Here is a 66,724-nt window from a genome sequence, read left to right as displayed (position 1 = left end):
GTGTGTGTGTGTGTGTGTGTGTGTGTGTGTGTGTGTGTGGAAAAACTGTGGAAAAATTATTATGTCTTTATAAAATAAATCTGTTTTGTATAATGTATTCAGTAAATTAAATGGAAAGACATAATATTAATATTATTAAAAAAAATTTACATGTCGGTCAAATGGCCTGTTGGGAGTTATTCTCTATATCAGTAGTGCTGTTTCTGATCTCCCAAAAATGTCTTGATTGGAGTTTTCTTCCAGGAACGTACATGTCACAATGTCTCTTATTTAAATAATTAATGCATATGCAAAAAGGCCTGATTGAGTTGCATTAGTGGTTAGTAGTGTGTTGTTGCCATGTACAAGACACATTGTCGTTCTTTCTTCCTACATGAAACATTAGAGCAGAAAGCACTGGATGTTTCTGAAAAGTTTATATATAAAAAAGGACTATAATTCATAATTCATTTCTTACCCTTGTCCTTAAAATGAACTTACAATAAATATTTAGTTAACCTAATATTGTATTTCTAGACAGTCTCATCTTACCCCAATTTCCTGTATTTGAATTTATTTTACATTTACATAAGTCCACAGATCAAACAAACACATCCTGTATGATCCTTGTGACTTATACAAAATATATAGCAATATACAAAAAGCTCTTTCTGGACCTTCACAAAATCTTCCTTTGAGATTCTGAAGGCAACGATCTGAAAACCAAGGTGAGATTTTGACAATGAGTCCTACTCAATAACCTTTCTACTTAAAAGTATCATTGTCTTTAAAATACATTGAGAATCCACAGTGTTCAGTATATAAACTTTTAATTTTAAATGCTTATTAATTTTCAGGTTCATCGTGGCATTTATTGGTAAACTCCCTCGTTAATTCATTTTAAAAGATTTTCTGCCAAACCTTTGATGTTTTGTGGCTTTAAGAATAGCAGGAAATGTATGATATTCAACTAATTAATATTTATTATAATATTTATTATGTTTATTTACTTGATAGTTAATTTAGTTGAAAAATGCCCCTATGGATGGAAACATTTTGGAGCCCGATGCTACAAGTTCTTCCCTCATTCAGTTAACTGGATCACAGCAGAGGTAAAGTGTTAGTTACAACAAGATGATTTTTTTTTTCAAAGTAAAACTTCCTTTTTTGCAAATAAATTTGACAGAAAATTAATACTGAGCAAATAATCAATCAGACCCGACTATGTTTGAAACTGCAGTCACTAGTCAGGTGGCTATTTGACCACTGGATTTACAGAAATCATTTCAGGTTTAAGAAGTGTTTCAACATTGCATCAACTACTGATGAACACATTAATGTTTATTAGAATTATCACTCAGTGGGTTGTTTAACCATGTATTAATTTGTCTTTGGAAGGCTTTTGTCTGTTAAACACATTAAAATGCACAAATTCACTTTATTTCTTATTTACATGTAATGCAGGGATTCACAAACTAGTCACTGTGCATTCGCGAAAATGCAAACGGTAATGAAAGATTTACAATTGCGTTTGGGTTATGTCACAATTTATGCATCCACATGTGGAAAACGCAATTCAAAATACAATTTGCAATTCCTTTCGAAAATTGTCCGGAATATCCTTCCATATTCCACACTTCAGCTTTTGAAGTTTTCAATCAAATAGCCTAGACTAGAGCATATTTTCCATTATGTATTTTGTTGAAAATATACTCAAACCATCCTAAAGCCTTAGATTGAATCTTCACAAAATGCTGGCAAAAACCTTTAGATCGAGGCCAGAGGCCGTTGGATGCCGGAGCATTTTGCAAATATTTAATAATTATTTAAATAATTAACATTTCTTTAAATGTTGACTTCAACAAATAATATTATCTCCATTATCATTGACTGTCATGGATCGCTGCTAGCATAAATAAAGTTTTGTTGGTCTTGCTGGTTTTTCTGTGAACATCTTTTCTCAGATCTGTTTCCTTGTTGTACAAACAGACCACACCACACAGCAGAGCTTTTTCAAGTGTGAGTTAAGTCACAATTTGTTTTGCTCTTACTGTCTTGCCGATGTCATTTCCATCCTCCTCTACCACCTTAAATAACAGTTTGTTTTTGTTGTTATTGTTTTTTTAATTCCAATATTAGTTACCTGTGAACCTTAATGTAAAGTGGACCTAAATAGTTTTATCTAATTTAAGTTTTGTAAAAATCATTAAATTAATAACCGAAAGCATGGTTACTTAACATGATCATATTAATAAGCAATCAATAATTATTTTTGATATCATGACGATCCAAATGTGTTTTACTGCCGGTTTAAAAAACCCAGTCTCACACCCCACACCCACTCTGATCTGCACTTCAAACATACCCCTACCCCTCCTGCAACCCCCCTCCCTCCCTCCCTCTCCCACCATTCAACAGTGCGCTTAAGGTCTGTGTAGAGGATGTGAAGCAGGTCTTCAGAAAACAGAAGAAAGCTTCAGGCCCAGATGGTGTTTCACCTGACTGTTTAAAAGACTGTGCTGACCAACTGGCCCCCATCTTCACACAGATCTTCAACAGATCACTGGAGTAGTGTGAACTACTCTGCTGCTTCAAACGCTCCACTATCATTCCAGTCCCCAAAAAAACCCCGAAATCACTGGCCTTAACAAATACAGACCTGTCGCTCTCATGTCTGTGGTCATGAAGTCGTTTGAGAGACTGGTCTTGGCCTATCTGAAAGACATCACTGGATCCTCTTTAGTTTGCGTACAGAGCAAACAGGTTTGTGGAGGATGCAGTCAACATGACTGCATTATATTCTGCAACATCTCAATAGACCTGGGACTTATTACCCATAATGCACTTCGATTCTCATGAGTGTAATGTCACCTGACAAAAGGCTTTTTTTTCCTCGCCTTTATCTTCTCACAGTTTGGGGACTAACATTTAACTTAATATATTTCAAACACATATTTCAAATATTATTTTCCAATATTTAATTAGGCTAATATTGTCTTTTTAGACAGGCTCGTCTTACCCCATTCTCCCATATTTGATTTTCATTTTATGTGTACTCAAGTCCACAGATCAAACAACGACATCCTGTGTCATCCTTGTGACTTATACACACTTGACATCAAGTAAAGTATAAAAGCAGAGCCCTTTCTGGAACTTCACAAAATCATCCTCTGAGATTCTGAAGGCAACAATCTGAAAACCAAGGTGAGTTTTTGGCTTACAGACCTACTGAAAAACTTTTCTTCTTAAAGTATTTTTGTCTTTAAAATACATTGAGAATCCAAAGTATGCAGTATTTGAATGCAGATATTTAACTTTAAATGCTTATTAATTTTCAGGTTCATCATGACGATGCTGAGAAATCTTCTGCTTCTTTTTATTGTGTTCTCCATGGGGAATGCAGAAGGTAAACAAGACATTTATTTGTACAAACCCTTGTTAATCCATTTTAAAAGCTTGTTCTGTCAAACCTTTGATGTTTTGTATCCTTTTGGAGAGGAATAGCAGGAAACGTATGATATTCCACTGACTGATATTTGCATAACATACAATTGATATACAGTTGATGTAGTTGAAAAATGCCCCTATGGATGGACAAATTTTGGAGTCAGATGCTACAAGTTCTTCTCTCAGTCGGTTAACTGGATCACAGCAGAGGTAAAGTGTTAGTTACAACAAGATGATTTTTATTATTTTTAAAGTAAAAATTCCTTTTCTGCAAATAAATTTGACAGAAAATGAATACTGAGTATATAATCAATCAGACCCGACTATGTTTGAAAATGACAAAAAATGTTGTTTAAAAAGTCATTTATGCTTTATGCTAAAAAAAATTAGATTGTGTATTGACAATAAGAAAAATCTGTCTCTTTAGAGAAACTGCCAAGGTTTTGATGCAAATCTTGCATCTGTGCATAATAAAATTGAACAAGATTTACTCCTGAGTCTGTTGCCTTCTTCTTCCACACGTTGTTGGATTGGTGCTCATGATGGTGAACAAGTAAGTGAAGCTGTGTGGCCTAAAGTTTGTTTGTCTAGACTGAAATCTCTAAAGTTTGTAATGAAGATGGTTTGACTTTTTCAGAGCCAATCTAAATTTACTTTTTTATGGAATCTGAGTACAGTAGTGCACTCTTATAATAACTGACTTTGCTCTTTAGGAAGGACAGTGGGTGTGGAGTGATGGAACTCCGTATGACTTTACCTACTGGGGCTCTGGAGAACCTAACAATCTGGGTACTGAGAACTGCGGGGAGCTCAACTGGAGCTGTAAGAATGCAGTCTTTTGTTTTGTTTTGAACTATATTTTCATGTCATACAATAACACAATGGCTTATTTGCAAAAATGCCTTAAGTTGAACATACTGTTTTATTTTATTTCTACCACACTATAATGATCAGAATAACTTATTTCATTTCCTATTTCCACCCTACAGCTAACCGTTGGAATGATGCAACCTGTTCAACTTCACTGGGCTATATATGTGCTAAAGACCTGTGAGATCTACAGTCATCCTGCTCCACAGTTACTTTTATTTGTACTACATTTACATGTTCTGATCTTATATTTTATTTTATCTGTTATTCTCTTCAAATTGGTCTTCAAATCAATAAATAAGCATTGAAAAAATCTTGTGCGTTGTGGAGCAAAATCATGTACAACATTGTGTAGCAAGATTTAAGAATATGGTTATTAGAATGCATTATAGGTTTCAAGAGGGTGTCTCTTATGCAGTAAGAGTGAAAAATTGAAGGGGGTCTGAATACTTTCCGTACCCACTGTATATATATTTCCATGTTTTCATAATAAAACAAATAAAATAAGTTCTTCTTTGATGGACCATATTTGCAAGTAATATATATTGCAATTTTTTTAAATACACCCCTACATGTCATTATCTTGTAAGAGCTTATTAACATTGACAATAAATTGAATTAAACAATTAAACAATTTGACATTACACATTGAATACTGAATTAAACAAGTGACGGCCGAAGGGCGGTGATTAAGGGACGGGGTGATTATAAAAATTAGGGGGGAGGCAGCCGACTCGTCACAACACTGACAGATTTTGATTGCTGATAATCAGCCTTTATCCACAATGGTAATATAAACTTTGTTTGTACAGAAGCAATTTAAATACTTTTATATTGACTTAAACAGTTTGATTAAGAGAGTAAATATTTTCACAATGTATTCTAAATTGACACACCTGTCAACCCAACCTTCTTTAGTGTCAATCGAACTAAAAAAAGATCTGTTTATTTTAATAATTGATCAAATAATACTTGAACCAAATTTTTAAACAGACACTGTTCACTGGATTTTCTATAAAGTTCATTGATCATTGCTAAATTCAGAATCAGATTTTAGATCAGAATATATTTTGCAGCGGATTTGACTAATCAAATCTGTCAAATGTCCTGTCAAATCGTATAAATCTGAAAGCCCATAAGGCCTTACATCATTAAATATGACCACACTTACTAACCAGTTGTAAAGTTTTATTATTGTAAATGAGTGATTATGGTAGAAAATGTGTAGTAGGGTAATATACATTCCAGTGACAAAATTACAAGACAGTAATTACAAGTATTTCATGTGAATCCCTTTAACAATTTCCAGTTTAGAGGTGATTAAAATAAATGAAAACGTAAAAGACATAGAATTGTTCTTTTAGCAGATTTGTTTGAGGTTCACAGTATATCTAAACATCGTTGTCGTTGTTGTCGTCATCATCATCATCAACCAAACACTGTTCGCCTGACAGTCCGCCATAATTTTCCATTAAATCACATTATATTTGCCTCAAATTATTGTTAATGTACATAATGACTTCATCCTAGCCTGGAAGATTGTGCATTGTGCATTTTATCAACCAAACGTTTGTATTTCTGTGGCTCTAATAAAGTCTGTGCTTCATATAGAATGCTGTACTGTATCATTATAGGCTAGAAGATTGTGTATCACTGCATTTTATGAAAATTCTAATCTAACAGCTTGCTAGAATTGTCTTCACCCTTCATCTTGCTTATGGGGTAAATTAATTTAAAGGACCCCGGTTGCCCTTCCATTTGGCTGTCCTTTAAATGAATCCACCCCATCAGCAAACTATCACGAGACTAGAAGTCCCCCTTACTATACATGCTTCTTTTTGGTTTTCATTCTACATTTTAAAAACATTGTTTGATTTCTACCATTTTTATATGTTTGAAAGAAAAAGGGGCAATATGTTTCAAGAATAACCAGCCTTTCTTTGTGATTAATAAATTGTTATTTGTAGTTTGCCTCTCTTTTGTGTGGTATTTAAATTGTGAATAAGGTATTTTTACATGTATTTTTTTATTGTGTGTGCATCATCATTAACACAAATGATCTGTGTTTGTAAAATATAAGCTCATTAATCCTCCCTAACATATTTATAAACCTTACTCTTGACCATGTTTTTGTTTAAGCAAAAAGAGAAAATAAACCTTCCTTTTTTTCTACTGCTCTAGTGAAGTTTTCTGCAAAGGATAATATATGATTTCGTTTGTATTTAATCATAATGAACAATGATATTTTTTATTATTCCTACATTTTCCGGCTATGTTACAGTATTTATTTTCCCATTGTCAGTTCTGTCTTATGTTATCATACAAACCCATCCCAATTATTTTGTCAGGAATTATCAACAATCCAAGCCATAACCCATTACAAGCCACAAATCAGTTTGCTTTGCTTATCAGTGTTACATTTATAAAGGAGAAATATTGCAGATTTACTCCAAAGTAAATGACCTGCAATAGTTCAAATACAATAGAAAAAATATACAAATAAAATAAACAATTTAGGCTATAATAGCCTATACAGAAATTAAGTAAAGTAATCAAATATAAAAATAAAACACTGCATAGATTTCACCATATAACTTAAATATAATTTGATTCATAACAAAGTTATGAAAGATATTGAGTGAAGAGCAGTGAATAATTCTCTCATTTTCTTTTGTTGTTTGATTAACATTAATGACACAGACAGCAGCAGGTTTATAATATGCTGTCATAGAATGTCCAGATCTAATATACTGATTAGCATTCGATTACTTATCCAACATTTTCCAATGTTCACTAAAGACATAGCTAACTGACTGTGTTTAAGTGAAAACTCACCAAGATGGACATTTTGGCATATTTTTGGGCATTATTATTCTTATGCTATATACTATGTAGATACAAAAAGACATATTTTGCAATTCTAATGCAATTCATAGATAAAATAACAAAAGTTTTATTAAAATACACCCTATATGTCATTATCATAGCTTATTGAGAATGCAGTATAATAAAATATACTTTGAGTGTTGATTCATTTGTAATTAATTACTGATCATCAGCCTTTATTCACAATGGTAATAATCTTCACACAATAAATGTCAGGGATTCATCACAGTCACTTCAGTCACCATCCAGGATAATTACCCGATCACAGTCACCTGAGTTCTGATCACCCGCACCTGCTGTCACCAATCAAGCCACACTACAAATACACACACAGCACAGTCACTCACTGTCCGGTCTACCGTTCACTCCTACGAACTGCTCTGGACTCTCTACAAAAAAAAAAAAAAGAATAAACTTGAGAATTAATTAGTGTTTGGTATTTCAATTTTGCTTTAATGACAACAGTGCTCAAGCTGACATTATTCTACTTTCTTCTTCTTTTGTTGTAATTTCAAAATTTTACGACAGTTAATTTGTATGTTGAAATAATGATAATAATAACTTTAATGTGAATTTTTGCATGCATAATATTACGCCATGCTGTGTTGTTGTTACAGTGAACATGCTCTTAGTTGCATTTAACCCTGTAAAGCCTGACATATTAAATAAAAGACCAAAAAAAAATAAAAAATCATTAAAAAAATGGAAGAGTTTATTAAATGTTTAGGAGAAAAAAAAAAAAGGCTCATATAGTATGATATTGTCAGGGATTCATCAGTCACTTCAGTCACCATCCAGGATAATTACCCGATCACAGTCACCTGAGTTCTGATCACCTGCACCTTCTGTCACCAATCAAGCCACACTACAAATATACACACACAGCACAGTCACTCACTGTCCGGTCTACACACCTATTCCAGTCATCCCCTTACCCAGTCAATAAACCATCCTTATTTGCACTTACCTGTTGTGTCTGGCCTTGCTTTGTGACAATAAACACTGTTTACATAGAAGCAATTTAATTTAAAGAAATGTATTTTGACTTAAAACGTTTGATAAAGAGAGTCAATGTTTTCACAGTGCATTCCAAATTAAGTTATCAACACACCTCTCAACAGCTCCTTAAGTATAAATTAAACTACATAAAGAGGATCGGATGAGGATTGGAGGGCACTGAAGCCAGTGAACATCAGAAAAGCAGCTGGCCCTGATGGTATTTCTGGCCACTTTCTGAGATCCTGCGCTGAGCAGCTTGCAGGTTTTTTATCATACATTTTTAATCCTCATGTTGTGTTCCGGTCATTTTGACACACAGAGGGTATTCTTTTCACCGAAAATGCTTGTTATCGCACTGGACTAAAACATTGATTTTGCATACATTAGGTAGTCACAGCTTTATTGATGTATGTGTGTATATTGTAGGGTATCAGACCGAATCAGACGTATTGTATATGTTATTATCATATATAGGTTTAGTTTTTTTAACAACCCGTTCTCTTTTAAGTAGCACAGATTTTGTATTTCTTTTTGGAACTGATTAATCATGGGCTTCACTGATCTGAGATTATGCACCTCAGTTTTTGAATGAACATTGCCAAAATTATTCAAGAATAATGGCCAAAAAGAAATACAAAACCTGTGCTAATTGAAAGAAAGCAAGTTAACAAAAAGATTTAATCCAAAATTTGGTGATAATATAGCATAATGAGAGATTTACAAGCAATTTTTAAAAGACTGGTTGTTTTTTCCTGTGGTTACCAAATTAGGAAAGGGATTCTCATCACAGCACAAGGGTTAAAAATGTCACTGGTTATGAAGGTCTACTCATCAAAAACAGGACTTCCTCACAGGCAGACCCCATGCAGGTAGTGAGAGTATAGTTCACCTCCACCTCCAGCCTCACAGGGTTGTGTCCTGAGTCCCCTGATCTATACTCTCTCTACACATACAGTACGACTGCATGTCCTCTCACAGCTCCACTTCTATTGGCAAATTTGCTGATTACATGGTGGTTCTGGGCCTCATCTCCAACAACAGGAAACCAAGGAGCTGACTGTAGACTTTAGGAAGAGACAGCAGCAGATCTACTCCCCACAGCCTTATCAATCATGGCCTCCTAATAATCCCCATCCACTGAATTGACTCTTATCACTCTCTCTCCTCTCCATCTATAGCTAATGTATGGTGAGTGTACTGGCACCATTGTACTGTGACTGCTGTTGCATCATCCAAATGGATGCTGCACACTAGTGGTGGGTGAGAAGAGTCCCCTGATATGAATGTAAAGCGCTTTGGGTGTACAGTAGTATATAATAAAGAGCTATATACATTCCTCATTCATTCAATCATTCATTCATTCACTCATGATCGGCAGGACCCCCATGGAGAGGGTGAGCAGCTTTAAATACCTTGGAGTAAACATCTCTGAAAGTCTGACCTGGACTGTACACGCACAAGCTCAGGTGAATAAAGCCATACAATGGCTGTACCATCTGCAACTGCTGAGGAAATTCAGGATCTCACCAGCAATCCTGAAAAGTTTCTTTACAGGGGCCATAGAAAGCATACTTACTCAGCGTATCTCAGTGTGGCATGGGAACTGCTCTATCCAGGACTGCAAAGCCCTGCAGAGAGTGGTGTGCTTAGCTGAGCACATCTCAAGGACTGCTCTCCCCTCTCTGCATGACATCTACCTCAGATGATGCAGAGCTGCTAAAATCATCAAGGATTCTAACCACCCAGGTCACTGTCTGTTCTGCCGATGTGTGTCAAATCGTATAGATATGAAAGCCCATGAGGCCTTACATGGTTAAATAGGAACACACTTTCCTAACCAGTTGTAAAGTTTTATTGTCTTGTGTGATTGATTACAGTAGAAACTGTACAGGAGAGTAATATATAATGCCGTGACAAAATTACACCACAGTGTTTCATTTGAATCCCTTAATCAATTTCCAGTTTAGAGGTGATTAAAATAAATGATTTTCACCTATATAAATAAGAGACATTTTGACGTGTATAATTTCAATTTAACATTAAGAACACTGCAGTTTATCCACTGATGTACAAAATGTACAAAACAATTTTGCTGTAAAAGACAAGTTCTTTCAGCAGATTTGTTTGAAGTTCACAGTATATGAATCATTCATCATTGTCGTTATCGTCATCATCATCATCATCATCATCACCATGGTGGTCTTCGTCGTCGTCTTCATCATCGTCATCATCATCGTCGTCATCGTCATCGTCATCGTCATCGTCATCATCCTCTGTATTCACTGTTCCAGAGAGCACATCTTCTATCCAGTTTTCCAGCTCTTCGGGTGACGGCAACTCATCATCATCAGATATCTCCAACCAGACACTGTCCGCCTGTCATAGAGGACATGACAGTGGGACAGATCCAAGCATGAGAAAGACGGCTTTCATAATGAATTCAGCAGATTGGGTTAAAAATTTAAGTAATGCACTTACATCTGTAACATTAACTACACCAATCTGTGGTCTGAAGAGGTCAACCTTGAAAGTCTTCTCCCAGTAAGGAATGAGCTAAGAAAGTAAACGTGAATATTAAGAGTGGTTCAAAAGAAATAAAAAAAATAAAAATTCAATTTTTGTCATCCATTTCACATTACAGCATTACTGACTCAATATATTGTCATGCATCTATCCAGACTTATTTTAGTCACCAGTGGGAAGTTGTCTGGGTCGATCCACACAATACTCAAGTCTGGATTGTGTGTGTTGTCTCTGGCCACCTCCTTCAAAATCTCCAAGAATTCAAAACCATCTGAAAACCATATTTAAGGTCAAGTCCTTTTGATGATGCTCACACTAAATGAATATAATTTGGCTTTATAAGGAATGAAGAGGTGCCCTGAAATTGTACATACCAGGGTCCTCCTCTTCTGCAAAGGCTACAATGTGAATTCCATTCAAATCATCCTCCTGCAAAAGACAACATCAGTGTGTCAGTGCTTTATTATATCCACAGGTATTCCTCTGCTCCGCAACGGGACTTTATTTTGCGATAAAGCTGACTTTCACTGCTACTTATTACATGAGCAGACTGATATATAGCGCATTGCCATGGACGGTATTAGGAAGTATCTGACCACTAGATAATGCGATTGACCATTCAGAAGAAAGTTTTCCAGAAAGTTGTGCAATAAATTATTATAGTCTTATAAAATATAACAATCATACAATTCCATAATATTTTTATTTACAAAAATATTGCTCACCCAGGTCTCAAACATGTCCTCTGCCCTGAGCTTTCTTAGAGTTGGTCTGTGGAGGTCAACACATATCATCAGTATGAATATGAGATCAGTATCAAATATATGTCTATACATCCTTCAGAATATCATTAGATTGGCTTTTGCTGATTACCGTCTGTGTTCAGATATGAAGGCCACCAGCTCTTCCTCTGAGTGTGGTTTGTCTGGAATGGTGACTGGTTCCTCCATGAAGGGCTCATAGAAGTCCACCTCATTCATCTTCAGAGTCAGCTCTTTTGCAACCTGAAATGCAGCAATTAAAACAACATGTCTACCATCTGTAGTTTTCAGAGAATTCTCCAGTCCCCAAAAGATAATAATGGCACAATCATAGCCTAAAGATCTTATAATATCTTAAAGATATTCAAAAAATGCCATACTCACAGCTTTCTCAAAGGTGGCAAAAAATTTGATAAAAGGCTGAAACTGTTCAGCTGCCTCCTGGAATGCAAGATAATCTGAGGAAACGAGAGAAAATTAAAACAAACAAGCATTTGTTTGTTTCTTTGAAGTGAAGTGACGTGACATGTGGCCAAGTATGGTTACCCATACTAGGAATTAGTGCTCTGCATTTAACCCATCCTAAGTGCACACACACAGCAGTGAACACACACACCGTGAACACACACCCGGAGCAGTGGGCAGCCATTTATGCTGCGGCACCCGGGGAGCAGTTGGGGGTTCGGTGCCTTGCTCAAGGGCACCTCGGTCGTGGTATTGAAGGTGGAAGAGAGCGCTGTACATTCACTCCCCCCACCTACAATTCCTGCCGGACCGGAGACTCGAACTCGCAACCTTTGGGTTACGAGTCCGACTCTAACCATTAGGCCATGACTTCCCCACGACTTTGTTTACTAAAAGGCAACTGCATCAAAAACTGTAAATTCCCTTTCGATCGTAACTGGAACCTTTATTTTTGTAGCCTATACTAGAGTGGTGACTTGAAATAAATGACCTCTAAATGTCAACTATAGCTTCAAAGAGTAGTAGCCTACAATGCTCAAGGGAGCTCATAAGGTTTCATTGTGCATTTAAAAAGCATAACTGGAATGTACAGACATTTAAAAATTAATGTGTTAACATTTATTGCATGGTATTAATTTATTGCATACTATGTAGGTATGTGTTTGGAAAGTGCAGAGATCAGATAACTGCAGCTGAAGGATATAATAGTCCCTCATAGCCTGCGCACACATACTTACGTTCAGAGTCACGACTTTTGAAGAAACCAATGAGTTTGATGTCTTCTTCCATACGGTCAAAAGCTCGCAACTCCTGAGCATTGTCAATTATCTCAACCGGATCTTCCATCAGCTAAAGTATGAGGGAGAGAGGGCGGCAGAAATTTGAAATGACATATAAAAGAACTACAACAATTAGATGTCTAGATTGATGATAAATACAGATTCTTTACATCCAGAAGGAATTCCACAAGAGTGTCGGCAGCGAGCAGGCCATCAAATTCAATCACACGGTCCTCCTTAAAGACATAGATGCTGCCTTCCTCATGCAAACCTTCCAATGAAACATATGGACATTCATCATTGTAGTAAAAAGTGCACTGTACAAGCATATAGCCTACTGTGCAGTGTATTGGCATCCATTCGTGCAAATCTCCCAAAAGTCATTGATGTTGTTCTAAAATTTGTTTTACTGGGATATTTACTGAGGATTTTAGGAGATGTTTTAAGGGCATGCTTATCCTGGACTAAGATGCAATGAAGATAGATGGCTGAAAAGTGTTTAAAATGTTTGACATCTTATCTTAATACTTCATGGGGCCTGTAAATTCCATAAATACATTTATAACAATATAATTGGTAAACATTTATAGCCAAAATAATTGTTAAACATTTATTTAATTAGGTAATTCAGTTTGAACTAACATTTTCTGTATTTTTACTGTTAATTTTGTACATTAACATTTCAATGATGACATTCTCATTCATATATCACACCCAAAGTTTTAGCCTCACCTAGTTTCTTGGCAACCTTAGCATCTTTTTGGGAGTCAACGATTCCAAAGCCAATATCCTTTTCCTCTAATACTTGAGCAGCTAACTGTGGAAAAATAAATCATGATTAGCACTGTAACAGCATTTTATGTATTGATTTGTTTGTTTCTTTGTGTGTGTGTGTTTTATTTAGTATTAGCTGAAGCTCCAAGAAAAATGTCAAATAAAATACAATAAAATAAACTAAATTAAAGTCTAATAAAATATATATAAACTATGTATATACATGCATTTATGCATGTTTCAGTGAATATTAGAAGTGCATGGAGTACCGCTGAGTCACACTGGCAACATTGTCTAGATAGTGAACCTGTGAGCCATGAATTTAGACTTAAGGAGGGCACACTTGTGTAATCATTTTTGAAGTGTTCTTGTTCCATAAATACCCTCAGTGTTCTACTTTCATCATGATGCGAGTAGTTTAAATGACTGAATTTTAAAAGCCAATACTCTACTGCCCACATTCAGAAGGCCTTTAGAAGCTATCAGGTGTCCTGAACATGAAGTGCCTGATTGACATGGTGACTGATGATGTACACTTTTTTAATCCAGATAATTACAGAAGTGAAAAAGGGATATTAAGATAGACATGTCAGTGAGCTGCAGCCTGTGGGCCTCTAAGCTGCTATTACATAGGACATACAAAAAATGTATTTGAACCTATATTCTGTTACATTTATATTTATTATTACATTTCATACCTGCAACCCATTTACTCCAAAATTTCATACTGAATACTGAATCTTTTAATTATTTAAAAACACAGTACAGTAATCATGTTTACTGCACAATCCCGTTCAAAAGCTTTGCTCCAAATAACACTCTCTGAGATCCTTTCAGTCTTATATCTTACACTCTACATTCATTCTTGTCTTGTCCTCTCTTACCTCCAGCACTAATTCAGTCATTTGTAACTGCTTCTGCAGCTCTTTTTCAGTAGGCGGAGGAGCGTGGTAGAACAGGCACAGCATGTCGTATTTCTTCAGGGCTTTGCGGTAGTTCTTCTCATTTATGTCCAGGACACGATCTTTGCCATCATAACGTGGGAATTCGAGGCCTTTCTCACTACCAGCCAGGGTAGAGAGGCCCAGAGAGGCAAGCAGCAGGATCCAGGTGATCTGCATGGTCTATACTAGTAACTTAAGACCTTTCCAAAAAGAAATGGTGGCTCTTCATGCAGCTCCACTAGGTTTAAGAGAGCTCTGGTATAGTAGTGTGAGAAATAGGAATATAAGTCAAGAGTTGATAACAGAAATAATGACAGTGGAAACCGTCCAGGCCTTCTTCCACCGCTCTTTCCGAGGGTTTGCGTACCCTTCTTCTGAAAATTCAGCTTTCTTCAGGCAAACCCTTGACTCTCTGACTTCTCTCCTGACAAAGAGTGGCCGGTGGATTGTGCTGGTAATAGGATGGGAGAGAGCAGGCAGGATACCTTACATAGCAGTGTTCCTCTAACCCTTTTTTAGGAGCCCAGTTGTTTCAGAGCTAAAAATACCCCAGTTGGACAGCAAAGGGACAAGAGCACTATGGAAGAGTGATTAGACCTCAGCTAATGACATTCGATGCTGAGAAGGGAAAAGAGTGATATGAAGACTTCACTGCAACATAAGACAGGCGTAAAAAAGAGAAATGCACTCTTTCCTGTATGTTCATGTGTGCAAGATGGAAAACAGCTAACTGTTAATGACAAAGTCATTGTGCAAATTAGTGTACTGTACTGTAACCAGACACATGTGTGTGTGTGTGAGATGTTTTGGTTTTTTTTGGTCGGGAATGTCTCTCCAAGCAAGTTAAGCTGACAATGTACATGCGCTGTTGTGTTTGGTGATTGGTGTTTTGGGCTCTGGAAATTTGGACAAAAAGTGGCCAAAAGTCTTAACTGGAATCCCAAATGGAGGCAGGAACCCTGAAACATTATTACCATACAGGACATGTGGCTGTTTGTCAAACACACTATAAAATTAGTGTAGAAACATTACACTAATGTAATGTAACTACATTTCTCAAATAATTAGAAAGAAATACTGAATTAAATGTACATTTTTGAAGTAGAAATACTGAAATAGCATTTTCTTGTAAAACATATTCCAGTAATATTTGTTTTATTAACAACAACAAAAAAAATTATAGTGTACAATCAGTTATAAGAACTGTAAGAGGTCTAGTTGAAGTCATACCGTTTTTTCACGCTACTCTGAAAACTGACAACTGACAAAGAGCAACATTAAACTTGCATTATACTGTGTGTGTGTGTGTGTGTGTGTGTGCGTGCGTGCGTGCGTGCGTGTGTGTGTGTGTTTAATTCTTTTAATTTTATTTTTTAATTGTATTTTGGATTTTTATATAAATAAATAAATTAATAATTTTATATAAATTAATCAATTAAATAAATAAATAAATAATGAATTCATTAATAATGAATAATCAATCAAATTATGCCCACAGGCTTCTATAAATATTCTTTTGTCTCCAGTCCTCACACTTATTACGTTTAAATCACACATTATAACTGAACCTTTGAAGTCTGTTTGACTTTAAATAGAGTTTGTTGTCACAGAAATGAGACCAGCAATGCTCATGCCCAAATTAGGATCAGCTGTCTCAAGGATTCCTGTCTAATGCTCTGTTTTCTTGGACATCACTGTGCTTAGTATTGACAACAACATAACAAGCATCACAGTTAGCAGATGACATTGCAAATGTTTTTCTCACTAGGCCGTTGGTTTAGGTTCTTAAGGGTTTTAGTCGTGGCATTTGTGACCGACTTGTACAGGTGGAGGCTTAGATTTAGCCAATCAGTCATCACAATGGAAAACAAAGAAAACTGGAGAGAGAACTTGGTTGTTCCTTGTTCTCTGTCTCAATTGAAGTTGCTAAATGAAAACTTGTACAGGTGGAGGCTTAGATTTAGCCAATCAGTCATCACAATGGAAAACAAAGAAAACACTGGAGAGAGAACTTGGTTGTTCCTTGTTCTCTGTCTCAATTTAAGTTGCTAAATGAAACCACTAGATGGCATGCGTGCTCTATGTCAAACTCATTTACAGTAACTCATATCCTAGCTTTATTGAGTTCAGTTCCATTTTGATATGATTTGGGGTTAAAAGAAAGGACGTTCCTTTTATGTGTTTAAAAGTGCATGAAATATGAATGAAAACCACACCCCAGAATTTCCATATTGTTTATGTTTACTACAATCATGGATACTTATTTTCAGTTACGCATGTATTGTTCCTTTCACTTTATCACACAAGATTTGAAGTCTGCATATAGTGGTGTAGAAAACAATAAAGCCATTCAGAAATTGCAGTGCAACCCAATTCTCCACGGTTTCTGCATTTCACAAAGCATTGTAAACATTTAGCTGAACGTCCTAAATGAAACAGCTTTGGACACATTCTAAATACACCCTGAGTGTTTTCTGCATTGGTCTGTACTTTTAGCACTGACATTTAAAGCAATTTAGCATACCTCACAAACACAGAGGATTATTGTTTGATTCAAGTACTGCTTTGGAATGCTGTGTATTTTTTCTTAAAGTGTCCATATTACTGGCAACACTGAACTTACAACCTCTCAATTTCTCTTTACGTAATGTCATCATTTCTTCTTTTCCTTCAAATGTTGAATGACAAATGAATATGTACTCATAAAAGTACTAGCTAAATTGATTAATTGATGAGTTTGGACAGACAGGTAATCTCTTTGGATACAAAATAAAGCCTGTATCAGATACACACTATATTTTCTCTCTTTTCAGCACAGAAAAGGAATGATTTTATTCCTTTAAGACATACTCAAGGAAAAAAAGTGAAAACGTATGAGAAATAGAGTAAGAGAGAGAGAGAGGTGATGGAAATATTTGACTTTCCACTGGAACATGAAATGTTTTTTAAAAAATGCAGAAGAATACAAGCAAGCATGTGAGATGTGCTATACACTGCATCAGTGCATCACATTTCTTCTCTTTTCTCTCATTTAAAACAGCCACATTTTCAAGAGATTGTTTATTTGGTTTACACACAAAGGATTAAGTGAACCTGTGTAGAAAATGCATGCAAATAAAATGACGATGCATTATCATAAGAACACTTATGATGTTAGAAAGCACTGCTACTGATTAGAAAAGGAAGTTTTAATATGTAACACAACGAAGTGACCTGAGGGGTGTGGGGTAAAAAATAACAGTTACTGGAGCAGAAAAACAGCATCATGAGCTGGAGGAGGGCTTGTGTCAGAGGTCTTCAATATACTGTCCTGCAGAGTTCAGCTCCAACCACAATCAATCACACTTGAACCGGCTAATTAAGGTCTTCAGGGTTATTTGAAAATAACTGACAGGTGTGTTGAATGTTGGAACTGAAGCCTGCAGAAAGGTAGGCATATGTGTTACCTTCCTGCTTGTAAGACATATTTTTTGGATATCCATCTTTCTTTGGTTATATATTTATTTTGAGGTGGGGGGCGATCACATGTAAGCATGAGTACACCAGTATACCTCCATCCATCAGATTCATCCACCCAGTAAAACAAGGCCAAAGTACAACTCACATAGTTAGCAAAACAATGCTTCTCTGCAAGTAATTTGCAGTTTTATGATATAGGGCCAAAAGTTACGTTGTGTTACTTTAAAAAATCTCAGTATATTGTAACAGAAAAGCTGCATTGAGATACATTAGTTCTGAGATACATTACTTCATTACTATTCCTTAAAGTTAGAGGTTGTTAGAAATTACAGTTCATTTTTAAGCCATGTCATTTGCATGTATGTTTGCCTGAGAACCTGATTTAATGATACACTGATATTAATGGAGCTGCTTGTGTTAACTCGGGTATTCTACGGTGGCCACCATAGTATTCTCCTCAGAATGTCAAATATATTAAAAATAAAAGTTCCAATTAGAGCCATATTGCTTTATACATTCTGGTACTGTACTATTCTGAACCATAAATCTTATGCAGTAAAATGATCGCTTCTAATACTGTCATTTGTACTTGACCATAATTTATTTATAAACTATATTTTTTATATTTAGATTCTGGTTAGATGCTAATACTTTTATTGTTGTACCAAGGTATACTATACTATATTTTATTTTGTATTTCTCAGAAAATTCTGAGGTTACTGAGAAATGAAAAAGTACAAAGACAGCATGGTACTTTTCCATTAAGTCTGTCCCTTCTAGCATCATAATGCCTCAGCCTCACCCAGTTTCTGTCGTTAGACCTGTGACAACCTTCCCATACCTTCTGGTATTACCATTGTACCATTTTTTACTTTTTTATTTCTGAAAATAACAGATTGGCTATGCGTAAAAACAGGCCAAAGCTCATGGGGGGAGGAAAAAACAAACAAACAAGAAAAAAAAGCAAACAAAAAAATTGCAATGAAAGATTTTTATTTTTTATTGCAAGGCAGTGCTGAACTCTTCTTTATATTTACTTGTTTTAGAAGTATCTTTAATTACAGTACATAATGTTTCACTAAAGATAACCGGTGTAGAAGGTGCATGCAGCTGCATTATACACGGGAGGACACAGACCTTAAAAAAGACAGCTAATGATTAGAATCAAAAAGGCAATTTAATATGTAACACAATAAATTTACCTGAGGGGTGTGGAGTAATGTAACATTCCAAAGTACTGGAGCAGAAAAACAGCAGCATGAGATGGAGAACTAATATTAATGACTGGTCATGGGCTGAACATCAGTTAAACAGGAAGCAAGAGCAGATGTAAGATGATCCATCTTTACTACTGTCGATTCAAATAGTAATTTCAGTAGCGTTCAGTAGTTAAATGTGTTCAGCGCGTTGTGCAAAACCGGTTTGGTCCTCTGATCACGGAGCATCAGTGTGGCTCCTCTGAGGTCTGTCACCACAGGCCTGAACTCACTCCTAAAGCCTCTTGATTAATCCAGCATCCATAAATATTTCCCTTTTCCATTCAGATGCCTTTTTGTGGAATGATTTCATTAGTTGAGGAATCTCCTGCACAGTGGAACCGTTTAACTGGCCATCTATATTGAATTCTGGGAATGTGTGGCATCCGTGTTTGTGTTCGTGTTATGGTGGAGAACAGTATGATTCATCATATGAGATACTGAACAATGCTGTTTTCCATGTGTCTCTGCCCTGGTGTGTGATTGCTTGTGACAGGTTTACATTACTGCATTACCTAAGGCTTGACAGGGATGTTATCTTTGAGGGATTGTTCACATTATATGATTCAGTTAACTACCTTAGTTGTAATATAAACACAAGCATGATGAATATCTTTCAATATTGAGGTTAATTATCATTTTTATACATAGCAGGGCAAACGACAAAAACAAAACAATTTCTTCAAGACATTTAACAAACATCCAAGCAGTACTGAATGTCCCATATCTGGAAAACAGTACATTTACAACAGTTAAAAGAGTTACAAAAAGAAAGAAAAAAAGATTTTCATAATATGACAGTATTTACACGATAGTTGATATACTGTATATACACAACAATAAATACACTGTAAAAAAAAAAAAAAGAAATCCATAAAAATCCCTGCTTTAATATGAAGGAATTTTCCATATTGATTTTTCCCTTTTTTTCTTCATTACATTGTGTTTGGGGGTTTTCAGTTTATTTTATTTTAATTTTTTTTTAGTGTGTGTATTATGTAATTTTGTCAAAGATAATATTACATTTAATTATTAGAAGTAACTTTATTATTATTATCATTATTCGTATTATTATTATTGACTAAGGTTCCAAATATTATAAAAGGTATATATATTATATAAAAGAAATTATATCCATGAGTTTTCAAATAAATTAAATAGGAATTGTGGATGATACAAGAATGACATGCTTGAAAATGTTCTCACTAACAAAAACGACATGCTATTAAGTAAAAGTAATTTCATAATCAAATGTTTGAGTTATCATTTGCATTTTATGGTGAATCATACTTCAGTGTCTTGGTTGTTAGATTTTTTATTTGCAAATAAAGACAATACCACAATAATATAATGTTGCCCAGACCCATTTGCCCAAACTGTAGTATCAGTTTTGATTTATGATGTAAATTTCCTCATAATAAACTAGAAAAAAAAACAGCTTGTTTCATCCAAATGTCAATAGCTTTTATTTAGATACATTTTGATTTTTAAAAGACCATAGTCTAAAGGTAGTTTGTTATTTCCCATAAATAAAACCATAAATAAAAGTCCAGGTAAAGCAATATTTAATATGTGTGCTGAGTTTGTCACACCACAGAAAAATGCGTTATTGACCCCCTAGCCAAATTTAAAAAAAATAAAATATAGTATCAAAGTCTTGAAAAAATAAGCAGTATTCTGTTCTCAAACAATAGGGGCGTGTCCGCTGTAAGCGCTGAAACTACGCCCACTCGCGGGAAACCTGCCGTCTCTCTCAGCTGTCAAATACCGCTACAACCTGAATGGATGCTTCCTCCAGTGGTGCCGTAACGGGGGGAAGGTTAGGACGATTCCAAGGGCCCGATGAGGGAGAGGGGGCACGGAACGGGATTTGTACGTGATGGAATGCGATCGCGGAGGAGGCCCAGGTCAATATGCTGTTCAGGGGGCCCAGAAACCCTAGCGGCGCCCCTGGCTCCCTCTAGCAGCTTCATTTAAATAAGGAGACCGAGCTGCTTTGTAAATTATTGCAACCAGGTAATATGCATTTACGTGATGAAGGCATAGCTAGTTAGCAACCTGTAGGTCTCGTGTTTTTGTAGGAGCACTCTGAGTGCCTGAAGCTGAAAAAAAATCAACTCTGAGCAAAAAAGCCGCAACGGCATTCGCGTTTTTTTCCATTGTCCAATCAAATGAATGGAGAGGCAGGCCTTCTGTTGTGGTGACCGAAGTTTACAGTTGCAGGGAATGTCCGGAGACTGCAATGATGGAGAAACTTGTGGTGGCTGTCACGGGTTACCCGGAGCTTTATTGTTAGTTTCTGCTAACATGACAGTTTCCTACAACATGAAAAAAAAAACGCAGTGCTCTTTTCTAAATTAAAAAAAGTCTACCAAAAAAAGGCTGTGCTGTGCGCCTCTCATTTTCAAACCTGAAAGCTTTGAAAGGATTAAGGGGAAGGGCCATGATTAGTAGCTCCAGTGCATCACCTAGCCATGATTTCAGGCCCGCCCAAAAAATTCATGAACACAAAAATGGTGAAAAACTATTTAACGTTCTAACTCCACAATTCAGTATGACATCATTCACAGTCTTTGTAACGCGTTTTCAGCAATATATTTCTAACACTTGTGTGTTTAGAAACAATTTGCTAAATTGCCTTTACATAGACTTTAAAATATGCTTTCTGAATTACAGTTACTAACAATCACCCTTGCTTGCACCTTATTTGCATGCAAAGTGCATTCTCTTATTTAAATTGGTCATTAACTGGAGTGACCTATTCTGCTATGAGTGCAATTCACACAGCTATCACCTTTAGTTGTAAAAATGAAGTGGTCAGTCCAAATGTGCATGTGTAATACATGCTGAAATAGATTTGTTGTTTTTCACTGTTGCTCTCCTGCTGCAACAATGAACAAAGAGCAGCCCACGGTATTGTTTTGCCAGTACTTTTCCACTGTCTGTAGTAGCAGCACCAGCCTCAGGAGGAAATACAGAGGTAGAAAAAGAGGTCATAGTAACATTAACCAAACAGTGGCGCAAATAAAAGAGTTTAAGTTTTCATATAGAATAGCTCTATATCTGATAAGATGCTGTTAGGCTGAGTGGTACGGAAGAGGTAAAATATCGCCTGTTGAATGGATGCAATCAAACTGCCCAGTACTACTCATTAGACATCAGTTTCAAGTCCAACAGTCCTGTCATAATACTTTGGGTTTTTTTTTTTTTTTTGCTCATGGACAAGTAGTAAGTTCAAACCAGATATGGATAGAGAATTTGTCCTTATTAGCGCTAGACTCAGGTTAGACAAGGCTATCCCTTCAATTCGACCAGTATTGTTGAATCTCCCATGCAGGTGAAACGCCAAGCCACAGGATCTACTGCATCGGCTCAGTTTGAAGAGCTCGCTACATTTAGATTGTGATTTTCATGTATTTTGAACGTTGTCAAAACAGATTCTTGGAACATTGTTCCAGTTTTTTATATTTCTTAGAAACATCAAATAGAGTACTGACACACCCTAATAACCTGCAGGGCTTTGCCAAACAAAGCTGCGAGATGGAGGTTAGCTCAAAACATTTATTCACCTACGCATTTTCATCCTCGAGAAAGTTTTCCACTCAGTCACCTCCATTCCTAACATGCATTTGAATGCAAAATAAATGGAAGCTGTCAGTGGAAAACTACTGTGCACAGATACAAACTGTCATGCTGTGGGGGAAAGAGAGAGCACTGCAAAACACTTTTTCCTTTACAGTTCACTTCAAAGCAATGCATAATCTGAAATCTTTATTTTATATTCTTTCAAAGACAAATTTATATTTTACGTAGACCACTAGTGTCTATATAGTTCTGCTAATATAACCTACTGAGTGATTTTACAGCTAACGTGTGTATATTATTCAAATGGTTGATACTCTGTCTATGTGTATATATAGGAGTAATTGTCTTTATACTGTAGATAGATTATCATGCAGAATAATCATTTAGCGGGAAATCAACAGGACTAAATAATAGGGCTGGGTATCGATTCAGATGTTCCAATTCGATTCGATTTGAATCGACCACATTTTAAAAAACGATATATCGAAAAATCGATTTTTTTTTGCCCAGCCCTACTAAATAACTTCATGCAGTATTTAGATGGCGTGCTATTGTAATGTCATATTACAAGACAGGATCATCATTTCTACAAGACATTACAGAGCCACGAATGACTGATAAACAAGACTATAAAACTCTCATTTTGAAATGCAGTGGTGTTTGCGTCAATTGTTTGGAAGAGGACAAAGGAATTAAATAATTAAAAGCTCAACAACATACAAGTAAATGACACAATATATAAGATTTAATGTCAAATAACCAAGCTCATACAGTTTGTTCTTCTCAAATTAATGTCTTTTTATTCATCCGCAACTTTTGATAATAAAAGTAGCAAATGTACAATGTACAAATCATTTGCGTATTTCTGATAAGATCAAAGATTTAAAGCAATAAACTCCATATGCATCTTTTTAGCTCATGGAACTCATCACAATGAATCGATAAAGCCCGATTTCTACAACACAAGGAATCATAATAAATGTACACACGCTAAATCACACAACAGAAATATCTGGAAGCTATACACTATTCAAAGACAAATGATACAAACAAAACGAGCTACTGAAAACAAATAAAACCAAATAAACACAAAACCCTTTTGTTGTTATGAAAGGCCGTGTTTAAAAAAGTACCTCAGAGAGTGATGTTAAATGAAATAATGTAACGGTCAATTAAAATTCGCATTATCAAACACAAACAAACAACATACTGTATAAGTGCCTTCGATAAAAAAAATCATTTCACTATTAAATGCATGGATAAATATTTAAAAACTTTGGGTGTTGGTTTGAAAATCTGTGGTGTATCCAAAACCAACAATCACTTCCACACCCTTAAGCAAGTAGTGTGGCACTGCCAGAAAAAAAGGACATATATTATGCACAAGTGTTCAGTGTGTGCTAAAAGATGTTCTGTTGGAGCATAAGGTCTACCACAAACAACACATGAAAACTGAACATTTATTTTATAATTTCAAGGAGATCATGTCAGGTTTGGATTATGAGAACAATTAATCTGAATTAATTAGGCTTCAGATAATCACAACAGTTCCTAAGCTTTGTAAATTTACCCTTAAGTTATTTCATTCCAGTTTAAGCAGTGATATGACTGTGATTTTTTACTCTGAGATTGAGAATGAAGCTACAAGTAAAAATAAGATGAGCTGATAGCTGCAAAGAAATAGGAATCACTTCAGTAACATTCACAAGAACCAGTCAAAAACCAAACCATTAATTTGGGGAAAATAAATATAAATGAACAAATCTCTATTGAACATTTTCTTTTTATTAATGTACCTTTTTTACAAAAAGATTATTTGTACACAAATGGATTTAAATACACAGAGTGATTTACATAGATTTCATTTACAATGTAAAACAATAGCCCTCCAATGACTTTATCCCGATCTAATTTTATTTGGAATGATAAAAAAAAAAATGTTGCACCTCTCCATATAACTCTTTTGACATAACTTCTGAATTCAAATTTCATTACAATTAAGGGCTTTTCAAGGTTTTAATACAACATTGTGAACTTGTACTTAATAAAGAAGTTACATCTGTCTAGAAAATCCCTCACGCACATCTCATATTCAGTAAGGCCATCCAGCAGTTCCCCTTTGTCTGAACAAATAGTGCATTCAACAGCAGATCAACAACAGGCAATGCCTGTTACTGCAGCCACAATCAAATTCTTCTTCTTCTAGAAGAACAAGATACTATTTTACACAGCAATCAAAATTGGACATCCCAGTCTTAATGACCCGTTTTGGGATATCATAATATCAGTTATGATATCAGTTATTAACACATTAATGATTGTGTTCTCTAGCTAGCAAGTCTTTCCTGTGGCGGTTCTGATGGTCATTTAGTAACATCCACATAACCAGTCTGTGTTTTATAGTTGCGTTGTTTTGTAGTGGAAGTCTTTTCACATTAACTGTTAAATTCCCAAAATGAAGACAAAGCAGTGTCTTTACAGCTTATGCTCTACACAAAAGGCATTTTGGTGTTTTGTTTTTGTCCAATTAAAGCAGCTATAAATACAAAGAAATTAAAGCAAATTGCATACAGAGTTACAGTTACAATTTACATGAATGGACCTAAACACTTGTATTTGGGAATGTACATCAAGGTACCAGGTTTAATCAGACGGCACAACACCTTAGTGATATGGTTTTTTTTTTTTGCAAAAGTTTTTATTTTAAATAAAGACTTTGACATCATGATAAATTTCTCACCTTTTCTAACTTAAAATGTATAATTTTCACAATTTCCATTTAACATTAAAACTTTGGAAACAATATTCCAGTTACACAGTTGACACATTTACAAGTGAGGTCAAGTTTTAGAAATTTGGTATTCCTAAGAGTGTGCTTACAATTACAAATGCATATACAAAAGACAAATTCCTTACACATTTAAGTACTAGTATATAAGTGGTCTGTTGAGAAAAAAAAATTACTTGAGGCAAAAAACTGACCTCCTTCCGGTTTGGAGGAGTGTACACATTAAGGCAAAATTCACCAAGGAAAAAAAATAGTATATTCTCATTAGCTTAGCTCAACCAACTATAAAAAAGCTACCGTTTCAACAACACATTTGATCATCAACATACCACAAAGAAGAGTTGAACATTTTCAAGGAGGTGTGACAGAGCCAAGGCAAAGAACAAATAACTTCTATCAGTATGATTCAAAATGCTTAGAGTCCCTAAAGGGAAGTTATAAAAAGAAAGATAAACCACACTGTAAATATTACAGACCCTAAATGGCTTGTATTAACAAATAATTCATATAAATATGCTGTCTTTCACACAGGCCTTACGGTACTGCAAGATCAGCATATTACAAGGAGAAGTACACAAACATGAAAACACCCAGTGAACAGACGAATACCAGGCCTACGTTAAGTAAGATCTTGATCTTAGGAGGTTCATAAAGCATTTCAAGTACAGCTCCTTCATCTACTTCAATGACTTTGGGTTCGATAACAGACGTTTTCTCTTTGTGACAACAAATCCAGTCAGACACTTGAAGGCAGCTCTCTTCATCACACTTGCCTTGATTCTTCTGTTTTACAAGATCTGCATGACCATTGGCATACAGCTCCATCGGCGTGGATGCCTCTGTGCTGGGGGTCATGGGATCTTGGTCACAAGAGGAGGGCATAAGGAGTTTCATGTCAGCCCCATCAAGACATCTCTCCTTCTGGATGTCTTCAGGAACATCTTTCTTGAGAACACCGTTGCCACTGCCATTAGTGAGTTTGTACATCTCCTCTCGTTCTGTCACAGGAAGGCGCTTAAGTTCTTTCAAGCCCCAGATTGTGGTACGCTTGATCTTCTCCTCTTCTAGGGGTGATGTGCACAGACTGACACACACAGCCACCAGCCCAGAGATCCAAAACAGCCCGGCGGCAATGTACATGTAGTGGACATGTGTGATGAAAGCCGGGCGTTCATCCTGCTGGTCACATTTTGGCTCACGATATATAAACCCAAGGAAGAGGCGGGCGGTGCCTAGTACGAACCCAGTCATGCTGCCCCAAAATGCGCCGGTCTCATTGCAACGTTTCCAGAAGACTCCAAGCAGAAAGAGGGCAGCAATGGGAGGCGTGAGGTATCCTGCCATTTCCTGAATGTACAAGTACATCTGGCCACCTTGCATCTCAATAATGGCAGGCACCCAAGCGATGCTGATAGTCACCATGAATATCACAAACAACCTGCCGACGACCACCAGCTCACAGGAGGAGGCACATACACGCAGCATTTTATAAATGTCTAATGTGAAGATGGTGCTAGCGCTGTTAAAAATCGAATCCAGGTCACTCATGAGGGCAGCGATCATCACAGCCATCATCAACCCTCTGAGACCCACCGGCATCACGTTCATGACCAGCCGAGGGTAGGCGATGTTGGAACAGCCAGCCTGACTGCCACACACAGTCATGCAGTGCTCTGGTCCGATGCATGCCAGCTCATCGGGGAACAATATTCGGGAGATCATTCCTGGAATAACGATGATGAACATAGGAAGGACCTTAAGCATTCCCGCCATAAGTGTGGAGCCTTTAGCATGGGCGATATTCTTGGCAGCTAACACTCTCTGGACAATGACCTGGTCAGCACACCAGTACCAAATGGATGAGGGTGTTTGACCCAAAAGGAAGCCTGGCCAAGGGATGTCCTCATCAAGCGGCCCTCGTAGGAGCTTGAGGGAATCTGGCTTGGGATGAATTCGGCAGGAGTTTGTGTACTGAAAGCTGAAGTTGCTGTTAGCCAGGATGGCTGTGACGTTGGGGATCGCCTCCATGTATTTTTCCCGCACCCCTTCCAAACCGCCTACCTTGACCAGGCTGATGATGGTAAGGGTTAACGCACCGCCAATCATGAGCACGGCCTGCAGAGTGTCTGTGTAGATCACAGCTGCCAGTCCACCGGTTACTGTCAGCAAGGCGGTCATGGAGATAAGCAAGATGATCGACAGGTAGAGATTCCAGCCAAGAGACTCCTGGATGAAAAGAGCTCCTGCGTACAAGTCCACTGAGAGTTTAGTAAAAATGTACAGTAGAAGTGAGAGGGCTGCGAAGTAAACCTTTAGCCGCTTGCCTCCATAGCGCTTGGAGAGGTACTCTGGCATGGTGTAAACTCCAGAGTAGATGTAGACTGGGACGAACACCCAACCGAGCAGCTGCAGAAGCAGGAGGGCATTGAACTCCCAGGCACCCACTGCAAAACCACTGGCTGCACCAGAACCAGCAAGTCCAATGAAATGCTCGCTGCCGATGTTGCTGACAAACAGTGAGGCACCGATCACCACCCAATTCATATTCCGACCTGCCAGGAAGTAGCCACTGACAGTGCTACGATTGGCCTTCCACATGGAGAGGAGACCAATGGCAAGCACAAGGACAAAATAAAGTGCAACAACTGCAATATCCACTGCCTCCATCGCTGGTCCCGTTTTTAACATGTTTAAGCTACTATCACAGTTCAAAATGCAATTGTCTGAAATAATTTTGGCTTATTTGGGCAAAGATGCAAGCAAAATAAAAACCTCTTATTCCTTTGGTTTGCTGTCTTTCTAGAAGGAAACTGAAGCATCCGCCATCTTTCAGATGAATTTCTATTTGGTCTGTGTTTGGTTTTGATTTGATTGGTTATCCAACGGTGCTCTCATGAAGCACAAGAGTTATTTTGGGGAGGATGTCTCTGGCTTCTGGTCTAGAAATGGTAAGAGTTTACATTCCTGCAAGACAGCAAACACAAAGAAAGAGAGAGAGACAGGGCATGCATTAGATCAAGTGTGGATCAAAAGACTTTTCCCCGTCCCATTCATTATTACTAGCCACTGACTATAATCACCACAAAACAGGAAAATAGCATTTTGATAAAGATTTCATTTATATCATTGCTACGGTTGTTATTCTGTTGAGGAATATACAAAGATTTACAAAGGCAGAAAACAGAAATGATGCACAATATTTATGCTGGTACCAAATTAGTAATTGGATGATTTTAAACATTTTACTGATTTATTGGTATTCGACAAGATTGGTTATTTAATTGTGCATTCACATTTCCCTTATTTTACATTTCGCTTAACTTTCCCTCACTTAATATTTTAAAACACTAATAAAACTGTTAAATACAACCTTCAGCGAATCTCAAAATTATTATAATTAATCATTATAATGTCATGCTTGCTAAATTCATATAGAATTTTAATATCAGTGGCAGTGCATCCTTAATTAATTAATTAATTAATTTAATTAATAACAGAAATATAAACACTGTTTAATTCACTGTTTGTCCATTCATTCAAATATATGATAACAAAATGATAATAACAACAAATATTTATCATAATAATCAATTTCTCCTTTCAATCTTTATTAAAACAATTGTTTATCCCACATTTGTTAAACCTCACTTTCAACATGTGTAAGAATTTAGCTACATTTTTTTGACTGGATGTGTATTTATTTATTTTGTACATAAACTTATTACATAATGTGTTATTACACGTGTTATTATACATGTGTTATACATTATATGCATGTGTTATTACATCTTGGTCTCCAATAATCACTGCCTGGCTGTTTTGTGTGCATAACCTACGCAACACATACGCATATGTGCCGCATCACTTTCCAATCCATGGCTCTGCCATTTGAAACTATACCAGCTCGGACTTCAGGCACTAATTCCTTGTGAATCATAGGGCAGATTATTACATAACACTACACTGGTTGGTTCTGACAGCTAACTTAACATCCTATGATATCTAACAGCAAGCTAAAGGTCAGACTGCAACAGCCCTGCCAACTATCCAATCAGTTTAGTCATATTACTGCTGAGGTTTAAAATGGAAATGAGAAACAAAGATTTAAAAGTAATCAATGGTAAAACACACGACCAGATGCTTATGCCCATAAACAAAACAAAAAAATCCTCAAGAAATGTAAATAAGCAGTGACTGCTGCCACCTATTGGTATTACTGTGAAATTGCTCCTGTAACACACTTAATATGCATATCACATATGTATCTGATGCATGATGTCAGAAAAATGCCAACTCAGTTCCTCTTACATTATAGCCCAACATGGGGAGCCAAGTGCCCAACCCTTACCAAACAAAATCCCTTATCACCAATCTAGGTTAAATTCACATGATGGAAAAAAGTCCACCATTCCTCCTTACATTCCTTTTCATAGCCCAAGCTTTTTATAAAACAGGTAAGTTATGCTCTATCTGTACTTCATGAGGTTTTCACTTGTACAGTTTTCTCAGATATGTGCATATTCTTTGAGACATAGAATTACTGTATATACACATTAAGAGATAATGATTACAACCCACCATGGCCTTCTCTGTGTATCAAAGCACTACCATGATACCAATTGTATGACAGGGCTTGTGCTGATGTTATCAGGTTGCATTTGCTCATCAGCATTGATATAAACTTAGCATAACTGACAACACATCACAAATGACAAAACACAAAGTCAGCTAGATCTTAAAGGGACAGCTAACCAAATTCATTTACTGACCCTTATCCTTCCAAACCTCATATGACCTTTTTTAAGTGGAACACGAAAAGATTTGTTAGGTAGAATGCAAGTCTTGGTAATCATTAAGTTTGATGTATAGAAAACGATGCAATTGAAAGTGAATGGTGACCTTGACTGTCACAAATATTCTGCCTAACAAATCCAAGAAAGAGTCAAAAAGGGTGAGTGAATGATGACATCATTTTCATTTTTGAATGCACCATCAGATCCCTAACAACCAGCCAGACCGTGATAATCTCCTTATGGATCCTCTGGTTGGCCAAGGGGGGGAAAGGAAAGAGACTTGGGGTGGGCAAGATGGAAAATTTCCATTTGCAGCACCTCACTTCAACCTCAAACGTGCTCTAGTAACAAGTGGCAACGACTTTCAACATATAAACAAACATACATGACAGTAAATATTGAAGAGAACTAGTTCTTCAAGGATGGATGACAAAATCGACCCTATTAAAAACAATGCCCTATTACGCTGCGTATTGACACTCATATCGTGTTGGGAATTGTGTCGATTCTTTCGGCGTGGAATTTTACAGAGTGACAGGCTACAACACCAACCCACTGCGAAATTTCTAGAAGCAGCGCTCGCCGGACAGAACGACGCTTTATGCCATAATATTTTTGTAGCGACCAAGAAAATCTGTACGACTTTAACAGTCTCCATCATCATTCATTTTCAAAGATGTTAAATAATAAAGGTGAATGATGCCACGCCTCCTTGCTCCATTTTAAATGAACTATACCCATTTAATTCAAGACGTATTGATTATTTATAGCCTATTGCACTACTGAATGACGAAATTCTTCAAATGCGGCGCATTTGTACGCCGCAACAAACACAGTCTGTTTACAATTCCAAGTTTGCAAAGATCATTGGTTTAATTACATTCAAAATTGCTGTTTGATTAATACAATGGTTACACTTGAGATACAACTTACCATTTTCATGATATACCGTTAGTGTTGAAATCAAGAACTGATCAGCGCGTGTTTATAGATGATCGAACGGCTCCAAGTGAAGTGATCATCTACATCAGTTTCTGACTGAGGATGCAGGATATGTTAGTTGTCAGAAGAGGTCTTTTAAAAGTTCAGAAATTGAAGATTTAATTCCTTCGGAATTAATGGTTCCCCACACGCGCCTTTTATAAACGTCCATCCACTCTTATCTTCCGCTGTAAACGCCCTGGTATATTTGGTGTGTAAACGTGTCATAGCCATTTGAGGGTAATTTGCATAGTAAGCCACGCCCGTCACATCTCACAACAGAGTCTGTTCTAAACGAGCCTTTGTTTCATGATTTATTACTTCTTGTAGTCCCTTACTTAATAATGGAAACTACTAGAAATCGCCCTCTTTAGCCACGATCAAAACTTCAAGACTCATGGAGACACAGTCTGTGGAAAGGCTAATTCTAAGCCTCTTAGATTTTGCAGTCAAAAGAACAAATCTGGAAATGCACCATAAGGTTCCTTGTTATAATGCTCATTAAGAATGTTCTTTACTAAGTTCGTTTACTTTAGTTTTAGTGTATGCATGCTATCATTCCATCCAACATAGCAATAGATTTTACAGCCTTTCTGTCATCACGAATTAGTAAAGTAAATAAATAGAATTCTAGTCAATTAACAGATCCCACAGGTGCAACCGAAGTATCCAGCTTCACATTAAAGCTGAAGTAAAACATAAAAATAAACACAATTACTCATTGCTTATGTTATATCTTTATCAATAGTCTGTATCTGGGTGAAAGGATCAAGATCATTTTTTGACATGATGTCATATGACCTTCTTGCTCATGGGCTGAGCTGCATCTGTCTTCACACACAATGAACAGATGAAAAAGTGCAGTGCAATTAAATTGCAATCATGTAAGATAAAGGTGTTATTCCAAATCAGCCGAGGTGAGGTAATGCCAATATGAATGAATTTTTTTTTTATTTATTTTTTTTTTTTAGACAAAGACATTCTGCCTGCAGTCAGCAATGACCTTTGTCGCTTTACAATAATAAACACAAGATTGGAAGTTAAGAACTGTGATCTTTAAGTATGCGTCCAAGCCTCTGTAATACCAGTATATCAGGTTCGGTAAAAATAAATTGATTTGATTTTGGACTGACCACCAGATTTAAGATGAATGCTACATAAGAATTTAACTCAAGACGCTTCACACACGTTGATTCAGACGAGACAACAATATATAATCTTTCCGAGTAATTTTCCACTGATATGACTAACCACATTTCCCACAATGCATGAGCGGAGCTCTTGCGTATTTCTTCCGAGAGTTTCGCGCATGCGCACTGCGCAGTGCTTTGACCTACACAGTCGCAGGAGAAAATGGCAGCGTTTGGAGTGGGGCTGCAGGTATGACATTCTGATGAACCTTGGTGTTTGTATGAAAAACCACGAGATGTTTGACTTGGTGTAGTTAAATCTATGTAATCTTTTAAAACTGAAATTATTTGACCTTTGGAACCAACATGATTTGTCTGATAACTGAACGAGGCCTTGACACTCAGTGTCTTATCTGCGACATGAAACGCTACAGTCATCCAAACCGTGTGCTCTTGTGAGAGATTAACAATCCACTATATAGTTAATATGTTCGCTAGCATCTCTCATTTTGAGTTGCATTAGCTACATTTATTTATTTGCTTGTATTGCAAAGGACCTGATGAATCTGTGCTCCAAATATGCTCATTATTTGCTTAAACACTGAAAATGAGATTGGACATACGTTTTAAAACCTATAAGAAGTGAGAACGCTATAGAAGTGATATGATGCAGTTTTGAAACGCAATAAGTGACACTGCTGAAATCAAAAGCTTAGAATTTATATTTATAACCAGGTCGTGTCTGTCATGTTTGATAAATCTTAATGCATGTTATTTTCTTCATCTCTGTGCAGGTGCGTCAGTTTAGCACCTCTGTGATCCGACCAGCAGCAAAACTTGTCAAGGTAAAAAAAAAGTAATTCATTTTAAGTAACATTATATACCAGGGAAAAAGTTACTATGACATATTCTGAAAACATTTTACTCTGTATAAGTGTAATTCTGCAGTACTGACATTTATAGTAACTATATAGTATTTTGTGAAATGCACAGAGATTTCTTTGTGTAATAGTATTTAATTTATTTCGGTGTTGATTCAACTGCACGTTTTAATTCTGATGCATTTGCTGTATAAACTGTGACATGATGCCAAAGTAGTTATAAGCTTTCAGATGTCTTTGATTTTTTTTTAATGTATTTATTTAATCACTCTGTAATAGTGTAAGCGTTTTTTGCACACCAGGCTGCATTCTTACCATAGTATGTTTCTTCAGCCCCCTATCCAGGTCTATGGGGTGGAGGGACGTTATGCTACTGCCCTGTTCTCTGCTGCCAGCAAGCAGAAGAGCCTTGATAAGGTTGAACAGGAGCTTGGACATGTATTTGTGAGTTTCACTTTGGATTTCCCTCTCTTTGTTTGTGCTTGTTTTACACGATGCTTCAATAGTTCTGGCTTATCTTTCATTTTCCCACTTCCTAGAGCCTGATTAAGGATCCTAAGCTGTCAAGTATCGTGATGAACCCCCATGTGAAACGCAGCGTCAAACAGAAGACTTTCATTGATGCTTTGACCAAGGCAAAACTCTCCCCCATCACCATCAACCTCATCAGTGAGTTTTCTGACCAGCCATTATTCTCTCTGTATCACAGGTTGATTCAGTGAGAACTAGGCATGTGCCGATTACCGGTTTCAAGGTATACCGCGATTTGAAAATGTCATGGTTTCAAAACCGCTAATATTTTCCGTTATACCGTTCCTGCGGTATGCGCTGTTTTTCATGTCTCCTCAAAGACTGAAAGTGTAGGAATCCCTCAGGTTGAGTGCAGTGTAGAGAGTAACACAACCCTCCTCCTCCTGTTGGTGCGAGCGAGCTGTCAGTCACGTGTGTGTAGGACGGCCGAACTTAAGTAGCTTCCCCTGGAACTTACGCAATCGGCAACCGGCTGTTTTTTGTCTTATTGCAACTCGTCTCTGTTCTGGACTTGCACTAACTGCGTTGCAATGCAATCATTTTCCAAAATGTCATGTATGTGAAAATATGAATCTGCGTCTCATTCAGAGCTTCTGCTGTTTGCTTCGTTCAGGCATGTAGTATAATTTCACAAAGCTAGTCAGAACAGAACATTCTGTTTTTGCTTCAAATTGGGTTATTATTAAATCAAATTATGTATGTGAAATTCTATAACTAAATGATATGAAATGATATAAATTATATGTATATGAATTATATAACTAAAATTAAATAACTGTAATTACAGATTTAGGTTAAATAAAGATGTCAGTCTTTATTTTTCTTCTTTTTAGCAAACAAATCAAAGAAAAAAGAAACAAATCATACTGTTCCTAATATTCTGTATGTTCCTCAAAAACAAAATATATTGTGTTCAGCGGAAATTTTTTATTTTTTTTTAACCAGTCACTTAAAAAATAACACATTTTAAAGCTGTAACGACAATACCGTGAAACCGTGATATTTTTGCTTAAGGTTATCATCCCATCAAAATCTCATACCGGCCCATGCCTAGTGAGAACTATGATGTGATTAAATAAATGTGCAAGTAGAGTTTGCACATGTTAAGTGAAAAGTCTGTAGAAGCGTGACCTATATAAAAAATGAATATCGAAATTGATAATAGTTGCACTTAGAAAATTCAGAGCATTTTATGGGTTTGAAAGTGTATTGTATATGAATATTTAATTATTTTTGTTTACAGATGTCCTAGCAGAAAATGGCCGCTTGACCTTGACCCCTGATGTCATCACAGCCTTTGGCAAAATGATGAGTGCCCACAGAGGAGAGGTCACATGCTCAGTCACCACCGCACAGGTAAGCAGTGTATACATGTATGTTTGTACACATATTTTTTTTGTTTGTTTTGTTTTAAAAGATTTCTGATCTGCATGAAAAGTTTCGAATGGGTTTTTTCATTGAAGTTTTGAATTAAACCTTGTGAACAGCCTCTGGATGAAGCTAATCTTGCAGAGCTGAAGATGGCACTGAATGGTTTCCTGGCAAAGGGAGAGACCATCAAGCTTGAGACCAAGGTAGGAGAGCTTGTTGGGCTTCATTTTAGTGATTATTTTAAAATAAACTTATAGGGCTAAAATGTGCATGACAATCACATTCGATTAATCGTGCAGCCCTAGTACTTAGGCGAGCCTAATGTTTTGATTTTATTTTTCACTAAGGTTTAAAAAGACTGTAATCTTCACTTCCTTGCTTCATTTCTAATGTATCATAACAGAGAAAGAGTGCTAAAATGTTCATATTGAGTTAGAATTAGGTGAAACCTTTTGAAAATGACCTTGTCTATTTAATGTCTTTTGTCATTTGCTCGTATCCGTTTTGTCGTCTGCTCATCCTTGTGAAATTGACCACACAAAATAAATGATTGTTTTTATCAAAGTTGTTTGTTATATTTATTGCAATGTAATACAGATGTTTAATGTGTTTCTCTTCCTCCTCCCCACAGTCTGATTCCTCTATCCTTGGGGGCATGATCGTGAGCATTGGTGATAAGTATGTGGACATGTCTACCAAGACAAAGGTCCAGAAGCTCACAAAGCTAATCAGGGAGACCTAAGTCCTGTGGACTGACCAGACCTAATCAAATCAAGATTCAGTGGGTGAAGAAAGAACGACATTTCTCTGCTGTTGTGTAGTTCTATGAGCTTGTCCAGTTGTGTTCAAAATAAATATTATGTAACCGTTAAACTTTGTTTATTATTTTTAGATTCTTTTTATTAAATGACATGATTCTATCTATCTATCTATATCTATCTATCTATCTATCTATCTATCTATCTATGATATAATATATATACACGCTCACACACACACAGAGCCTATAGAAAATCAGCATACCCCTTTGAAAGAGTTACATTGCCGTTGCGTTGTTGTTTTAGCGGCTGCCCATCTTCAGCTGTCTAACAGAGGGGTGCTGGTTTTCCTCAAGAATTTGTACAAATATTGTACAAATTCATATTATGGTAAAAAAAAACAGTAAAGTAAAGAGAAAAGACAGTCCATCATTACTTTGAGAAATTAAGGTCTTTGAATGTATCTCCAAGTGCAGTCGCCAAACCATCAAATGAAATTGGCTCTCATAAGGACCATCCCAGAAAAGGAAGACCAAGAGCTACCTCTGCTGCAGAGGATATGTTTATTAGAATTACCAGCCTCAGAAACTGCCTATTGACAGCATCCCAGATTACAGCCCACATGAATGCTTCTTGGAGTTCAAGTCATATTTCAACATTCACAGTTCAGAGTAGACAGAGTCAGGCCTTCATGGTAGAATTGCAGCAAAGAAACCATTACTTTGGAAAAACAAGCAGTAGGGACTTGTTTGGTCCAGGAAACACAAGGAAGGTACATTAGATCAAATTCCGATAAATTGGCAGCTTTTCCCATTCTGACACCGAACTGTCCTTTGGTCTGATGAGTGCAAATTTGAGATTTTTGGTTCTAACTGCTGTGTCTTTGTTAGACGTAGAGAGGGTGAACGGCCAGTTTCTGAATATGTGGTTCCCACTCTGAAGCATGGAATAGGAGGTGTGATGGTGCGTTGCTGATGACAGTCAAATTTGAGTCAAAACTGAGGGCACACTTAACCAACATGGCTACCACAGCGTTTTGAAGCGACATGCCATCCCATCTGGTTTGTACTTAGTGGGGCCATCATTTGTTTTCCAACAGGACAATGACCCCAAACACACCTCTAGGTTATGTAAGAGCTATTTGTCCAAGAAGGAGAGTGACGGAGAGCTTAATCAGATGGCCTGGCCTCCACAATCATACAATCTAAATCCAATTGAGATGTTTTGGGATGAGTTGGACCAGAGTGTGAAGGAAAAGCAGCCAACAAGTACTCAACCCTTCTTGGAACTCCTTCAAGTTTGTTGGAAAACCATTCCAGGTGACTGCCTAATGAGGCTGACTGAGAGAATGCCAAGAGTGTGCAAAGCTGTCATCAAAGAAAAAGGTGGCTACTGTGAAGAATCGAAAATATAAAACATATTCTGGGTTATTTAACACGTTTTTGTTGACTACATAATTACACATTTGTTCTGTCATAATTTCAAAGACTTCAGTATTAATATACGATGTTGAAGATAAAAATAAAGAAAAACTTGATTAAGGTGTGTTCAAACCAGGAGTGCCCAAACTCGGTCCTGGAGGGCCGGTGTCCTGCAGAGTTTAGCTCCAACTTGCCTCAACACACCTGCCTAAGTTCTAGTATGCCTAGTGAGAGCTTGATTAGCTGGTTCAGGTGTGTTTAATTGGGGTTGGAGCTAAACCCTTTTGGACACCGGCCCTCCAGGACCGAGTTTGGACACCCCTGGTCCAAACTTTTTACTGTACTCTCTCTTGAAATTTTTAATCTTTTAAACCTTACTACCTTTGCAACTGAGTTAGACCTTAATGCCAACACACCAAATGTGTGGAAGTTAATGCAAATTTATGCCCTAATTTACGTGGGGAAATGATGAGGGTAAAAACACTAAAGATTTTTTATTTTTTTTTTGCATTGGCAACACTACATTAAATACTATATTTATATTGGCTCATTTTTTTGTTTTGTAAATTTAATTCCACATGTTGGTCTCTATAAATGATTTATCGATTTTAAAATTATCCACTGACTTCAATTTAGCAGTTGTAGTTGGTCATTTCTCTGGGTTTTCAAATATTTCTTTCTTTCATTAATATTTTATTTAATTTAGTGAAGTTTTTTTAAATGGATCTTTATCTGATGCCTTGGATCATACATTTTCACTTTGAATAGGGTTGCTTTCATTGTCATTTTCTCATGGTCAATATTTTGAGTTCATCATAAACACGAGAGGGCGCCAGATGAGCTTTGTATTTCTGTCCTGTCAACAGTGCTTAATATTTCTTTAATATCTAACCAGTTTCAACCCCAGAATAAGAGTGTAGACCATTGTGTTATCTTCAAATACTTTAGAACTCAAACAGCACGCAGGATAAAAAAAAGCTGCTTTGCATAACCACATAGAAATAATTAAAGGGCAACCTATTGAGCTATTGGCCTACCATTCAGTATCTGGATTGCCATTTTTCAATAGCATAAGTGTTTTGTTACTGAGAGCTTCATTTATAACTTAATTACGCCATTTAATTATACCAGTGTTTACTATGAATCTGCAGCAAACAGTGAAAATATTTTATGGTTTCTGCAGGTTCTCACTGGGTCAACTTGTGTTATACGCATTAATGCTCTTTCACATATAGCCTACTATACGATTTAATGTTATAAAGAAGTCTTTTATGCTCACTAAAGTGGCATTTATTTGATTAAAATTACAGTACAGCAGTAATATAGTGAAATATTATTACATTTTATATAACTGCTTTCTAACTGAATATATTGTAAAATGTCGTTTTTATTCCTGTGATGGCAAAGCTGAATTTTCAGCAGACATGACTCCAGTCTTCAGTGTCACGTGATCCTTCCGAAATTATTCTAATATGCTGATATGGAGCTCAAGAAACATTTCTTAACATCAATTTTGAAAACGGCCTTGCAGCATAATAGTTTTTGAAAGCCATGATACATTTTTCAGGATTCTTTTGATGAATATAAAGTTCAAAACAACAGCATTTATTTGAAATAGAAATCTTTTGTAATGTTATTTCTTTACTCTCACTTTTGGTAAATTTAAAGCATCATTGCTAAATAAAAGTATTAATTTCTTCTTTTTCAATAAATAACAAAAGAAAGGTAGTGTATTACATAGGTCCTATGTGACATTTACATAATGTTACATATGTATTTGTATGACTGTTCATCCATCCATGTTTTCAGTTGATTGTCATGCAGCTACATCTCACATTAAAAGTCATTTATGGTGTAACGAGGCCTTGGTAAACTATGCTTCATAATATGTCATAGTCAAACGTTGTTTTCACTAATGCACTGATGGTCAGTGAAATGTAAACAGAAATGTAAACAGATGACATCCTGGAAGATACCAACGAATGGGGTGAAGCTGGCAAAGAATGTAGCCGTCTAATAAATACAGTGTTTTCGCCCAGCACTTAAACGGGTACCAAGTTCAATAATAGTGCAAATAACCTATCTTTATTTAAACGAACTCAATATAATTTAGGAATGCAATAAAAGCGTATAATAATGTGTATCACCGCCACACCCCCTTTTCATCGTTGCATGGTTCGCCCCCTCCGCCCATCAGGAAATGTACACAAATTAACTGTTTGGTGGAAATCAGCTGAGCCATTCAATTCCTGCTGGTTACAGCTTTGAATATTCATATGACGCATCTGTCCTCTCGCTCGCTCGCTTTTTACTGTTTTTAAACTGTCGATTTATCTAAAATCGTGAGGTTATTTGGCACGAGACCCTGTGATCTGTCGACCATCCTGTTTTGCTGCAGTGAGTGAGTCATTCAGTTCTCACAATAACATGTTGTTATGGATGTCATACAATTTTAATGGGTAGTTTATTATAAATACTGTACTAATAGTATATCTGTAATCATGGCTGTAGTTCAAACAGAAGATGTATATGTGATGATGGATGCTGCATATATTGTTCCCCCAGCAGTAGGTGATAAAGTTTTGTTAAAATGTGTATTTCTTTAGTTTAATGTATTATTTTTTATTTAAATGCATTTAACCAACCAGCATAATGCCACACGTTTTCCGTTCCACACGCTCCAAATGTGCATTGTGAATGGACAGTGATTAAGGTCACGGCATAAGGGTTTAATACTCTTAAGGAGGAATATGCATATGATGGATATGATGTTCTGTGTGGTAGTCATGAAGTCAGTGGATGCAACAAGGACAGGTTTAAGTTACATAACAGGTCTCTGTATGTTGTGTTGCTTCACAGTTGCTTGAATGAAACTGTACTCAAACATTGTTAAAGAAATATAGAGAATATATAGACCCCTCCTCCATAACCGCTTAAATTAAGGCCTACGTATTTATCACATGCACATCTATAGCCATTTGCTGTACATTTCTCTGGCTCCCGGTGCACTGTTTTCACTGGTATGCTGCTAAGATGAGCACTATTAATGACCAGATCAATAGACCAATATCATTACGCACAACTTTGTACCATAATACATGGCCTAGCGAGAGCTGGTTGTGTATATGCTTTGCAGAGTGGAAATGGACAATTATACATGACATTTACACTAACGTTCCAAAGTTTGGGGTCAGTAAGTAATTTTTTCTTAAAGTACTTCTATTAATAATTTTGCTTATACCTTTGTTCAGCATGAACACATTAAATTGATCAAAAATAACAGTAAAGACATTTATAATGTTATTATAACAGAAGTAAACACTGTTCTTTTGAACTTTCTATTCATTAAAGAATCCTGAAAAAAAGTATCAATGTGTTTATAACTGTGTGTATATAAGATGTAGAAACTGGATAATAATAACACTGTACACTCTCAGAAAAAACGATGCCACTGGGGCAGTAGTACCTTTTTCAAAACTTTTATACCTTTCAGGTACTAATATTTGAGTACTAACATGTAAGGTACCAATAAGCACTCTTAGGTTTAAAAAAAAAAAAAAGGTTTACCTGAAAAAGTACCACCCCAGAAACTTTTGTACCTGTTTTTTTTTGTGTGTGTAATTTTTAAGACATAACTAATCACCATCATATTTTTCAAAGCTGGTTGTTGCTTGTAGACTTTTAATGAGCTGCTGTTATAATGATTGTAAGCTGCTGCTGATATTAAGAACATAAGCCAGGATAATTGTGTGAGTGCTGCTATATTGTGTGTGTTTGCTATATTAGCTTTGTGCCTCCCCCTGCCAGACACAGAATCTCTTTGATGTGTGAATGAAGTGCAGGAACTGAAATTAGTAGGCCTACTTGATATTCAGCAGCTTACTAATGGGTCTAAATCCATCATAGGAGTTGTTGTGTGCATTTCTGTGTGGTAAGAACAGAAAGCTGAACAGGCAGTATTAAGAGTACTGGTAGACACGAATCAGATTGTTCAACAGGCACGTGTTTTGGGGTTTGCTTCTGTCAGTTAAATCCTCTGTAAATCTCTAGATGCCCATTTGATGCTAATAGCATCAGATTGAACAGATGTAAGTGTCACAGTGTGTGTTTGTATGCGTGTATGTGTGTGTTCTCAGGGCTTTTATCACCAGAGAGCTAACAGATGTCACCATATCTAATCGGAGACCATAATCTATTTTACACTGTCTGCTGTTTTTGGTGTGTATTTATTTGTAATGTCTGTTTCTGAGCTGGCCAACACAGAATAATGCAGATGCATTTTTTTGCAATTATTTTTGCATCATGCCATTTGACTGATACTGGTTATGTTCAGAGTCATTGCTCTGCAATTAATCCATCCATTTCCACCAGTCTGACTCATTCAGGCTGATTTGCAGATTTGTGAATATGGTTACATTGACAGTGTAATCAGCCAATCATGGTGCTATGGATGTACTGACTCCTCTCATCTGATTTATCACCCGTATTTTCCTGCATTCATGGCATGTATTAGAGGCTCTGTGAGAACAATGAGCTCAAGGGAGGCAAAAGGGACGCTGTGTCCCTCTGTAATCCGCTGATGTCTCTGGTGGACAGAATTACTTTAGAAAAATTAGTGGATTATATGCTACTTGCTTTGATTTATTTTTGTACTGTCAATTTTTTTTTAATCATCCAATTTTTTCAGAAGGCAGTGCCTCCCTTTAGAGAAGACATGCCTGATATGTGTACACTACCATTCAGTCATTTTGCCATTGTTGTTGTTTGTTTGTTTTTTTTCTTTCTAAGAAATTGAGTGGAAATGGAAGATTATTAATGACATTTACACTACCGTTTGGGGTTCTTTTGCACTTTATCTTAATTTTAAAAAAAAGTTTCCACAAAAATATTAATCTGCACAACCGTTTTTAACTGTGGTAATAACAAGAAATGTTTATTGAGCAGCATATCAGCATATTAGAATTGATTTCTGAATGATCATGTGATACTGAAGTTTGGAGGAATGGCTGCTGAAAATTCAGCTTTACATCACAGGAAGAAATTACATTTTAAAACATAAAATGATATAAACTGTAGTTTTAAATTGTAATTGTATTTTACAATTACTGTTCTTACTGTATTTTTAATCAAATAAATGCAGTCTTGGTGAGCATCAGAGGGCAAACCTTTGAACAGCAGTGTACATTGTTTCAGGAATGTGTTTATACTCTGTTGCCATAGTCTCATGTTATAGATGCACTTGGTTTAAACAGAATTGTCTGTTTATTGTGTCATGATTTTGTTGAGCATCATTTATATAGTACACCATGTCACAATGAAAAGCTGCTCTCTTCTTGCGTTTAGGTTTGATTCAACTTCAGCACAAAATCTGGAAAATTGTTTAAAGAAGTTGCTAGGGTTGCTTACTCTCCTTACTCCCAGCCCTTTAACATAAGTCTCTGTGATTTCTGGGAACTAAATATGTCTTGGTTTTCTCTTTTCATATACTGTAGTTATTTTTTTTCACCCATGTGTTGGCTGTGAGGTAAAAATCATAAGCCTGATTGCTTATAAAAGTGATAGCACACCGCTCCTTAATAAGCCACACATGATTTGAAGTATAATTCATGTGTGCAGCACACAGTTTAACACACAAGGTTAGGGGTTTGTTCAAACCCATACTTGTGTAAGCATACACCACTATAGCTATTCACCTTTTGTACATTTCTATATCAGAAATCGATTGTCTTTAGCAGGCTTTCACTTTACTTTATTATGCATTTGTTTCTTTGTGCAGTCAAGAGTTGTGATGCAGAATTTCTCCTGATCAGTCTATTTTGTCTCACAGGCAGATGCTAAGCATGCTGGGACGTGACTGAAGCATGATGGATCCTGAGGAAGCCGAGCTTCTGAATGACTACCGTTATCGTAGTTACGCAGCTGTCATTGAGAAGGCGCTGCGGAACTTTGAATCATCTAGTGAATGGGCCGATCTCATCTCCTCACTAGGAAAACTCAACAAGGTAAAGTCTGGAGAAAACAAAGCAATACACTTAGGTTATCATTTGCTTCAGTTAAAAAACAGAATCAATATGAGCAACTCTTTAAAAACTCTTTCAGCTCTTTACTGATTTCTGTTTTTAAAAACTCAAAAAGCTCCACAGAGACAGTTTTTACATATTTCAGAGAAATCCGTTTGTAAATGTCTTACCTATAGTTGCACATTAAACTGTTAGAGAAGTATTTTAGAATGAAAAAAAGACACACTTTAGCTTTACTCTGCAAGTAAAGGAGGAAGTTTGCTTAGTAGAGTTTAAGTTTATTTTTTTTAGAGAAGTGAGAGACTTTCCTTTATGATCTTCGGTACTGTTGAATGAAGGCGTTGAGTATAACATTACTGCTTGACCTCAACCACATCACACACGTTCAAAGTGCAGCTGATTTGAATAGGTTGACCAGGACTTGTGTACACTGTCCTTAAGATTAGACAAATACTTTTCATCCCAACCTTCCACATTTTTTTTCAAAACACATTTCCATGTTTATGTGCGGATGTGGGGGAAAAAAACTGTTGTCTTATTTAAATTTCTCTCTATATCTCTTTGCATGGCATGTGATTTTCTTGTTTGCTCAATGGGACTTTCCGGATATGCGAGTTACAAAACAATGTGAATATGAGTGATAACTATTAGGTTTTGTGTATTTGTATCAGATATTTGACATCTAACATGATGCTATGATCAACAGTCTCCTTTTTAACACACTCAAAGTATGTTCATTTTGTATATCGGGTGACATTATTGATGGTATGCTTGTAAAACATGTTTCAAGTGCTGTGCAATAACAAACTAAGCCCAGTCCCTCTTCTGAGCTCTTGTTGGTAGTTTGTTTGAAACCAGTTCAGCAAATGTGGTTGCTGAGTGCAATATGTGTTGAAGAGTGGAAAGCTAGTGACTTGGATGATTACATAAGACTGTTTAAATACTAGCTTTCATTAGTTTTTAATACTGGTATAATCAATCTACAAATAACCTTGTTTTAGTGGTATAGAATGTGTATGTATGTACAATCATTTTCAATCACTTTATATATACACTACTGTTTACGTTGGAGTTGGTAAAACATGTTTTACTATAGATGTATATAGATATCTATAGAAAATCATTTAAAAGCTTTGACCAGTCAGTATAATTTTGCAGTTATTTACATTGTCCATCTTACTTCCACTCTTTGTGTTTCTCAGGCTCTCCAGAGTAATCTAAAGTACTCGCTGTTACCGCGGCGGCTGATCATCGGGAAGCGTCTGGCTCAGTGTTTGCATCCTGCCCTGCCCAGCGGTGTCCATCTCAAAGCACTTGAGACCTATGAGGTCATTTTCAAAATCATCGGCACAAAATGGCTAGCCAAGGATCTCTTCATATACAGGTTGGTGTCAATGAAGAATACTGGTTTAATTTTACATACTGTAGAAATGTGAAGGTCATATTTCCATATTCATGACAATTAATCACATTTACAGCATTGCAGAAAATGTTAATAAAGTGTATTAATATCAGCATAAATTATATTTTATATGATATAAATGTATTAATATATTTCACATTTTTATGTGAATTAATGGTATCTTATAATAATATCAATGCATTTTTTAATTCTAATAATGAGAATTCATACAAATTAGGCAAAACGAATGTTGGACTATGGACTATAACTCTGACATTTTGCTGATTAATTTTTTTAGATTCACTTCCAAAGGTGATTATGGTGGTACTGAGATTATTGGTGAAATCATTTATGTGTTCATGTGTGTACAGCTCAGGGCTGTTTCCATTGTTGGGTCATGCAGCGATGTCGCTGAAGCCGGTTCTGCTGACGCTGTACGAGCGGTACTTCCTGCCTCTCCAGAGGGCGCTTTTACCCAGCCTGCAGGCCTTTATCATGGGCCTACTGCCAGGACTGGAGGAGGGCGCGGAGGTCTATGAGAGGTGCAACTTAACACCAGACATCAGACTTTTTTTGCAACCTCAGATTCCAGATTTTCAAATAGTTGTATCTCAGCCAAATATTGTCCCATCCTAACAAACCATAAATCAATGGAAAGCGTATTTATTCTTATGAAAATTGACCCTTATGACTGGTTTTGTGGTCCAGGGTCACAAATGATTCTCATGTTGACACTCCAGAGATTTCATCCTAAACTTTCCTAATATTTCTACAACACACTCTCTAATGTACCCTGAACTCCTTTGTCACTTTCACTACAACTGTGCCTCGATTAATCCATAACCAATTTAATGTTAAGTGAGATTACATTGATTAACTTGGAGTAAATGTATGCGTCCTTATTGATCTTAAAATTTAAGTTCTTGTGTCACTCTTGTAAGTGGCGCAGCAACATTTTACGATAATTGTTTTTAATAAGTTCTTTAAAATGAATTATTTAACCACTTTAATAGACTTACATTAGTCAAGATCTAAAGTTTGTCAGAGAATATGGTGGATGGCAACAGTTGCCAACTTGGAAAGTCAGGAATGTTTTAAAAGGCAAGCTTAAAAAACATGGACTAAGTAGTGACTAATGTTAGAAGTTATTGTTTGAAAGTGTTGAAAATGTTACATGAAAATGTTAAAAACTCTATATTATTTAAACAATGTTACTGAAAGGGATCGTCCATCCAAAAACTGAAAATGCGGTCATCATTAACTCACCCTCATGTCGTTCCAAACCTGTATGACTTTCTTTCCTCTCTTGAGCCCAAAAGATATTTTGAAGAATGTTGGTAACCAGACAGTTTCAGTTCCAATTGACTTCCATTATATGGACAAATATATGACATGAGGGTGAGTAAATGATGACTGAATTTAAATTTTTGGGTGAACTATTCCTTTAAGAAAATGCTGCGTTATCATTACAGCACGTGTTATTGTTTATAACTGTCTTTCTTCCTGTCTCAGGACGGATGCGTTGCTTGTGAAGTTGTCAGTGTTGGTGGGTCAGTCTGTGTTTTATGGGGCACTGTGGGGTTCAGTGCTTATATGTCCTCTGGTACGGCTCCCAGCCTCCCTCTTCATTGTGGCACACTTTGACCTCTCAATCACTGCTCGAGAACAGAAGTATATGCTTGGGACAGACCACAGACTAGTGGTGAGTGTGTACTTTACAGACTGTACTTTATTTCCTCACAGCTAGTCGTTGGGTTCAAATTACACATGGTGTCTACTCTGACGAAGGTCTGTTGTTTTAAAGGAGTTGCGTATAACTGAATAAATGTACACCTCCCCGTCTCTCTGCTCCAGGTGAAAGCTGTTTGTCTTGCCTTACAAGACTCTAACGTTCTGGTCCAGAGAAACATGCTGGAAATCCTTCTCTACTTCTTCCCTTTCACATCCTGCCAGGTTATCCCTCTTCTTTTTCTTTCTTTCTTCACTTCCATCTATATTTGTGTAGTCATCACACATGAACTTGTCCCAGACGGCCTGTAAAACATTTTATCAAAATAATCCTATCTGTAGGATCCCGAGGAATGTGCCTCTCCACTAAAGCAAGATGAGGTGATCAGTGTGGTGTCTGCTGCCTCACTCACTCTGCTCAGGAGAGACATGTCTCTGAATCGACGCCTCTACGCATGGATGCTCGGTACCGCTGACAAATTTCCAGAAATTAACAGAATACCACAGAAATACTTAAGTACTGTTTAATAAGATAAATGGCACTTATTTATTAAAAGTATAGTTTGGCCCAAAATCCTGAATAAGTGATTCTATGGATGATAAAGGGAAGTTTTATTAAAGGAAGAGATCTTTTATGGCGAATTTTTTTGGAAAATAAAATTCTGCTAATGATCTAATTTTTCTATGGAAGAAAGGTACAGTACATACAGGTTTTGAACAACATGGTTGAGGGTTTGTTTTTGGATGAACTATCATTTTAAGTAGTTTTCTAAATTTTCGTCATGGGTGTGTAACGTCTTAGTATTTCCATATGTGTGTATTGTCAGGCTTAGACATCAAAGGAGTAATGGTGGCTGCAGACTCCAGTCGCTTTAACACTGTGGAGGAATACACTGCATTCTACTTCAGTACACACTCCAGAGAATTACTGGTGCAGGTATAGAAGATAACACACTCTCACTCAAGCTCAAATTACATTACATAACAGCTTATTCAATACCCCAAAGTAGAGCTTTTCAATTAGAATTGCAGTTGATTTTCACTTAACACATTCCCTATATGTTAGTGTATGCATTTTATACATGCATGGTGAACACAACTCATATTTTGACATTTTCTTCATAGGCTGTGGTGAATATTCTGAAGCAGAAAGACATAGAGGCCAACCCAGACAATCTAATAGAGTATCTCAGACCGTTTCGCATCATCCTTAGTCTGCTGGACAAATCTGAAATAGGTAAAGACACCCACGTGGTTCAAACTTTAAAATGCTTTACTTTGGACCTGTTTTACATAATTATTTATATTTCTGCATTCTCCCACACACAGGGCCATTGGTGTTGTCTGATGTGTTGCTGGAGGTGGTCAGAGCTTTTTACAGCTACTGTAAAGTGATGCTGGGAGAGGACAGTCTCAACTCCAGCCTCAGTGGCAGCCAACTCAACAGGTCAGAGAGAACAAATCAATGCTCATATTTTTACAGCGCACAAGTTTACCTGTAGCTTAACTAGTAGTAGAGGATTGTATTAACAACACTGGTGTCTTGGTTTTGATTCCCAGAAATCACAAATATTGTCAGGGTACAGAATTGACACTCAGAAAGGGTCAAATACAAGTAAAAACTCATTATCCTAAGTAAACCTGACATGGTGATCAATGACTGCCAGACTGCAGAGTGCTAAAGGCGGTCGCACACCGGATGAGAAGCGCAGCGTTGCGTCGCGCCACGTCTTTTAAAATTCGAACACATTGTTTTCTATGAGTGTACGCACAACGGCGGCATCGTTCGGCATCTGTCCACGGCACCCAGCTACGTCATGTTGTACTTGTTGTACGAATTGTTCTAGATGCGGCGCAGCGCGGCGCTGCGCTTCTCGTCCGGTGTGCGACCCCCTTAAGAGACATGTGAAACTGTTCAGAACTGGTTGTCAGGGATAACAGTCATATATCCTGTTTAGTGGTTTATTACAGAAAAGTAATTGACTGCAAAATGCTCAATTGATCAATCAGATCTGAACCCTTTTGAACCCTACATACTAATAAGATGTATATTTTGAACTTGCTGTAAGTGGATATACACTACTGTTCAGAAGTTTGGGGTCAGTAGGAATTTTTTTAAATAAATTAATACTTTTATTTACCGAAGATGCATTACGTAGCAGCATGTTTACATTACCAAGTTCTGTTTTAAATAAATGCTATTCTTTCAAACTTTCTATTCATCATAGAATCTTGAAAACTGTTATTTTAAATTATAATCATTATAATCATATCATTTATAATATAACTGTTTACTGTATTTTTTTATCAAATAAATGCAGCTTTGGTAAACATAAGAGACTTCTTTAAAATATCGTACCTACCTCAAACTTTTGAGCGCTGATATGGATGTACAAAATGAATTAATAATACGTGAATGAATGCTGTTTCTGATTGTTGACTGTCTACTCATCTGTGCAGTAAAATCAAAGAGAATAAAAATTCCTCAGAGATCATAAAGACTGTCAATATGCTTGTGAGTGCAATGAGCAGCAATTATCTCTGGGACTATATGACAAGGCATTTCCAAATCTGTCTCAGGTAAATAAACACAAACCCATAATAAACAGCATTGCATGAACGAAAATGAGATGATGTGATAATGTCTAGTGTTGTGGTTGTTTCTCAGCTCACTGAGTGATCCAGCCGGGAAGCATCCATCTAAAGCCTTGAGTATCCCTCCCTCAGTGACTGAACTCTCAACGCTCATTATCTTCCTGATGGATGTTATTCCTTTGGTATGATCTGGTGATTCATCTTTGGAAAACTTTTTCCAAATTTTTGGTCGTTTGGTCTCATTCCACTTCTTGGCTTTCTTATTAGGAGCTTTATGCAGAGATTCAAACGCAATGCCTGCCACAGATGCTGGGCAGCATGCTGCAGTCGCTGCGTAGTCACATGACATCCCTTAGCCTACAGGAGCTCACGCAGGCCTTGAGAGCATGTTTTAAAGTGCTCAGTAAGATCCAGATGCCAGTGGCTTATATGGACATGGAGGCTGAATCACAGACGCAAGATCTGGAGCAAACACGGGTATGATGGGTCAGTTTTACTGTACACTATTGTTCAAAAGTTTGGCGGTTGGTATGATTTTTTTTATATGTTTCTCTTATGTTCACCAAGTAAAAACAGTAATATTGTGAAATTTGACTACAGTTTAAAATAACAATGGTAAAGCTGAATTTTCAGCAGCCATTACTCCCTCCCGTCTTCAGTATCACATGATTCTTCAGAAATCATTCTAATATGCTGATTTGCTGATCAGGAAACATTTCTAATTATTATCAGTGTTGAAAGCAGTTGGGCTGTGTAATGTGGAAACTGTGATACTTTTTTTTTTTTTGATGAATAGAAAATTCAAAAGAACTGCATTTATTTGAAAAAGGAGTCTTAACTGTCACTTCCTACTGTAAAAAAAAATTAATGACCTCAAACTTTTGAATGCTAGTGTATATTTTTACCACTGCATTTAGTGTATCATTTTGATAATCAGACAATTTAAAGTTTACATTTAAATGCCATTCATATTACGGTTTGGAAATTTGTGTTTTAAAGGGCTCTATTTTTGTACAAATATAGATTTTGATGACAGGCAACAATAAAGTCAAGGAAAGTGACCAGGTGAATGGTAACCATGATGACAGCTCCAGTGAGGTCGGTCTGAATGGACAGGAGAGACAGGAGGCGGAGCCAGGTGTAGTTCCATATCCTGCTTTGCGCTCTGAAGACAGTGGATTAGGCCTGAGCGCATCTCCATCTGAACAGCACCTCCTGCCAGGCCATAATGGATCAGATGCTGCTTCTGGTGTGAACCCTGAAGCAGAGGACGTGTGGAGAAGAGGAGGAACTATAGAAAACATGTCCAAATGTGTGCAGGACATACTGGCATCTGTGATCACAGGGTAATTCAGTGTATACTGTGTGTGCCCAATATACATATTTTCGCATGGAATACCAAAATTACTTGCTAGATTTGACAAAATGTGCATATACAACCAGAACATACTGCAAGGAATTAGTGTATTGCAGAATGCAATTCCATTTGCATTCTGACAAATGCACAAAAAGTGTGATTTTTACATAACCAGTTTAACATAATTGGATTAAAAAAGCAAAATACAGTTTTACTGTGATAACTGGATGGATGAAATACAATGCTACATAGTGAGGTAATGTGACAATAATGTAACATTTGGCATTACATTTTGCATTCATACTACTTTTTAAAATAGTATGCAGTATACAGTGTGTATTGCCCAGATTTTTGTAAGCAAGTGGTTCGGAATCTTTTTGACTCTAAAAAGACTCTTCCAGTTTTTTTGTGATTTACTGGACAAGGATTAATGATAAGGATTTTTCAAATATATATTTTTACTCAAAATGTAAGCAATCCATCTTGGAAGTTTGTTGAGGGCCCCGGCTCCCTGGTTGAAGATGCTGCTAGTATTCTTTTCTGGCCCTGCAACTAGCAGCATGCGTGCTCACTGTACTTGCCTTTTCTTTTTCTCTCTCTCTGTCTCACTCATGTTCATCTTTCAGGCATTTGTTAGATGTTGTGGATCCAGAGACGAAGAAACAGGAAGAAGCAAATCAGCTAGATCCTAATGCTCCTCCTAGAGGCAGTAAACGGTCTCCATTGAAACGGAAAGGCAGTCGAGACTTGGGTCTTATCAAAGACAGACTTGCTGAGTTCTTTAACCCTAGTAAACTGAGGATCCATGCCCTTCATGGGTCTTCTAGAGATGGGGATAAAAACCACAGACCAGCAGTGTTGGAGTGGATGGGAAATTTCCAGTCAAAGAGCAAAGGGGAGATATCGGAGTCATGCCGCCAGGCCTTCACTGTGGTCTGCCAGCTTCTACTGGAATGCACAACATTTCCCGTCTATTTTACTGAGGAAGAGAACCAAGACCTGCAGACATCTCTGTTAAACAAGACAGGTAAATAAAATAATTGTATTCTACTTCTATGTTAAACTATGTTTTTTCATGTAGCATGTCACAGCACATAGATATGTTTTTCTACAAAAAACTGAGTGCTTCTCTCCTCAGGGATTGAGGGAACCCTTCCTGACTGGCTGAGGTCCTTGATGACTCTGTGTTGCCTGACGAAAGACTATCAGGTACAAGTTCTCAATGCTGGAAATTAAAAGGTATAGTTCACCCAGAAATGAAAATTCTGTAATCATCTCGACCTCATGTTGTTCCAAGACTGTAGGACTTTCTTTCTTCAAAGGAACACGCAAGAAGATATTTTGAAAAATGTCTCAGTGTTTTTTTAATTGGAAGTCAATGGACTCCAAAGTTGTTTTGTCCCCAAAGTATGTTCTTTTGTGTTCTGCAGAAGAAAAATAAGCCTACAGGTTTGGAACAACATGAGGGTGAGTAAATGATCCCAGATTTTTTAATTTTGGGTGGACTAGACCTTTTAGTTTAACAATAATTTTTCTAGACATAAACAGTAATAAAACTTCCCATAAACATTTCCACATAAATATCTCCACTGTCTACCAATGTTCTGAAAAGCAGGTAGTCCCACCTCCAAACCCTCACTATTGGTTGAGTCAGAAGTTGACATGTCAAACAAGCAGAACAATGTTTTGATAGCGATGCACTGTTTACAATCTTCAGGAGAGTCAGCCTACGAATGGTTACTTAAAGTTGCCTCTGCACAGTGAATTGGGATAGGACAAAGTATTTTGTCATGGAAAAATGACCTTTAATGGTTGCATTGCCAAAACTGAATCATTTCATATTAAATCTTTTTTTATGTGTCTGTAGGTGCAACATGTTGCCATCTCCTCTTTGCTGGAGCTGATCAATCACTCTCAGTCTTTAGCCCTCGTCATTCAGGATAAAAATCAACGTTATAAGAACTCGGATGCGAACCCACTCAGCGAACAGCTGCAAATGGTCACCCTGCCTCCCATCTACCCAGCTATTCTCAAAACTCTGGAGGATTCTACAGACTTTTACCTGGTAATACACAATATGATTTACAGGTGGCATTTCTTATAGAATATTATTATTCTTATATATATTCATCTGTTGTGAATTGAATATGATATAGAAATGGCTAATTCCAGAGACATTACAAGGGTCAGGAAATGGACCGGATGGATTTTTATGATTTTTTTAATAAGTGGAAGTCCTGCATTTTAGTTAAAAGAGCTAATTGCCCTTTTGATAGAGGCATCACTTATTTTCCTTTTATCCTGTATAGGTGGATGTATGGTAGCTGGACTACCTGGACTAGCATGATTTGAGCTTAAAAAAAAAAATGATGATGCTATGTACAATTTTAGTGCTAATTTGGCATATGTTAACAAACTTAATATTGACTGTTTTAATAACATATTTTGAGGTTTCGGTCTTTCTCCATTCAAGTAGATAGGAGTTGTACTTGTGTACTTGTACTCGTCTACATAGAAAATAGCTGCCAGGGGGTGTCACGAAGATGGAGAGTGATCTGACTTCCTTAATGTGACTTCTTTTCTTCACTTTAATTCTCTTTTTATTTCTCTTGTAGCGTGTATCTCAGGTTTTATGGGCTCAGCTTGACACAGAGCGTAGAGAGCATCACGTATCCTGTGTGGAGCTGTTCTATCGGCTTCACTGCTTGGCTCCATCTGCATCTATCTGCGAGGACATCATCTGCTTGGGTTTACTCAGTGGAGACAAGGTACTGTATTTCCCTCATTTAATACATCTACACACACTCATAAACATTTATTAAAATGTGTATGTGTATTTGTGTTAGGTTGTGTGTCTAGAGGCACTCCACAGGTTCTCAGTTTTGTGGCACCTGACACGAGAGATCCAGACCAATCGCAGCACATCTCTCAACCGCTCCTTTGACAGGTCATATATATATTTTTCTTCTTAATTTAAATACTTCAGTAATATTCGCCCATATTTGTGTGCCACATATACTGAGTGTTCACTGTTCACTATATATTTCTGTTTTCTCAGGTCTTTGTTTGTGGTACTAGATAGTTTAAACAATCAGGATGGTAGTGTTAGTGCCGCAGCACAGAACTGGTTGGTGCGGGCTCTCTCCCTCAGTGATGTGGTCCGTATCTTGGAACCGGTGCTGCTCTTACTGTTGGACCCAAGAACACAGAGATCACCAATACGAAGCATCAAACAGAATCTCTCTGTTGGTATGGAATCAAAACACACCCATACACACACACACCAGATCAGAACATGCAGTGGTACCTGTGCTTGAGTTATGAAGTTAAATTTGAGGGGCCTTCTGTGTAAAAACTGAAATGAAACTGAATTAAGCAATAAAATTGCAATCAGTAATTAGTAATAAAAATTCAGTTTAAATTGTTGTACAGCGATTATAATACGAAGTGAACTGTATTGTACCATTATATCTAAAATAATCAAAATAGTAACTTTTACAAATAGTGTTCAAGACTGAAAGCAGTAGCAAGAGTTCATTCTTGTTCTTGCTACGTACAGTATTTTTTTAAAGAAGTTAAAACTTTTATTTAACAAGGATACATTAAATTAATCAGTGTTGCAGAATATTTATTTAAAAAAATGAACTTTCAATTTATCAAAGTATCCTAAAAGTATATAAAAATGTTAAGCAGCACAACTGATTTTAACATTGATAATAATAAGAAATGATTCTTGAGCAGCAAATCAGCATATTAGAAAAAATCCTAAAGGATCATGTGACACTGTAGACTCATCCCATCACAGGAATATCTTACATTTTAAAATATAGAAAAATAGAAAACAGTTATTTTAATTGTAGTAATATTTCACAATATTAGTTTTACTGTATTTTGTTTAAATAAATGTAGCCTTAGTGAGCATAAGAGATGTTTGAACTGCATATGTGGTGTTAATATGTGATGAAAGTTATGTAAATTATTGAGCTTTAATTATGCAATGATTGGAGATATTCACGTAAGCATATGGAAAGTTAAATGCATGAAAGCTTAAGTATGGACCATGGGAAATAACATGAAATGGATGTAAAATGAAATGGAGGTAATGGGCATGATGGAAATGATGTCAAGTGATGATATTTATATTCTTGGGGTCTGATTTTACTGTATATGTGATTTAGGTAATTTAAAGGCACTGACCTGGAGAGACAGATCCATCACAAAAAGTGCTGGAGACAACATGACTCCCGGTTGCCAAACAGGAGAAAGCTTTGTCAGGCGCATCACCATAGTAGACCGTGAAGCATTGTGGGCAGAGTTGGAACGAGATCCAGAACTAACACCTCCAGACTCCCCAACAATGTCTCGGAGTGAGAGCGAAGAGACTGAGGGAGAGGATGAAGAAGTAGAGGAAGAAGAGGAAAGTGAACACACCGAATCTGCAGACACCAGTGGCACTCGGAACTCTACTGAAAACTCCAGCTCAAGCGCCGTCCCTTACTTGCAGCGCCATGATGATGGTAGCGTTGAGGAGGAGGGTGTGACCAATGGCCTGCAGAGGGTGGATTCAGAACGCACGCAGTTTTCGGATTCGCTCTCAAGTGATGAAGACGATGGCCAGTTGGAGGCCATAGCCAAGTTCCGTTTGCTCAAGCGACAACGGGAGAAACGTGAGGCAGTGGATTCACTGTTCCGCCATGTTCTGCTCTATAAGCAGCAGTACGAGAGCAGCCGAATTCTCTATGCCTTCACTATTTTAGAGACCATCCTCCGGACAAGTGCAGGGCCATTTGTGGAGGCTCTCTCCAGTACTTCTCTGGACTGCAGCTCCATTGCCCATCTCAACCTCATCCAGAACCTTCTGCAGAGGCACCGTCAGGCTCAGGACGGTGGCAGCTTCTATGGGCGATTGCAGACCTCAACTCCACCAAGTGGAGCCACTCCTGACCCATCCCAACCAGCATTTTCTCCTCTCCATTCACCATCTTCTCCTTCTTCTCCACCAACTCTTCTGCTAGAGCTACTCACCTGCCTTTGCATGCGTTATCTCCGCTCTCACTATCCCTCTTATGCTAGCATTCCCACTCGCCAACTCCAGGCCAATCGGGAGGTCCAGGTGAAAAGCGTGGAGGTGCTGACAGAGTTGATGATCCAGTTGGTGTGGGTAGCCCAGCAAGCTCAAATCGGAGAAGCAAAGGGAACTGCTAGCCTGGAGGCGGTGCACAACCTTCTTTGGGGCTATAAGGTGCAACAGTATGTCCTTCTGATGCTTTCCGCCTCCATGTATGTCTGCCAAAGAGCTGATTGGCCAGACCAGCATACATTGCCTGAAGAAGGCCAGGGAGGAGACGTAGGTGAGATCTCAGAAGAGAGCCTGATCAATTTTGGCCGGGATGGGATCTGGGCTGAGCACCCTCTTCAGATTGCCCTACTGAAGCTTCTGAAGGTTCTTATTGTATTGGAGCACCATGTGTGTCCACCACACACCAAAGCACAAGATCACGATCAAAGCAATTCTAACCCACAGCAACGTGCAGAACCTTCAGCCTTGGCTCGAGAGTGGCAAACAGCTGTGATGTTCCAGCAGTCCATCAAAGCAGTGCGTTATGTAACCAGCCAGCCTATCACCGCTCAGGGCATGTTTGTGTCCGCAGCAGCCCGAGCTTTGCACCCGCAGTATGGCTGTGCCATGCACCCAGCCTGGGTGACTCTGCTATGTGAAGTGTTGCCGTATTTAGGACGATCACTGGCCATTATTGTATCACCCATAATTGCCCAGATCTGCAGGAACCTGGACGAGCTTGTTAAACAGCATGAGCATGATGGAATCAAAGCTTCACACAAGTAAGTTATGTGTGTGGTTGTTTGCGTTTGTGTGAGAGTGGGTGCACATGAAGTGTTTAATAAGTTATCAATAAATACTCATCGTTTTATTGCAACCATAGCTTGAAATGGGTGCATATTTTGTGGTTTTCTTTAGTGGTACCTTAAAGAGGGAGAACATAGCACCTGACTATCCTCTGACACTACTGGAAGGACTGACCACTATCACACACTACTGTCTTCTAGACCACAGGAAAGTAAGACATACAATCACCTGCTGAAGAAAATAGTGGCGGATCCTGGCATAGGTGACATGGACATTCACTTAGGGAGCCAAATTCCTGTTGTGTCATCCACCATACATAGCTCTCAAGGTCCGTTCACACTGACAGTGACAAAGTCACTGTCTTGTAGGTTTCTAGTAAGTGTATAGCATTGTGGGTTTATTTGCAAAAACTGTCTGCAGTTTGTCTGCGTATCGCTGTCAGTGTGAACGAATCACATCATAAAATTCAACCAAATACTCACCTTTTGCTAATGTACATCCACTGACCTACAGCTGTAGTTGCAAGCAAGTCTGATCTTGTCATGGGCATCAAAATGCCAGGATTGCCACTGAACATGTTGGTCTTCAAAATCTTCAAAACACTAATGTGACTTATGTTATAATATAATTGTTTTGGGGGTTTTGTTTGTTTTGTAGACAGCTGCAGCCTGTGATGTTCCAGACCTACGAAATGCTAGCAATGCCATTCTGGAGGAGTTTCCGCACATGATTAGCAGCATGGCCTTACTCTGGGGAGTGGTCAAGGGCTGTGACTCCACCCATGGCAGCAGAGCGTCACCCACCTCTGTGTATTTTAAAGGCACAAAGGTATATCTGATGCTTGAAGTAAACAAAAACTATTTAGTTTACTTAAAGATGATGCTGTGTTGTTGTCCGCTTAGTGGTGCCAGTCATGTGTTTTTGTTCTCTGTAGATCTTGAGGCAAAAGGTTCTGGAGTTCTTAATGCCACTAACTCAGCAGTTTGGGGTGCAGGTCATGACCTCTGTGGCCGCTGTATGGAGTAGCAGGAAGAGTCGCAAAAGACGTTCCAGAAACAAGGTGAACAATAGAAATCATAATGCAAAAATGGCATCATCCAATAGCGTCTGGAATTACGTTTTAAAATGTTGTGTATGTTTGTGTATGCATACATAGATTTTACCAGATGCTAGTGATTCTCAAATGACCTTGGTGGACCTAGTGAAGGCACTAAACACACTCCGTACAGACACCATACTGCAGCTCATTAGAGAGGTGGTGAAGAAACCCCATCAAATCAGAGGAGACCAGGTACTGCATACACACATTTACGTAGCTATCTAAATGGTGACATTCCATATAAACATCTGTTGTTTTTATATAAAGCTAATTAAAAAAGACTATATCTTAACCCTAAGAAAAAACCTTTGGCATTTTTACAATTTAAAAAAAATGGTACACACACACATACACAGACATTTACATCATGTATTAATGTTCACTCTCTTTCTCATTATCAGAAGACTACATTAGTTGACATTCCAGTGCTACAGTTCAGCTATGTTTACATTCAAAGGTAACTGTTTCAATTGACATCATTCTCTTATTTTAATTGTACCTTATCTTACTTGCTATCATACAATGTAATTTACTTTAAAACGACCAAAGTCCAGTGAACTGTTGCAATCTAATTCATGCCAATGGCTAAAGTTGATGCTAGTTTCTGTTCAATGAAAGGTTAATGTTTTTAGTGGAATGATAATGGAAATGTCTTGAATGGTCTTTTTTACAGTCTCACCGCTCAAGCTCTTCAGGAGAACATCAATCCTCTCCTCTCTCTGCTCAGAGAATCTGTCCAGCTTAACCTCGCCCCTCCTGGACACTTCTTGCTCCTCGGGTAAATAAAATAATGTGGCCACTATTACAATTTCTCATACTTAGGGTTAGAGATGTGAACAAACCCTGACTCTAAATATTAACCTCTGGTGCATAACTTGTCCTGCACCGTTTGGTGCCAGTGCAAATAGATCAGTATGAAACCGCCTAGTTGTTTGAGCCAACATTTCAAGAAGGCAGTGAGAAAACTCTTATAGAGATCTCTTATTAATTACATGAAACAGTTGTTATTGAAAGGTAAAATGTCTTTTGATACTCTAATCTCACTGTTTATTTTGCTGTTGCAGCATCCTTGATGACTGTGTCAATAGACTTCCCAATATCGACAACAAGAGGGATACTAAAGAACTGCAGGTAAGACCGGTACAGCGAGTGACAGCAAAACCAGTATTTTGTTGATATAGTAAGTGAAAACTAAAAGTTTAAACAGACATATATCTTACTGCTCATTGTCTGGATTGCTAAGCATGAGAAAAGCATTACCCAACATATTTCTTGGCCAACCTGTTAAAGTACATAATAATTGTACCTTCAATAGGAAGTGAGCCAGCGCATACTAGAAGCGGTGGGAGCTGTGGCCGGCTCTTCTCTTGAGCAGACTAGCTGGCTGAGTCGTAACCTGGAAGTGAAAGCACAGCCTCAAGTCTGTCTTCGGGGAGATGAAGATGACCATGATGGCAATGAGTTAGAGGGTAAACCTACGCTGAAAGACATATGCTTTTAGTAGAATGCCCATTGTTGTATTGCAGTCATAATCTGATAATAATAATGAAATCCTGAAACTGTATTGCCTACTGGAAGCGGAGGCAAATTTTAAAATGGATTCTGTTCTGTCTTTCTCTCAGAGTGTGCAGGTCAGGGCAGCGCTATGGTGTCATCTTCAGCACCATCTGTATTCAGCGTACAAGCTCTTGTTCTGCTGGCTGAGGTAAGAAACACACACACTCAAGATTCAAACTCAGTGGTCGCATATGCTTAAGAATTTGTAGCAATAATGGGAAAAAAAATGTAATGTAAGCGCAATGTACATATGGCAGTATTTGTTGTACTGAATTTAATTTATGCTGACTTAAAAAAATAGACGGGTAACAAGATGCAACAGATGAACTGTGTTTCCACTTGTGCTCATTGTTTGTAGGTCCTGGCTCCTCTTTTGGACATGGTATATCGCAGTGATGAGAAGGAGAAAGCCGTTCCTCTCATTTCCCGTCTCATGTATTATGTTTTTCCCTATCTAAAAAATCATAGGTGTGTATGCCAAAGATGCACTTCAGTTGAAAATATACTTGTGGTCATGATAAATACTGATTAGTATTTAATTCAAATACTTTGGTCTATTTATTGTTATATGGTATGGTCGTATGTATACATATACAGTATATGGCAGTTTTCATTTTCAACTGCTACTCATTTTTGATGTTTCAATAACTTTCTCAATTTCTATCTTTCTATCTCTCAGTGCCTATAACATGCCTAGTTTCTGTGCGGGTGCTCAGTTGTTGAGCAGTCTGAGTGGATATGCCTACACTAAGCGAGCGTGGAAGAAAGAGGTGCTGGAACTCTTCATGGACCCAATGTTTTTCACAATGGAGTCTTCATGTTCCTGCCAGTAAGATGGACACTTACACAACACTCCAAATTTTTGAGGCATGCCGATAATGTCAAAATGCTCAAATATTGGTCAGATAATTTGCCTGGCCTATTTACATTACCAGTCAAATGTTCACCAAGGCTGCATTTATTTTATCAAAAACACAGTAAAACAGCAATATTGTGAAATAGTATTACCATTGTTTTCTATTTTAATATATTTTAAAATGTAATTTATTCCTGTAATGGCAAAGCTGAATTTTCAGCAGCCGTTACTCCTTTCACAGAATCATTTTAATATGCTGATTTGGTGCTCAATTATTATGGGTACTCAATTATTAATGATGGTTCTAATTATTATCTATGTTAAAATAGTTTTTGCTGTTAAATATTTTTGTGGAAAGCTTAATAAATTGTTTTTCAGGATTATTTGATTAATAGAAATGTTAAAAGAACAGCATTTATTTGAAACGGAAATCTTTAGTAAAATTATAAATATCTTTACTGTCACTTTTATTCAATTTAATGCATCCTTGCTGAATAAAAGTAGTCAATACTGTTTATTTTTTATTTTTTATTTTTTAATCTAACTTACCCCAAACCTTTGATGGTTTATCACGGTTTCCACAAAAATATTAAGCAGCAAAAACTGTTTTCAACATTGATAATAATAAGAGATTTTTCTTGAGCACCAAATCAGCATATTAGAATGATTTCTGAAGGATCATGTGACACTGGAGAAATGGCTGCTGAAAATCCAACTTTTATTTTAAACTATATGAAAATAAAAAACACTTATTTTAAATGTTAATAATATTTGCCAATATTAACTGTATTTTTTATCAAATAAATGCAGCAAATAAACAACATAAAAAACTTATTTCACCATTTTGACCAGTACAGTGTACAGTATATAAATCAATAATTTCACTAAAATAGTCAAAGACACTAAACTCAGATATTGTCCTTTAGTTGGAGATCTATCATAGACCATCTTCTGACTCATGAGAAGACAATGTTCAAAGACTTGATGAGTGAGTATCTGTACATACTTTTGCTTTGGTTATTTGTTGTATGATCAGTGTATTGACTTGTATTGTGTGTGTTCATGTTGTACCATATGCAGGCATGCAGAGCAGTTCTTTGAAGCTCTTCAACAGCGCTGAGCAGAAGCCTATGTTACTAAAAAGACAGGCTTTTGCCATGTTTAGCGGAGAGAATGACCAGTACCACTTCTATTTGCCTCTCATACAAGGTATCACTCAGTCTGTGTGGAAAACAAATATAGGTTACTTGAAATATCATTTAGTAATGTAGAATAGGAAAGTGCCCAGCTAACACTTACTTTGCCGAATATATTCTAGAGCGTCTAACAGAGAACCTGCGTGTGGGACAGACCCCATCAGTGTCAGCTCAGATGTTCCTCATGTTTCGTGTTCTCCTGTTAAGGATCTCACCGCAACATCTCACCTCTCTCTGGCCAATCATGGTCACTGAACTGGTAAGAAATACGCCTGTGGTCCTCTCTTCTCTTCAGAGTATTTGTTCTTTGATTGTGTTCAAATGCTTCATCAGTTGTTTTGAATGTTCTTTCTACTTTAGTTGTGTGCAGTTTGAATATTTATGTTGAATATTTCAGATGCGCATTTTTAACCGCCTTGAGAAGACATTGCTGGATGATAAAGAAGTTTCAAAGTGAGTCTTCCTTTATGAAAAATGCTGTTAGTATATATTATGTCCCTTTATTTAAAACAAAAAATCTTTCTGTTTCAGGAGTAAATTGCGGGGTGGCCATGACAAGAATGGTCTGCTCTTCCCTCAGGCAGAGCTGGACATGTACCTGTCAGCCTGCAAGTTCCTGGACACCGCTGTGTCCTTCCCACCTGAGCACATGCCTCTGTTTCAAATGTGAGACTCCAATGAACTGTTTGTGTGAATTGTGCGCATGTGTGTCACCATTTACTCTTGCCATATCAGTGATAAATGATAAGAAAAAAAATTATGAATTGTCAAATTTTAGTCAAAACTTCAAAAAAACAGAAGCAGTGGTTGGACATTCTCTAATGGGCACATGAGAAAACACACTACTGTTCAAAAGTTTTGGGGGTCAGTAAGATTTTTATAGAAATTAATACTTTCACTCAGCAAGGATTAATTAAATTGATCGCAAGTGACAGTGAAGACATTTAAAACTTTATTTGAAAAAATTCAGTTTGAAATAAATGCTGTTCTTTTGAACTTTCTATTCATCAAATAATCCTGAAATGAAAAAAGTATCATGGCTTTCACAAAAATATCAAGCAGCACATCTGTTTTTAATATTGATAATGATAATAAGAAATGTTTCTTGAGCTCCAAATCAGCATATTAGAATGATTTCTGAGGGATCATGTGACACTGAAGACTGGCGTAATGGCTGCTGAAAATTCAACTTAGCCATCACAGGAATAAATTACATTTTAAAATGTTTTAAATTGAAATAATATTTCAACATATTAATGTTTTTATAGTACTTTTGATCAAATATGTGCAGCTTTTGTGAGCATAAGACACTTCTTTGACTTAGACTTGAAATATAGCACAGTTCATGTGGACTATTTTTATCATAATTTTATTCCACTTCTATTCTTTTGTGGAGCTCGGCAATAAAAAAAATGACAATCACTGATCTATGCATGACTGGATTGCTCACAGAATTCTAAACTGCCAGCAAGCAGTGATATTATAGAGCAGTGATTATAACCCTTTCATTGCATAGAAAACAATATGGCTTAGACATTCTGCAAAATATGTTCATTTGTGTTCCACAGAAGGAAAAATCATGTGAGAAATTTCATTTTTTAATGAACAAGATTACTTTATTTATTTTCCTTATGCACCTAAACTCACAAATAACTTTTATTTAAAGTACTGGTATCTTCTATTAATATAACAGCTCATGGGTAACTCCTTATTGGGTCTTTTGACCTTTTTAACCTAAGTGGACTGCCATGATTGCCCCAACGTTGGCAGCTGTCAGTAAAAGAATAATAGGTTCCCTCTTACATCTAGGTGACCTTTCATGCCTGACACAACATAAATGACCTCTGATCTGCTCCACACCGTAAAATTCACTGTTCATGATCTGTTAAAGACTGACCTTTTATTTATTTATTTATTTTTATGCAGGTATCGCTGGGCTTTCATTCCTGAAGTAGATGTTGACCATTATGATGGACCAGGAAACACTCTGCTAGAAGGCGAACAAGAGTGTAAACCTCATATTGTTAGGATACTGGATGGAATAAACCGACGCTATAGGGTAAGATCTCCATGCACAGGAACACATGCTCTAATGTATCTGTGAAAGAGCACCACTTAACCAGAAAAGTTGGTGGTTTGTCACAAATAGACCTAATTCTCAGTCTATAAACATCCTGAATGTGTGTTTAGCAGCTGAATGGAACAGCGGGAGAGTCAAACACGGATCGAGTGGAGTTTCCTCTGCTCACACTACGTTCCATCTGTTCTATTGTGGATCTCGTGCCGTTCTTCAGCACCCTCTGCTGCTCTTTTAATGGCTCCTCTGTGCACCTCCCGCATTATGTCGCTGACTACCCGCCGTCCAGCAGTGATCAGGTCATGAAACGCCTAGAGCACATCATTGAAGGAGAGTTCCTCGATGGAATGGACAATTAGATGATAGATCACATTCCAAATCCTAATATGTTTTACCCAAATTCTGTTTGCTTTTGTATTTAATGTAATCTACATGCTGTGAATGTATATCATCTTTGTATTTTAATTTGGCTTAAGGTGGGTGTTCTGTTCATTCTGTGCATATTCCATTACTGTTTGTTATTGAATGAGCCAAATGAATGTTTATTTGGCCATGTTTCATCGGCCATAATGGTCAAAACAAACAGATAATGCATTTATTGTTTGAACCATGGAATTTTTTACTTGTATGTAGGGTTGTCAGTCATTACTTGACTTGAAATCCCTTTGCAGTATTTCCTTTCTATGTACTTTCTGATCTGCTTTTTCCTGTATAGCTCATCTGTCTTTTGGAAAATATTGAAAATGTTGACAAGACTTTCTGTTGCATTCTTTTATTCTGCTATATTTCTCCAGTCACTTTAAATTAAGGATAATATGTCTTTATTCTTGTTATGTGGATATTGAATGTCTTCTTTTCTGTGTAGAGTCAATACTCTGTTAATATTTACAGCAAAGGAATTGTAATGCACCTTTTTATTTCTGTAACCAAGGGAATGTTTTTTATTAATGTTTGTGTTCTTCATCCTTTGTAGGACCTCAAAGACGTTTTTATGCTGTTGCTTTCATTTTAGAGTGCATTTCACTTGCCAGCTATAGTCTAAAATGTTATTGCTAGTGACCTTGGCCTTTGATTGAAGTGCCTAAAAATACATGCTCTAGTTATGAAACATCTTTGTTCTGTAGTTGCCAAATTGCAATTGTGCCACAGAAACAGGCAAATAAGAAGCGTATATTTCCCATTAACAGCAGCGTAACGAGTGATAACTTTACTCAAGTGATAACAGAATAAAATAAGGACATCCACTCAATGTTATTTAGTGATTTGTTCTCTGGAATGTAGTCATTTTTATTTTTCTTGAGGAAAATATGTTAATGCTTACTAAAGTTAATTATTTTATGCGTATGTTCTGCATACATGAATAAAATGACCCTGAACCAGGGGGTGTTTGTGGTTTTTTTTTTTAACACTTAGTGTTGTGCAAATTAATTAATACACACTGTAGTCTTAGATTTGCCTTATTTGGTATTATGAATGGAGTTCCTTCTGTCCTTAACCCTCTGGTGATCTTAGTTCAATTTAGACTGAAATTTTTTAAGTTTCGAATTTTTTATTCCGATTTATCACAAAATAAGGCAGGGCCCAGGGCGAGTCCTGTATCCATAATACTGCTTTCTCCAGTGAGAATTCGGAATCAGGAAAAAAATATGCACAGATCAAGCACTGTTTAAAAGCAAAAACAGTTCAGATCCATTCAAAACAAATATGTCAGTGAATTTTGATGTTAGAGGACAACAGGGTATGGACTTTTTCACTGTGATGGTTTAAAATTAAAAATCACTGTTCTTGAAGCAGAGATACTTACAGTTTCGCTGTAGAGATGCTGCTGCCGAATTACTTGTGGATTATTGTGATGCTTTTATCAGCTGTATGGACTGATGACACCCATTCACTGCAGAGGATCCATTTCTCCAAATCTGAAGAAATAAATATTATCCACATCTTGGATGGCCCGAGGGTGAGTAAATTTTAAGCAAGTTTTCATAACATACAAATCCAAAATAACATTTTCAAAATAACACAGGATTTTAATGCAAATAGTCAAATGAAAGCTGCAGAATCTAGATATCCAGTTCGGCCTTGGGTTAGATAGAATGTTCTAGATTATCTAATGGTTTACATCACAGACCAAGGAAATTCAGAAGAGTAAAGTTTTTAATTAATCATAACTAACATTTTTTTCCTTGCAGGCTTTTGAGAAGAAAATATACCAGTACTTTAGCCGAAGTTAGTGTGTTGCAAAGATGACGTAATGAGTGATGTTACCTTTGCCATGTACCTATTCTATATAAACGGTTGTATCCTTTTTGCTGGGGCATTCTCTGCAATTGGAATGAGGTCTTCCCATTTGTGATTAAAGCATATTCAAAGGCATCTTCTGGAGTCTGTCTGTTACTGGTGTAGTGGAACACTAGAGATCTTATTCCCAAGTGAGAGTGTTCTTAGGGGGCAAGACATCGTCTGACTCAGAGTGAGATTCTTAGGCGTCGGGTAGCTGTAATTCTTAACTGAACTGTCTAAAGGCAGTGGTCTGAAACTCAATTCCTGGAGGGCCACAGCTCTGTACAGTTTTGCTCCAACGCTAATCAAACACACCTGATCCAGCTAATCAAGGTTTTCAAAACTTCCAAGCAGGTGTGAGTTGCAGCTGGTTAGAGCTAAACTCTGCAGAGCTGTGGCCCTCCAGGAACTGAGTTTGACACCATTGGTCTAAGGCCTGGTTGCCCAGTGCGGATAGCTGTAATTCTTATTAGAATTGTCTAAGGCCTGTGCGGTCAGAGAAGTCACCTGAGGATAATTTTGGTGTCGGGAGACAGCTGGTTAACTTAAGTCAGGTGCGTAGGGGAATTTCTACCACACTACACATGTGGCAAAGCTGGTGACATTGCGAGACTTTGCCCAGAGAATAGAGACCTAATCAAGGCTTTGTCTTGCATGTAGGCCCGGATTGGCTAATCGGGAGCACCGGAAAAATTATTATTCCTATTATTAAGGCAGGAAAACATTTAATCTACCTGAGGGGAGACGTCTTTCACTATTGTAAGTTAAGGTTGTTAAATAGAGAGGAAAATATATTTTAAAAAATGTAACTTCTAGCGCATTCTTAAACTTGGACCTCATTTTATACTGCAGTAGAAATCCAAGCACCAGAAGCAGCCCACACTCAGCCCACAAGTTTTCTTTAATTGAAAAATATGCATTTTCATTCATAGGCTATATGGTTGCAAAAATAGATATTTTAGTTAAAAAAAAATGTAAGTGCCTAGACGTGTCATAAACGTTCAGTTGTTATGCTTTCAAATTTCTTGCCATTTGTATGTATGTAATTTCACAGTATTTTCACCTCCTAAATTACTACACTACTTTACGTCCAAAAGGTAAAGGGGGAGGTGTTGCTTCAATTTATAACAATGTTTTCAGTATTTCGCAGAGGCCGGGCTTCAAGTGTAACTCGTTTGAAGTAATGGTGCTTCATATAACATTGTCCAGAGAAACAAGTGTTAATGATAAATCCCCTGTGTCGTTTGTACTGGCTACTGTATACAGGCCACCAGGGCACCATACAGACTTTATTAAAGAATGTGCTGATT

At 37.1% G+C, this 66,724-nt stretch overlaps 5 protein-coding genes across 8 annotated transcripts; 3 read left to right on the top strand and 2 right to left on the bottom strand.

The window, feature by feature from the left end:
- The first annotated feature begins 665 nt into the window (after positions 1 to 665).
- On the top strand, positions 666 to 4,609 carry LOC107690484 (galactose-specific lectin nattectin-like). Of its 2 annotated transcripts, none has more exons than XM_016488841.1 (6): positions 666 to 707; positions 3,318 to 3,385; positions 3,542 to 3,636; positions 3,854 to 3,979; positions 4,140 to 4,248; positions 4,416 to 4,609. In XM_016488841.1, the coding sequence occupies exons 2-6, from the start codon at positions 3,325 to 3,327 to the stop codon at positions 4,478 to 4,480; spliced, it is 456 nt and encodes a 151-aa protein (XP_016344327.1). In that variant the 5' UTR covers positions 666 to 707; positions 3,318 to 3,324; the 3' UTR covers positions 4,481 to 4,609. The 2 variants fall into 2 exon arrangements, with proteins under 2 accessions (XP_016344327.1, XP_016344326.1); XM_016488840.1 differs by lacking the exon at positions 666 to 707 and adding an exon at positions 3,121 to 3,183.
- Positions 4,610 to 10,069: 5,460 nt separating this feature from the next.
- Positions 10,070 to 14,892, bottom strand: casq2 (calsequestrin 2). Its single transcript, XM_016488838.1, has 11 exons — positions 14,368 to 14,892; positions 13,442 to 13,526; positions 12,880 to 12,980; positions 12,668 to 12,779; positions 11,850 to 11,923; positions 11,578 to 11,708; positions 11,430 to 11,475; positions 11,079 to 11,133; positions 10,875 to 10,975; positions 10,660 to 10,734; positions 10,070 to 10,557 (listed from the first exon to the last, which is right to left on the bottom strand). Exons 1-11 carry the CDS (start codon positions 14,602 to 14,604, stop codon positions 10,327 to 10,329), a joined length of 1,248 nt encoding a protein of 415 aa, XP_016344324.1. The 5' UTR covers positions 14,605 to 14,892; the 3' UTR covers positions 10,070 to 10,326.
- Positions 14,893 to 25,901: 11,009 nt separating this feature from the next.
- Positions 25,902 to 31,487, bottom strand: LOC107690482 (sodium/myo-inositol cotransporter-like). The gene is made up of 2 exons (XM_016488837.1): positions 31,242 to 31,487; positions 25,902 to 28,479 (listed from the first exon to the last, which is right to left on the bottom strand). The coding sequence occupies exon 2, from the start codon at positions 28,201 to 28,203 to the stop codon at positions 26,074 to 26,076; it is 2,130 nt and encodes a 709-aa protein (XP_016344323.1). The 5' UTR covers positions 28,204 to 28,479; positions 31,242 to 31,487; the 3' UTR covers positions 25,902 to 26,073.
- Positions 31,488 to 32,576: 1,089 nt separating this feature from the next.
- On the top strand, positions 32,577 to 36,075 carry atp5po (ATP synthase peripheral stalk subunit OSCP). Its single transcript, XM_016488851.1, has 7 exons — positions 32,577 to 32,669; positions 33,214 to 33,264; positions 33,634 to 33,744; positions 33,840 to 33,969; positions 35,075 to 35,187; positions 35,319 to 35,405; positions 35,834 to 36,075. Exons 1-7 carry the CDS (start codon positions 32,643 to 32,645, stop codon positions 35,942 to 35,944), a joined length of 630 nt encoding a protein of 209 aa, XP_016344337.1. The 5' UTR covers positions 32,577 to 32,642; the 3' UTR covers positions 35,945 to 36,075.
- A 3,542-nt stretch (positions 36,076 to 39,617) lies between these two features.
- Positions 39,618 to 64,290, top strand: LOC107690480 (protein dopey-2-like). Of its 3 annotated transcripts, none has more exons than XM_016488835.1 (39): positions 39,618 to 39,778; positions 43,209 to 43,383; positions 44,604 to 44,785; positions 45,175 to 45,345; positions 46,316 to 46,505; positions 46,658 to 46,756; positions 46,874 to 46,997; positions 47,359 to 47,468; positions 47,657 to 47,768; positions 47,861 to 47,978; positions 48,992 to 49,111; positions 49,200 to 49,308; positions 49,394 to 49,603; positions 50,150 to 50,472; positions 51,110 to 51,510; positions 51,622 to 51,692; positions 52,351 to 52,548; positions 53,099 to 53,251; positions 53,330 to 53,430; positions 53,542 to 53,732; positions 54,662 to 56,324; positions 56,461 to 56,560; positions 57,007 to 57,177; positions 57,284 to 57,409; positions 57,506 to 57,640; positions 57,850 to 57,905; positions 58,122 to 58,226; positions 58,513 to 58,579; positions 58,764 to 58,917; positions 59,071 to 59,153; positions 59,364 to 59,473; positions 59,685 to 59,834; positions 60,788 to 60,849; positions 60,942 to 61,070; positions 61,180 to 61,316; positions 61,455 to 61,510; positions 61,589 to 61,723; positions 62,984 to 63,116; positions 63,248 to 64,290. In XM_016488835.1, the coding sequence occupies exons 2-39, from the start codon at positions 43,243 to 43,245 to the stop codon at positions 63,491 to 63,493; spliced, it is 6,942 nt and encodes a 2,313-aa protein (XP_016344321.1). In that variant the 5' UTR covers positions 39,618 to 39,778; positions 43,209 to 43,242; the 3' UTR covers positions 63,494 to 64,290. The 3 variants fall into 3 exon arrangements, with proteins under 3 accessions (XP_016344321.1, XP_016344322.1, XP_016344320.1); XM_016488836.1 differs by having other exon boundaries at positions 39,618 to 39,782; positions 63,251 to 64,290; XM_016488834.1 differs by having other exon boundaries at positions 39,618 to 39,782.
- The last annotated feature ends 2,434 nt before the right edge of the window (positions 64,291 to 66,724 follow it).

Source organism: Sinocyclocheilus anshuiensis, unplaced genomic scaffold (genome assembly GCF_001515605.1).
Source record: "Sinocyclocheilus anshuiensis isolate Anshui unplaced genomic scaffold, SAMN03320099.WGS_v1.1 scaffold2512, whole genome shotgun sequence".
In the NCBI taxonomy this organism is placed as follows: Eukaryota; Metazoa; Chordata; class Actinopteri; order Cypriniformes; family Cyprinidae; genus Sinocyclocheilus; species Sinocyclocheilus anshuiensis.
Note: the sequence above shows the minus strand (reverse complement) of the source record. Positions and strands in the feature narration are given on the sequence as shown.

Bases quoted from the DNA above. Each gene is read 5' to 3' on its own strand.
- casq2 (XM_016488838.1), bottom strand. From the start codon at position 14,604: ATGCAGATCACCTGGATCCTGCTGCTTGCCTCTCTGGGCCTCTCTACC. The intron at 11,709-11,849 runs GTGAGTATGGCA...GCTGCATTTCAG, and splicing joins TTGCCACCTTTGAGAAAGCT to GTTGCAAAAGAGCTGACTCT. The intron at 11,134-11,429 runs GTGAGCAATATT...TGTCTTTTGCAG, and splicing joins AGGACATGTTTGAGACCTGG to GAGGATGATTTGAATGGAAT.
- LOC107690480 (XM_016488835.1), top strand. From the start codon at position 43,243: ATGATGGATCCTGAGGAAGCCGAGCTTCTGAATGACTACCGTTATCGT. The intron at 57,410-57,505 runs GTGAACAATAGA...ATGCATACATAG, and splicing joins AAAGACGTTCCAGAAACAAG to ATTTTACCAGATGCTAGTGA. The intron at 60,850-60,941 runs GTGAGTATCTGT...TACCATATGCAG, and splicing joins AATGTTCAAAGACTTGATGA to GCATGCAGAGCAGTTCTTTG.
- LOC107690482 (XM_016488837.1), bottom strand. From the start codon at position 28,203: ATGTTAAAAACGGGACCAGCGATGGAGGCAGTGGATATTGCAGTTGTT.
- LOC107690484 (XM_016488841.1), top strand. From the start codon at position 3,325: ATGACGATGCTGAGAAATCTTCTGCTTCTTTTTATTGTGTTCTCCATG. The intron at 3,980-4,139 runs GTAAGTGAAGCT...TTTGCTCTTTAG, and splicing joins GTGCTCATGATGGTGAACAA to GAAGGACAGTGGGTGTGGAG. The intron at 4,249-4,415 runs GTAAGAATGCAG...TCCACCCTACAG, and splicing joins CGGGGAGCTCAACTGGAGCT to CTAACCGTTGGAATGATGCA.
- atp5po (XM_016488851.1), top strand. From the start codon at position 32,643: ATGGCAGCGTTTGGAGTGGGGCTGCAG. The intron at 33,265-33,633 runs GTAAAAAAAAAG...ATGTTTCTTCAG, and splicing joins CAGCAGCAAAACTTGTCAAG to CCCCCTATCCAGGTCTATGG. The intron at 35,406-35,833 runs GTAGGAGAGCTT...TCCTCCCCACAG, and splicing joins CCATCAAGCTTGAGACCAAG to TCTGATTCCTCTATCCTTGG.